This window comes from Thunnus albacares, chromosome 5, assembly GCF_914725855.1.
Source record: "Thunnus albacares chromosome 5, fThuAlb1.1, whole genome shotgun sequence".
In the NCBI taxonomy this organism is placed as follows: domain Eukaryota; kingdom Metazoa; phylum Chordata; class Actinopteri; order Scombriformes; family Scombridae; genus Thunnus; species Thunnus albacares.
Genome location: NC_058110.1, coordinates 30434936 through 30507024, shown reverse-complemented (window position 1 = coordinate 30507024; position 72089 = coordinate 30434936). Strand labels below are relative to the sequence as shown.

The window sequence follows — 72089 nt, the reverse complement described above, 5'->3', positions numbered from 1 at the left end:
TATTATTTAACGTAATGTGTTACTTGTGCAAATTCCTGACAAACTAAGTCTCTAGTTTATAATAAAGTCAGTATAACAGTAGAAAATCTGCATCTTTGAACGTTAAACTATGTGGTGAGGAAATCCCCCTTTCTCTGGTCTTTGTTCTTACAGTTGGTTTCATACTTTCAGTTTTTACTTTGCACTCACACACACACACACGCACTGGCTGGGGGACAGTTTCATATATATGCCACCTCAGTAAAAGTTCTCCAGCAGAATATATCAGTAATTGAACTTTTTGAGGCTCAACAGTCAGCCTTCAGCCTTATGCTCACAATGAGGTTGCTGATGTTAAAGCTGAGGTGAAAGGGTCCAATGTAGGATTCTCAGCCTCTGCGTCGTCTGACAGTGCCAGAGTGTTTGCCAAAGCAGAGCTGGTCAGAGCTTCAGCCTCTAAAGGTCCGGCACAGGCTAAAGTCGCTCTGGCAGCAGACACCGGCTATGAAATTAGCCCGACTCAAGTAGAGGCAAAGGTTCTGGGCTCAGGCATTATTGCCCATGTGAGCATTGAAGTTCCCCAGCAGAACTGTGGACTCACCAGACCACACCCCATCCAGTAGCCGCAAGGAGGTGACCCTCTCATTCCGCGGTCAGAACGCCAACACTGTGGTGCTCAGCTGGGGACTCGTGAGTATCCCCACCCCTGCCCAGCAGCAGGAGTTTGGTTCCAGAGCTGGTGCTGTGCATAGAGGTGAGCCCAACTAAATCTAGTTGGTCCCTCCTTCCCTACCAGGGAGATGATGTTCCACGTCCCTAGAACCAGTTTTCAATGTTTAACAAACTGATTATTTTAACCAACCCATCATCTTTCCCTAAACCTTACCAGACCTTGACCATAGTGTTGTCACATCATAAAACATCACTATATTAACAGTGATGTGTAACGGTTCTGGAAAGAACAGACAATGTTAAGAACTTGAAATGAGTGTGGTGTGAGTTGTCATGCTGGACCTGGTTAACAGCCTTGCAGGATCATTCTGGACCATTTGTAGACAGTTCAGAGATGACTTGCTGTGACAGGTGAAAAGGGAATTACAATAGTCCATACCAGAATGACGTGAATAATCATCTCAAGCTCTGGTTGTGACACAGCAGACCTGAGTTTAGCAATATTTCTTAGTTGGAAAACACATTTTGTTGTAAAGATTCAATAATTTTGCCTTATTTTTTCCACTTCCTTTTCCATCACCTGACTTCCTGCCGTCCCTTTTCCTTCTCACTAATTGGTTGGTTGGTTCACACTTCATTGTATTGATTCATTTCACCTGTGCACTCTAGTCCTATTTAAAAACATCCCTCACTGTCATTCATTCTTTCACTTCTACACAGGGCAGCAGAATTGGTAAGAAGTTTATTTTGCGCCACAATTTATCCTTGGTTTTGTTGAAACAATATTTCCTTTATAAAGATATGTGAATAATTTTCTGTGTTCATTTAATCTTGTATTTCTTCTCTTTCAGATATAGACCCATGTGTGTCTTTTTCCCCCCTTTGCTTTTCCCCATACACTTCTACAATCCACATTATTAAATAAATATCTTGAGAGTGAATTCTAGTTTTCATGGCCTCCTTCATACGCATCCTGACCGATGCCCATCACGATAGTTTAACTCCTGGAACCCTCCTATTATATGCATTTACTGGTCAATGATTTAAAATGCTGATCAAATTGCATCACCTGATCAAATATAACACCAGGATTTCTTAAATTAGACTTAACAGCTGAGGAAAGGGACCCATTACTCTGAACAACATAGTTACAGCTAGTTTCATACTTTCAGTTTTTATTTTACACTGAATCTCTCTCACACACACAGGGTGGGGGCACACTATATAAGACGTTTTTCATGCAAACAAAACTTTATACATGCCTTACAGTATTAAATGGTTATCAGTAACTGCACTTTTTGAGGCTCGACAATCAGCCTTCAGCTCTAACTTTAAAGAATTACTACTCTGTTTTTGTCACATCTCAGTATCAGTACAGAATAGTGAAATATTACTTGCATCTTGCATCGTCTTTGTCTTTTGTTTTAATGTTGCAAATCTGACTCACAGATGTGGATGATGGTTTTTTATTTCATTAATACAATTATCCTGCTTATATAATACAAATGATATTTTAAAAAAAGAATTTGCAATAGATCTATACAGTATATTTCCATTACCTCAGTTATTTTTACTCTATTTGAGACGGTTTATTGTCAGTTCTAATCTGCTGGTTTCATTTCCTTTTTCTTTCAGATTGCACCAGTTGGCCTGAAGATGTCAGGTAGGCAAACACCATCTAGAGGAATAATGTCCTGCAGTAGTTAATATTTTCCTCAAATAAAAATTGTATATTGAGAACATCCTAGGAGACAGTTTACCTTTTTCATAAACTTTTAGTAAATTTCTAACTTCAGTGACTGAATGTGAAACTAAAAGCTGTCAGATGAAACAAACATGCCTGATTTTGTGTTTTATCTAACAAAGTATGTGGAGCGTTAAAGTAACTTTGTGCTATATAAACCACATGTGTAGTGCACACTATAAAAAGCCTAAATGTTTATGGAGTAATTGTGATGTTGACATGTTTCATAGGAATTTTATGAATTTTGAAAGAAAATTAAAGCTGCAAGCAGCGATAAACAGGCATGAAGAGTGAAAATTGAAAAAAAATGATAAACATTTCACAACAAGTTGAGTTTTAGCAAGCGATTGAATTGTTTTCAATTTCTGGTGCATTTATATATATTATTCTATTTACTCATTTATTCAAATAGTCATTGTCTGCAGTTTTGAAGAAGTGCAGCCATTTCTTGTAAGTGGCCGAGGGGAGAGCAAGGTTTGAGGTTGAGTGGTTACAGAAGACATACATGTAACAAAGGACAAACGTTAATGTTTAATAAGCTCTACACAAACTGATGTCAACTGACAGTGCTGAACAGGCAGACCATTTTACCTCAGGGCTGTATTCAAACAGAAACTAAAAGTAAAACAGCAGTGGGAACTTGCACAAGAAAGCTCAGAAGATTAAAATTAACCAAATGAAATACAGATGGATGACAAATTAAAGGACAAAACCAACATTAAGTGTCTTAGTAAGGTGTTGGGCCACCATGTGCCACCAGAACAGCTTCAACACTCAAGTCTCTGAACTTTTCTGGAGGGATGAACACCATTCTTCAAAAAGATAGTCCCTCATTTGGTGTTTTGATGGTGGAGATTGTTAAATTGGGTTGACATCTGGTGACTGTGAAGGCCATAGCATATGATTCACATCATTTTCATACTCATCAAAGCATTCAGTGACCCCTCGTGCCCTGTGAGTTGGGGCATTTTCATCCTGGAAGAGACCACTCCCATCAGGATAGAAATGTTTTATCATAGGATAAAGATGATCAGTCAGAATAACTTTGTATTGATTTGCAGTGACCCTTCCCTTTAAGGGGACATGTGGACCCAAACCATGCCAGCAAAATGCCCCCCAAAGCATAACAGAGCCACCAGATCTCCTCACTGTAGGAGGTCAAACATTCAGACCTGTACCAGTTTTTCCTTTAATTTGTCACCCGGCAGTAGGAAACACAGACATTGCCATTGGAAAGACCTTTACTTTTTACTGATCAGTTTGACATATATTAAGCTATTATCATGACTGTATGCAGAGTGAATCATTGACTTGATTTAGTTTCACTAGTGCAGCTTGTGGGAGTGGTCTGGTGCATAGCGACACTTATAAGCAGCTGCAGCAGATACAATCTGAACTCTGCATCTTCTCTTCAGCTGCAGCATCTACTTGAACCTAAACACGGCCAGCAACTTAAGTCATAATACTACTGTATCCATGTTTTACATACTACCATTATTTGATGGTAGTATAACAGTGATCACTGCTGAATCTAATTGTATGTAGTGTACTATTGTAGCTCCAATACACTAATACCTCTGTAGACTTATACTGGATAGAACTGCAAAGACATTAAGACATTTATTAGTTTGTATTTCTGACCTAACCTCTAGTTCCTTGATTATAATCAGACTGAAAATTCTGGAGTTCTTTTAGTTCAGTTAAAATAATTTTAACTATCAATTTCTTAGTCACTAGGAAAATTTATAGATGTGTGGCATTTTTCAGTCATATGCCATTTGTGTAAATCTGAGGAAACGTTAATATTTTTTGGTATTGTCATGCTGTTTATGCCTTTTGGAGTGAGATTAAAAAGATATGCTTTAAAATGAAGTTGTGCTCTCAGCTTAACTTTTTCTCTGCTGTGTTGGCTGATGTTACAGAAACGTACAATACTGTAACCGGTTAGTAAATATGGATGTTTACAAGAAAACTCCACAAGGCATCTTTAAAGTAAAGCAGAGCATAAGGTGGCAAATATCATTTTTTACATCAAAAATGTAAAATGTTTATAAACGATGCAGTTAGTATCTAGTATAGTTGTGCTAACTAATAATATGACATAAAATATGGATATGAACATTATAAGTGTGCTCTCAATGACTCACTGAAAAAAATGTAGAGGAAAAATAGAAACAAACTTCCAATTTTACATTTACAACTACAAATTGCATCTAACCTTTGCTGTTTTTGTAATCAAAAGTTGTGTCTGACCACATATAACCACTAGTAATGGCTGGTCCAATGTCTCTGGGTCATTTTGAGTCAATTACAGCCTTTCTGTATCCACTTTCACAGTAAAGACGACAGATTGAAGTCACCCAGATTTAGTCAAAAGCAATCGATAGCAGAGTTTGTGAGCTTTGATTAGAGGCCTGAAGCATCCAAATCGACCAATGGTTTCCGGAGATATTATTTCTCAGGTTAGCTGAGATCGTTACTCAGATTACATTAGGATTACATAATATTTTATGTAATTACAAATAGCTAATTCGGAATTTTTTCTCCACTAAAACTTCTCTAACTTTGCTCTGCTTCACTTTGTTAGAATAATTTTTGGGACAAGTAATGTTCAGATGTCATTTTATGGTTTGCTAGAGGTTTTGGGCTGCAACTGCATAATTTCAAAGGGGATATTTATATAATAATACTGTTAAGTTTTTTTTTTAGGCTCAAATGAAATCTTTCATTTATGCTATGTTCCATCTTCATTTACTCTGACTGAAATCATGTTTATTTCTTTAGCACTTCAGTGCAGTTAGTTTCAAAGAGGCTTACAGCAATATCATGATGCTATTGATGTTCAAACAAGTTCACACACTTCCACTCCTCAAATTCATCGTCGTCATCATCATATTGTGGGTGTATATAAAGCTATGCACTGTCCAAACCACAGAGGGGGAGGGATAAATTACATACGGCATCTTCAGCTTCCTGATTGATCAGACAGACAGAGGCAGTTCTCCTGCAGTTTAATGGTTTTTCTCCATCAGAATCAAATCCAGTATGAATATCCACCATGTTTTCTTCTTCTACTTCTTATCGGGTGCGGACTAATTACTGCACTGTCACAAATCTTTGAAGTGTTGATCACGACTGTTTTGTTGCTTCTTGTTTAAATATCTGATTGTTTTCTGATGTTCTGTGTTACTATGCTGCAGGGGGAAAAACAAGGAAAAAAAGAAACATGATCATTGTAGTTTGTGCTTCACAGATTTGAACATAGGGGGACAGTCTTACAACAGGAACATGAGGGCGACTTGCGTCAGGCCTTCACCTTTTGGATCCAGATTCATGTGTACTGTCTTTGTCTCCATGATAAAATACTTGACCCAGTTTTCCACCAATGATAAATGTGCAAACTCCACTTCTCCAGCTGTAGATGCATCCAGCAGGAATCAGGACAAAATCTACTGTAACCTCTAATTTAGTTTTTGTTTTTTTGCAGTGAAAATGTTTTAATTTCATCTTTTACTTAAATGTATTTTGCAAAAATATACTTTGAACTTATGTTATTAAAATATTTTAATTATATTAAATGATGGTAAAACAACAGCATAAAAAAGTTATTATTATAGGTGCAAAAGCAAAGAGAAAGGAAATTGCAGCCCAACTCAGTTCCTTTTCACTTGAGAGCAAAGAACATGCCAGAAATCTTGGTGTTATCATAGATAATAATCTTAACTTTCACTGTAATATCAATAATACCACACGATCAGCTTTCTATCACCTCAAAAATATCTCAAAAATCAGAGGCTTTCTGTCTAATTCAGACGATGAAAAGCTAGTACATGTATTTGTCACAAGCAGACTCAACTATTGCAATGGTCTCTTTTCTGGATGCCCCCAAAAAACTGTTAAGAGACTGCAGAATGCTGCTGTATGTATTTTAACCAGGACTAAGAAAAGTGCACACATCACACCTGTTCTTAAAACCTTGCATTGGCTTCCATTAAATGCTAGAATAGACTTTAAATTCCTCCTATTTGTCTACAAGGTGCTGAATGGCCCTGCTGCAAATTATATTAAAGCATAATATTTGAATCTTAAAAAATGTAATGATGTGAAATGCAGATAAATTTTGCAAAAATAAATGATACATGTAAGATGTGATATTGACATGACATCTTAGACACATCTAAAGTCATGTTTTAACAGGTTTTCAGTTAATTTGAGTCATGTTTTTATCAACATTATAAGGAAACGTATCAGGCAGGTTGCAAAATTTGTAAAATATTCACTGACAATGTACTGACATTTGTTTTCCCTACACTATCCGCTTGTAGTAACTAAAGTATGATTGAACTTTTGGTTATGGTTACGCACTTGCAGCACTTGGTTAAGATCAGGGAAAGATCCTGGTCTATAGGTTCAATACTGAACAAGACAAAGAGTCAACATCCCTGCTAGTGATTCTGTCTGACTGTACTTAGAGGAAATGTTCAAGGATAAAGCTCATCCTACTCTACGTTTTTCCTATAATCAAAAAATCCCATGAAAATACCAAATCAATAATCAATCAATTCTACTAAGTGCTATGCCTTAGAACTGCATTGTTGTCCAAAGACTATTAAAAACACATCAGTGAGTCACAGCGTATTCCTTCATCACCACAAATATGGGCACTGTAGTTTATTTGAGTCAATCCCAGACACATCGTCCTGCTACTGTTACTACTCACTGCTACCACAGCATTGTTGGTTTTGGTCTATTTATGGGATTTGTTGACAATAATTAAGAATAACATCAGCCTTACACTTTAAGGGATCATCCAAGTTGTGACAATTCATCCTGTAGGTCACATGATTGTGTGCACCAAATTCCATGGCAATCCATCCAATAGCTGACGAGACATTTCACTCAAAACCTTTCATGTGAAATTCATGCTGGCACTGGAGGAAATGACAGGGGAGCACCAAAAGCAGTGGGATTCATCGTCTAGACACAACGAAAGTCTGAACAAAATTTCATATCAATGTTTCCAATAGTTGTTGAGATATTTCAGTCTGGACTGACATCACCAGAGCCACGGCACTACCAAAAAACTCAGTCACGAGAAGCAATATGTTTACTTTATTAACATTTCACCAAAATCACAATCTTTCACTGATGTAAACCAAAGTGTCTCTGTAGCCTAAACCTTTAACCACACTTGTGTGGTGGAAAAATCTTCAAATGGGCCAATAAATCTTCAGGTCGCCCACAACTTAGCATTAAACTCAAAACTTATAAGAGAAAGACTAAAAAAAAAATACACTTGAAGCTGGTAGAGTTCAGTGTGAAAAGGTTTACTGTGCATAAAGAGCAATACAAGGCAAAACGAGGCCTTTATCCTGGGATAAAAAACCTAATGCAAAATCATAAAACATGATATTATATACACTTCATAACCCCTCATATTGTGTAGCTTATTTTTTAGACTCCACCTCGTCTTTTTCAATCATATTCAATCATTTGGTCATTATTGCTGAGTTCATGAGTGACCTTGACGCTTTGGTGATAATACAAGTATGATTTATGTTGGAAATAATACTGTCTCAGCAGCTTTCGCCTTTTTCTCAAAATAAAAACGACCTGGCAGCCTTAAATCATCTCACACAGAAAACCAAAATGCTACACCACAAATTAGCCTTCTTGCTAACTCTCTGGGAACTGTCTCTTATTGACATAATGTTATCTTTGCACACTCACTGGCACATTCGGTTGATCATGGGAAGGCAGTTTCCATCACACTTGGATCTCAGAATGCAAATCTTGGTCTCCAGTGTCAGAGTCCTACTTTGTGTGATCATCATCCACCCCGACCACCTTCCTATGACTTCCACAGAGTATAAAAACATAGCACTTTTTTTTACAAGAAAAAACATTGCCAGTGAAGATAGTCAAATGTTTCCCTATGTTAAATGTTAAACATATGAAAGGAAAACAAATTTATAGTATATAAATGTAATTTCTAGGAGCCAGAGTTGCTTCATTTCATCAAAACAATGTCAGTCAAATTTGAGACTTTTGATTCATATCTTATACTGCACTGTAACTTTTATTATCCTGTTTTATCTGTCTTATTCTAATTTAGCTTATATTTATTTCCAATCTAATACTTTTTTAACTGTATTTAGATGCCTTTTTATATTGCCTTGTGTTGCTTTTAGTAAATGTCTAACTTCACCTGACTGTTTTTTAAAACAGACTGACAGCCACAATTACCTACCGAATTATACAGAATGTCATTTACTACAGAACGGTTTTATCCTTCCCACTTCAACTTCACACAGCACACACACGTGTTGTCACTATCACCGATTTAGGAAGTAATCTGCTCAACCATCACAAAACTCCTTCAAAAACAGAAACTCATCATAGCAGGACTGAAGTCCTTCAACAATAATAACATTGTGAAAAAAAAACTACTCAACTGAAACCAATATTCCAATATTTGTGTAATACGACTGATAAATTAACAGAAACATTGGATTGAAATTAGTAATTTAACACAAAAAACACATGTAATGTTGGGTACCAGGACCCAGTGAAAAAGGAGAGGAGCAACCTTTTATAAAGTCATAAAGTGGGATATTTTGGTAATTAATTTCTAAACAATAACATTCTCTCAAAATTTCACTTTTGAAACATGACTTTACAATGTAATTCTCTTTTCTCCAAAGGTTACATTTTCTGTCTTAAACAATATAGTTTTTTTAATACAAGGAAAATATACTGATTTATGACTGAAACCAAGTTTACATTTTGTATTTAAATATATACATTTTAATATTTTATGAGAAAAAACAGAGGCCACAAGAAAAACATGTGCACTGCATAAAAAATACTTTATCAATAGCAAAGTTGTATTAAATGAATTTGTGTTTTGTTCAGTTTTTTGCTTGTTTTTTTTATTTTTGTTTCATTGTTGTTGTTACCATCAAACTCCCTCCTCCTCCTTGACCTGCCTTTGTTTTAAAGTTGATATTTTGGGCAGATTGTTTCATGAGTTTTCAACACTTTTGAAAGGAATGTGGTGATAATAATATAAAATATAACTGACAATGGTATAAAATAAAAAATGTAATGAAATAAAAGTGTCTCAACCTAGTTTGTATATTTCAGAGGAAGAATAGAGTGTAATCAGCAGTTTTAACTTTTTCTTTCTGTTCAACAGGGTGAAGACGTGTGACTCAAATCGAAACTTTCACCACTTCAGGAAACAACTTTCAGAGCAAGTTATAAAAACAGGAAGGCCAACAGGAATCCTGATTCCAGACAGGCGCTGACCATGTCTGTGGGACTTTTGGTGCCTGTTCTACTTGCATTTAAGTCATGTTGAAGTGTTTAAACAAACATACAGACATGTGTGTATTACTGTCATACAGTGTAGGAGAAAAGAAAAGTTCTGCTTAAATTGAAACTTATAAATGTGTGATGTGAAAACTTAAAGCCTCCAGTGCACAAATACTGAGAATGGACTTCACAGTGAAGTAGGGGACATCTTCCATCCCTCGTCCAGGCGAGGTATTATTATTTAACGTAATGTGTTACTTGTGCAAATTCCTGATTGGGTTTCAATTTGAGTTGTGGTAGAGTGAGGCTTCATTCCAAATGCAGCTCTCTCTTACTTTGTCTTGTTCCTTCTATTCCAACAATGACACCTTTTTAGTAGCGTTTGAAGTTTTCTGCATTATAAATAAAACATGACATTTTAAACCTCCACTGAGATATATTTCTTTTCTCCAGTATTTATGTGTGTCTATGTTCTGTGTCTACTGCTTTTAAATAATGGAGAGTGAACATATTAATATGTTAGAACCACATATACCAGCTTTTATCATATTGAGCAAAGTGCACAAATAAAGACTGTACTTTTACTTGTCAGAGGCCAACATGTCCACCATGATTGTTCCATTTCCTGCCAACAACTTCCTGTTCCACCCACTGAAACCTCATACTCAAGTGATGTTTACCTCTCCGAACATTTCCTACTGCAACATGTACACTATAAAGAACAACATCACAGCGTATATGAACCACACCACCAAGCCCTTATGTCTGTGTGTAGAACTGATTATTAATTACAAATATACAACTGCCTCCCTCAGTATGGCCTCACTGCAATTAACTAGAAAAGAGGACAAAACTCAGACAATGAAGCAAAACTGACAGATCATAACATGGATTGGGGGCTCGTCCATTTTTCCTCATATTTAGTCTCATTGGATTAGTTGTTACAGGTAATGTATGTGCTATTTCTGATCAACAGTTTTTTTCTTTGTTGTGTGGGCAATGTTGAGTATTTGTTTTAATGAAAAATATCTTTCTATGTAGATAAGAAAAAGAATGAAAAGCACGTGACATTTTGTTATTTGAAGTCAGTTGAGACTGATGAGAATGTTGTTTTTCATGACAATTCATCTAATGTTAGTTGAGAGATATGACAAAAGCATACCAAACTAAAAAAACCATGTCAACCTTTTGTTGGCACAACAGAGAAAGTCAGGGGATCACCAAGGTCATTTGGATTCATCGTCTGCCAAATATGAATGTTTGTACAATATTTCCTGTAAATTCATCCTGCAGATTGAGGAGATATCTCAGTCTGGATCAAAGTGGTGGATACCTGGTGTGGCTAAAAACTTATGATACGTATTAGACCAAAGTATTTACTTTTGTCTTCTTCTTTCTTCTTTTACATGGAATTATTCCTCATCAACATTCCTCTGAAATCCAATTTAAATAGACTCATTGGCTTCAACATGTAAAAACAGTGGATTTGTAAGATTGTAAGATATAAGATTTTGGCTTCTTGTACTCCCATCTGCATACTGAGTCAAGCGGTTCAGTGGGAAATACAAGGAAAATATACTGATTTATGACTGAAACCAAGTTTACATTTTGTATTTAAATATATACATTTTAATATTTTATGAGAAAAAACAGAGGCCACAAGAAAAACATGTGCACTGCATAAAAAATACTTTATCAATAGCAAAGTTGTATTAAATGAATTTGTGTTTTGTTCAGTTTTTTGCTTGTTTTTTTTATTTTTGTTTCATTGTTGTTGTTACCATCAAACTCCCTCCTCCTCCTTGACCTGCTTTTGTTTTAAAGTTGATATTTTGGGCAGATTGTTTCATGAGTTTTCAACACTTTTGAAAGGAATGTGGTGATAATAATATAAAATATAACTGACAATGGTATAAAATAAAAAATGTAATGAAATAAAAGAGTCTCAACCTAGTTAGTATATTTCAGAGGAAGAATAGAGTGTAATCAGCAGTTTTAACTTTTTCTTTCTGTTCAACAGGGTGGAGACGTGTGACTCAAACTTTCCACTTCAGGAAACAACTTTCAGAGCAAGTTATAAAAACAGGAAGGCCAACAGGAATCCTGATCCCAGACAGGTACCAAGCATCCCTGTGGGACTTTTGGTGCCTGTTCTACTTGCATTTAAGTCATGTTGAAGTGTTTAAACAAACATACATGTATACATGTCTGGAGGAGATCTTTGACCCACACCACATGTTTCTCTAACCTTAACAAACAGATTATTTTAACCCAAACCATCATCTTTCCCTAAACCTAACCAGATCTTAACCGTAGTGTTGTCACATCATAAAACATCACCATATTAACAGTGATGTGTAACAGTTTTGGAAAGAACAAATGATGTTGTCCTGCTGATTACTGCTGATAGGGCACCAAATTAGAAAACACTCCCATGTGTCGTTCTGGAGTCACATGTTCAAATGACATATTTTGTCATTTAATTTGGAGGATCTGTTGATGGATTGACATGATATTTGGCTCAGACATTCATATCCCCCTTACAGAATGAATTGTTATAACTTTGTTGATCCCTTAACCACATGACCAAATACCTGCAAATCAAATGACATCCCCATCAGCTTCAGCTGTACTTAATTAGCAAATGTTAGCATTCTAAAACACTTAACTTAGATGGTGAATGTGATAAGCATTGTATTAGCATGTTAACATATTGACATTATCATTAAACTCAGTGCCCCAGAATACAGACTCACAGAGCTGCTAGCATGGCTGCAGACTTTTTTAGTCTTGTTTTGATCTCATCAACACAATCCCTTTGTGCCCCCCCCTCCCCCCCCCCCCCCCCCCCTTCCCTTTCTGTGCCCTTTGTTTTTTGTAGTTACAGCATAGTTTCATACTTTCAGTTTTTATTTGACGCATACATTGGGTGGGGGGGACACTGGTATATATGCAGCCTGATGATGATGAACTCCAGTAGTTATACTGAGAACTTTCCACATATAACATCCACAAACAGCTTAAACCAAGCAACTTCATTCAGGTAAGTACTCTATCATGTGTTTTTGATGCAAACAAAACTTTATACGTGCCTTAAAGTACTAAATAATGAAGAATTGATCAGTAATTGAACTTTTTGAGGCTCATCTGTCAGCTTTCAGCTCTAACTTTTAAAGAATCACTACTCTGTTTTTGTCACATCTCAGTACACAACTATGCTGCTTATATAATACAAATGATATAAAAATTAATTTGCAATAGATCTGTACAGTATATTTCCATCACCACAGTTATTTTAACTCTAATTGAGATGATTTATTATCAGTTCTGATCTGCTGGTTTCATTTCCTTTTTCTTTCAGACTGAACGATTTGTCCTGAAGATGTCAGGTAGGCAAACATCATCTAGAAGAACAATGTCCTGTAGCAGTTTACTCTCCTCATATAAATATAGTATAATGAGGACGTCCTAGGAGACAGTTTACCTTTTTCATACACTTTTAGTAAATTTCTAACTTCCAACAAATGTGGGACATTTGAAGGGGATCTTTTTACAGCCAGTATGACCTGGAGGAAAGACTAGAGCGAGGAAAACCTCTTTCAGTGTTTATATGAGCACTTGACTGTTGTTTTTACACAGACTTGAAAAATTGTGAACTTATCCTTTAATGTAGAATTTCTCTTTTACTGTTATTCCTATTTCAACTTGACAGAGCACACACACGTGTTGTCACTATCACCGATTTGGGAAGTAATCTGCTCAACAATCACAAAACTCCTTCAAAACAGAAACTCATCACAACAGGACTGAAACCCTACAACAATAATAACATTGTGAAAAACAAACTACTCAACTGAAACCAATATTCCAATATTTGTGTAATACGACTGATAAATTAACAGAAACATTGGATTGAAATTAGTAATTTAACACAAAAAAACACTAGTAATGTTGGGTACCAGGGCCTAGTGAAAAGGGAAAGGAGCAACCTTTTATAAAGTCATGAAGTGGGATATTTTGGTAATTAATTTCTAAACAATAACATTTTCTCAAATTTTGACTTTTGAAACATGACTTTACAATGTAATTCTCTTCTCCCCAAAATATTATCACAATATTCTTAAAATCTTCACACCACACAATCATTTTTCCTGGTTACGTCCTTCTCTTGTCATTTTGAGATAAAATGCAGTGTCATTTTGTTTGCAGGACGTGCGGCTTTGCAGCAAGGTTCAGAAGTCTCTCTTGGTGATCCCAACATACTGGACCCATCTGATGAAGATGTTAGTGCTGGTTTCTACATTGGCACTGACGAGTTCAAAAAAGGTAAATCCACGTCCAGGGATGGAGCATATGCCGTTGTAGGAGTGGGCTATACTCACGTGAAGAATGGGGATGTTGAGGCTGTGGTGAAAGGGCCCAACATAGGATTCGGAGCCTCTGGGTCGTCTGACGGTGCCAGACTGTTTTACAACGCAGAGGCGATTAGCACCTCCCTCTCTGTTGGTCCAGCAAAGGCTACAGTCGGTCTATCAGCAAACACTGGCGTTGACATCAGCGCGACTCAAGTAGAGGCGAAGTTTCTGGGCACAGGCTTCTCCTTGGGTCGTAAAATGGGTTTTTCCCTGTATGGCTCTGGGTTTGAACTTGAGTTGTGGTAGAATGAGGCTTCATTCCAAATGCAGCTCTCTCCCACTTTGTCTTGTTCCTTCTATTCCAGTAATTAAACCATGTTAGTAGCATTTGAAGTTTGCTGCATTATAAATAAAACATGATATTTTAAACCTCCACCACGATTTATTTCTTTTCTCCAGTATTTATGCATGTCAATGTTCTCACTGTACTGCTTTTCAATAATGGAGAGTGCATGAATAAAAACTGTACTTTTACTTTTCAGAGGCCTTTGCCTCTATGATTGTTCCACTTCCTGCCAACACACCTGTTCTACCCAATAAAAACTCATACTCAAGCAATGTTTACTTCTTATTGTCTCTATTTTGACAAACATCTTGCAGCATGCAGTAGCAGAATAAGATTAATAGTTGATTTACCTCTAAGCACAGCAGACACTCGGCAGTAAATGTTTGCGGGACTCAAAACTCAACAATCTCAGTCTGCTGCTGACTTTGTTTGCATAGTTTCATACAGAGAACTGGCTCACAGCTGTGAATCTATTACCAACTTTGTTTTAAGGCTGGGACAAAACTAGTGTTTATTTTTAGATTAGGGGGGATTCATTTATAAAACAACTGATTAATTATTTATTTTATAAAATATATTTATCAATTCAAATACTAAAAGTCTTTTAAACTCCAAACAATTTTGTGACAGTGTCAAAACCTTTGAAACTACTTGTACTTGTGTTGGTTTCAAAATGACGTGAGTGTTTCACTGTTATTTTAAGGGCGCATTATCAAGACAGTAATGTGTGGCTACATAGGCTGGTGCACAATGTGCGTAACTCCGCTTGATACACACACAAGACGTGCAGCAGCGCAAAAACATGCAAAACATTACAAATAAAAGGATTACAATGTGAAAAAATATATTATTGTGTATATTAACATATTTTTAAAAATACATATCATAATGCTTAGTCATAATATTTATCAGAGTTAACTAATTGCAGTATGACAGATAAAATTGTTTAATTATTTGACCAAATCGTGGCAACACACGTTGGTATTTAAACAGACGGATAACAACAGATCACACACAGATTGACTTTCCTGCAGCGTCAATACATGATGACATGAGGAACATATGAGGAAATAAATGAGGTGACAACAATGATTAAACTAAAGAAGGAAATAAATCTGGACAGTTTCTATCTGCTGCCAGCAGCAGGATCAGCACCTTGGAGAGCTCAACAAGTCCTGATAACTGAGTTGATGATTCTTTACATGATTAAAATTAATGATTTAATTTTTGAACAATATTTAACAAATATTCTTTAACATTTTTGAGAGTACAGTGATCAGGTTTCCATACTTTCAGCAATTTGACCTTTTACTCCATGACTGAACAAAACGATTTTAAAGAAGCCAAAGCTGTAATTAAAAAAATAAACTTTTTCGAAAAACAAACGAAGATAAATTTGCAACAAATTAATTAACAGGATCTTAAACTGGTGGTCTGGGGCCCACGGGAGGGTCCAGGAGCAGCAGGGGCCAGTGTGCTCGTTATGGATCGTGCGCTTTCACTTTGCGCACGAGCAGATCCGTTTCCTCTGCAGAGAAAATCCGCCACGGTGCAAGCGCATCTGGCTCTTAAAGGGAATGGGAGTGATTGGTTTATTGCATGTTACGCTGAAAACACACCCATGATTAATTAGAAGACTATGGACAACCCCTTTGCACCATGCGCCTGACGCATCGACAGGTAAGTACATAAATTACTTTTTTTACATTTTAATCCACTGGGCTGATTCCACTCAAATCCAAATTCTTAGACAAAAAATGTAATTAGATCACAAGAATAAAGTTTAAAGTTTAACAAAAAATATATGAAATTATATGAAAACAAAGTCATCATATATGTATATTTTAAAGTTGCAGTAATAATACATTTAAAAAAGATCTCAAAACATACAGAACAACATTAAAAGAACGGGTTCTCAATTTTTAAAGTCTGTCTTAAAACAATAGTCAGAAGCCCAAATGAACAATGAAACCAGTTGTTTTTTTGTTTTTTTGCTGTAATTATTCCTTCTGTACATACTGGCCATTAGAAGATCCCTTCATAATGTACTTACAATGTAAGTGATAGGAGACAAAATCCACAGTCCTCTTTCCGTACAAAAATGCATTTAAATGTTAATATGAAGCTTCAGTCGTCCAAATGAGTCAAATCTAGTAGATATCTTTCAACATTAGAGTCTTTTTAGTGCCAAAGTTCCTCTTTTTGTTACTATACTTCCACCTGCAGCTCAACAGGGAAACACTGTCCGAGGAAACACAAAGAGGGAATTTGATGCTAAAAAGACTGTAAATGTGTCAGATATCCACTTGATATGACTAACTCAGACTGCTGAAGCCTCATATAAGCTTCAGAAACTCTGTCACTGTTCATATGAGTACCTGAATGTTTTTATAAGATAGACTGACAGCCACAATTACCTACCAAATTATACAGAATGTAATTTACTACAGAACAGTTTTATCCTTCCTACCTCAAACTTGACAGAGCACACACACCTGTTGTCACTATCATTAAGGATAATGATAGGACGTAATTAAGGTTAAAGACGTAATCTGCTCAACCATCACAAAACTCCTTTAAAACAGAAACTCATCACAGCAGGACTGAAGCCCTTCAACAAAAAACAACATTGTGTAATGTTGGGTACCTGAGCCTAGTGAAAAAGGAAAAGAACAACCTTTAAGAAAGTCCTAAAGTGGGATATTTTGGTAATTCATTTCTAAACAATAATCTTTTCTCAAAATATTATTTTTGAAACATGACTTTACAATGTAATTCTATTTTCTCCAAAATATCAACATCATATTCTTTAAATCTCCACACCACACAGTTATTTTTCCTGCTTACATCCTTCTCTAATCATCTTTGAGATGAAACACAGTGTCTCTTTGTTTGCAGCCCATGCAGTTGTGCAGGGAGGTGCAGAAGTCACTGTTGGTCTACCCGGGGCACTGGAAATGATCGACACCTTTGACTGGCCTGGTGAAGCTTTTGCTGCTGGTACCTACGCCGGTGCTGGCACATTTGCAGATGGATTTGAAGACAAACCTGGGAAGCACCTTCCCAAGGCAGGAGTGTACACTACTGCAGGAAAGGGCCATGCTCGAGCTGAGTGGAGCGTTTTTGATGCTGAGGCCAAAGGGCCCAACGCTAGCGCAGGAGCCGGAGTCTCTGTGGCGTCTCTTGGTGCCAGAGCCTTTGCCAAAGCAGAGCTGGCCAGTGCTTCAGCCTCTGCTGGTCCACTGAAGGCTACGGTCAGTCTGGCAGCAGACACCGGTGTCGGCATTGGCCTGACTGGTGTAGAGGCGAAGGTGCTGGGTACAGGCCTCACCATTGGTCCTAGAATGGGTGCTTCTCTGCTCGGGAATGGATTTGAATGTAATTTGTCGTAGTCTGGCTCAATGCCAAATACAGCTCTTTCTCCCTTTGCTTTTTTTTCCTTATATTCCATAAATGAAACTTCTTTTGTAGCATGAAATTTGCTGCATTTTTAAATGAAAATTAAATCCCCCTCCACTCAAAAGTTATTTTTCAAATATTTTTTCAATTATTATTCAAAGCAGAGTATTTTATATACATTTTAAAATAAGTCTGGAGGGGATTTTTAACATATCAAACCTCCACTACTTTGAGCTCTATTGGTTTAATATCTCTGAAATCAAAACTTGTGAGATCAGAATGACTTGAAAGACACCTTAAAGTGATAAAAGAAGATAGATGGTTTAATAGAATATTCCCCATAAATATGGACATTGTAACTGTGGATCATGCTAACTTTGTACTCACCATCTCCATTGTAGAGATTTGGGGTAACAAGGAACTGCACAAAACATTGTATATTGATGAGCCCTCTTAAAGGTTTTGAAATAAGTAGGGTTTTTAACTTTAAGGGGGCTAAAAGATGATTTTCTGTTATCTGTAATGTTATATCATCATCTATGTTAAACATGAGGTTGACATATGTAGAAATGCTCCCTGCAGGTCAGAGACCAGGGCTTCATCCTGCTCTGAACAATTTGTTTGTAGCCTTGGTTGCTAATTTTTCCATATGTTGTTTGCATTGTTCACACTGCATTATTTCAGTAGAACCCCAGAAAAAAAATATAGACCTGGATATGTGCATATGTCCTCTTTTAATCGTTTCAAATGCTTCTTGGTTTGTTTGTATGTGTGAGGCTGTGGATCGCTGACCATTTAGTGACACTTCATGCAAAAGAGGAAGTAGCAAACAAGATAAAATGGTTTGCATATGTTTCTAAACTACAAGGATAAAATGACAAATGCAGCTTTCTGAATTTGAAAGGTGCGGGTTCGCTCACACTCTCCATTCAAATATATGAGTATTTTTCTGTGTCCAGCTGCAGCTACTTATTGTCTCCACACACCTGACAGTACACATTTCAACTTTCAAAATAAAAGCACACCACACTTGTAAGAAATATCTCTCATTTTTAAAAAGCAAAATGATCTGATCCTGACAGGCCAGAGTGCGAGGTCCCGACCAACGCCGCCTGCAGCTTTAATTTTTTTTAGCTCCTGTTACTGTTACTCCTACATCAACTTGACAGAGCACACACACCTGTTGTCACCATCACCAATTTAGGAAGTAATCTGCTCAACCATCACAAAACTCCTTCAAAACAGAAACTCATCACAGCAGGACTGAAGCCCTTCAACAAAAAACAACATTGTGAAAAACAAACTACTCAACTGAAACCCACATTCCATTATTTGTGTAACACGACTGATAAATTAACAGAAATATTAGATTGAAATTAGTAATTTAAAACAAAAAATACTGGTAATGTTGGGTACCAGGGCCCAGTGGAAAAGGAAAGGAGCAACCTTTTATAAAGTCATGAAGTGGGATATTTTGGTCTCAAAATATTACTTTTGAAACATGACTTTACAATGTAATTTTCTTTTCCCCAAAATATTAACATATTCTTAAAATCACAATTATTTTTCCTGGTTCCTTCTCTAGTCATCTTTGAGATGAAATGCAGTGTCTCTTTGTTTGCAGGACGTGCAGCTGTGCGGGATGGTTCAGGACTCTCTGTTGGTGACTCCGAGATACTGGACCAGTCTGCTAAAAATTTTAGTATTGGCGCCTACGGGGGTGCTGGTGAGTTTGAAAAAGGCACAGAGAAAAGGTGACTTTGAGTCCAGGGAAGGAGTTTATGCCGTTGCAGGAGTGGGCTATACTCACATGAAGGATGATGATGTTGAGGCTGAGGTGAAAGGGCCCAATGTAGGATTCGGAGCCTCTGGTGTTTACCAAAGCAGAGCTGGCCAGTGCTTCCACCTCTGTTGGTCCGGCAAAGGCTACAGTCGGTCTATCAGCAAACACCGGCGTTGACATTAGGAAGACTCAATTAGAGGCAAAGGTGCTGGGTTTTTCCCTGTTTGGCACTGGAGTTGAATTTAAGTTGTGGTAGAGTGAGGCTTCATTCCAAATGCAGCTCTCTCTTACTTTGTCTTGTGCCTTCTATTCCAATAATGAAACCCTTTTAGTAGCATTTGAAGTTTGCTGCACTATAAATAAAACATGACATTTTAAACCTCCACCGAGAAACATTTCTTTTCTCCAGTATTTATGTGTATCTATGTTCTGTGTCTACTGCTTTTAAATAATGGAGAGTGCACGAATAAAAAGTGTACTTTTACTTGACAGAGGCCTTTGCCACTATGATTGTTCTACTTCCTGCCAACACACCTGTTCTACCCAATAAAAACTCATACTCAAGCAATGTTTACCTCTTATCGTCTCTATTTGACAAACATCTTGCAGCGTGCAGTAGCAGAATAAGATTTATAGTTGATTTACCTCTAAGCACAGCAGACACTAGGCTGTAAATGTTTCTGTGACTCAAAACTCAACAATCTCAGTCTGCTGCTGACTTTTGTCTGTTACATAGAACTGGTTCATAAATCCATTACCAACTTCGTTTTAAGGTAGAGCCACAACTGGTGTTTATTTTTAGTTTAGTTCTATGAAATGTCAAATTAACTTAAGACTTTTAAAATCCAAACATTAATTTTGTGACATGAATCCAGCTTCACACAATATGATATTTGAGAATCTTAGAAGCTCTAACCTGCAAAGACAAAAAAAAACTATTTGACAGGAAAACAGTTGCTGATAAGTTCATTTCAACTTTAAAATGTTTTACTGACATTATAGACTCTTCGCTGCAAGTCCTTATCAAAGCATTCAGTTTGTGTTCACCAGCATGTTCTCCAAGAACATTTCAGAGGCCCAAGTAACCAAAAAGCATAAAGAGAAGTAGTTGATTATTTTTCAATGATCAGTGAGAGTGGAAGCACATGTTTATGTCTTTTATCCCATAATTTTCACTGTTTCTTCATCGCTGAGTCCTGGCTTGTCCCTCATGATCCTTTCACTGAAGCCGCTCTGTCAGGCTTCTCTCACATTTATCAGCCCGATGTTACGTCCCCTTGGTGGAATCCGGGGAAACAGAGATGATAACACCAACTAAAATTTCTCAAAATGTGGGGAGATGACAGGACAAGGTGGTTGTGCCAAAGTAACAGAAACATCAATAAAACAAAACTAGGCCTCACTGATACCTAGACAACATTTAACTATGTGTGTGAAAATGTAAAGGGGTACCCCAACTTACCTTCCGTCTTCAACCTCCCAACTCAAGGGCAGAGATATTATAGGGAGACTCTCGAGTTGTGCTCTTTTGTAGAGGACTCTGAATGATGATTTCAAATCTGAGGGAATCAATGAGTTGGACACATTTTTGATCTACTTTTAATTATAGAGCATTCAGTCAACTCTTTTGCTATTGCTTTTATATATTTAGGAAGATTTGTGGATCTAAGTTCAGTACAGTATTCTTGTATTTCAAAGTTGAGTAGGTACTTGGCTGTGAATGTCAAGTCAAGTCACGTACCTGATCTAATCTACTGACAATTGTGTGTGTATCCAAAAGCCTGATATAGCTTATATCTGTCGTAGACATCAGTTGTTGTCCAAAAACTGTTAAAAACATGTCAATGAGCCACACTGCTGCACTGGGTGACATTCGCAATGAATATTACGGGCACATTAGTTTGTTTGCTAAAGTCCTCCTCCAGTCAAAAATGTGTTTTGCTTAGTTTTCAGTTGCAGATGCTGCTGAAGGGAGAAAGTTTCTCATTGAAAATCTAAGTTTAAGATATGTAAATACCAGCCTGATGTGTGACATCACAACTAATTTGGAGCCAACCCTGGTCCAGTATGCAACTTACACAAGTGTGATGTGGAAACTTGAAGCCTCCAGTGCACAAATACTGAGAGTAGACTTTACAGTGAAGTAGGAGACATCTTGTGTCCAACAGCTAAACTTTTGAAATGAAACATATTTGCATATTCATAGATTCAGGATTTTTCATTAAGGGAGAAGGAGATGTTATTTTAAGGATTTTAAATAGTAACAGAATATTTTTTGTGGAAAAAAACATGTCAGACACAAATTATTATTCCAAGCATACAAAAAGTATGTTCTAAAACATGTCTGCAGTGTAATAAATACATTTGTCATGCTATTTCATGTAAAATTTTAATCTGAAGAGTAAGTGACTGTAGCTACTTTGACAGCTTTGGCTACTAGTTACTCTTCAGATCAACATTTTACATAAAACAACATAATGATTGTTATGGAATTTTCCATCTTTAGGGGTTACAGGTTGGAGTAACCCCTAAGGTGTCGTCTTGGGTCAAGACGACGCCTTGAGGTAATGCTGTAATTCTTAATCTCTCCTCGATACGTCAGTTGTCTGTGATGTTTTGGTGAAAGCAGAGACCTCTCTGATAAAGAGTATATCAGCACTACCATGGTAGGCCAAGGCCAGAGAGGACCCTTCTAGACAACAAAGATAGGTGGAATGTGTAGCCAAATAGAAACTAGTGAACCGATTAGTCTGATTTTTCATATCGTAGGCCGATCTGCTTGGGTTAAATACTAACACTCAGACTGTCAGAGGGAGAACGGGAAGAGACAGCATCCGAGTTGGATGTTCGCTGTTCACAGTTCTCCTCGATCAAGTAACTTCAATTAACATTCTCAGCAATAAGACATCAAAGGCTCGTGTGTGCTTCTCTCCACTGAAGTGTTGACCATCGCTCAGAAATATCCACAACAATGATAAGCTTATAAGTTACCCTGCATGATTAAAGAGAAATCAGGGGTTCCCAATCTTCCCAAAATTCCTGCTTATTGACTCATCAGTATTAACAATGTACTTTGTTTAATTTATTTAATATATATGAGTCACAGCTTTATTTTCTGTAAAACAAGTACTTTTCCTTCAGTGCTTTAAGTAAATTTAGCTAGTAGTAAAGGTAGCTGGTTAAAGGTTCAAACCTGCTGAAACTCTGATCATCTTCCTGCTAATCAATGTCTGTACTATCCTCAACAAAATTCAAATACTTAAAGTGTAATATTTGAATCTTAAGTTAACATGATGTAAAATGCAGATAAATGATGCAAAAATAAATGATACGTGTAAGGTGATATTAACATGACATCTTCGACACATCTAAAGTCACGTTTCAACAGGATTTCAATTCATTTAAGTTTTTATCAACATTATAAGGAAACATATAGTTTCAAAAATTTTAAAATGTTCAATGGCAATGTACTGGCAGGTGTTTTCCCTACGCTATCCACTTGTAGTAACCAAAGTATGATTCAATTTTTGGTTATGGTTAGGCACTTGCAGCACTTGGTTAAGGTCAGAGAAAGATCCTGGTCTATAGGTTCAATACTGAACAAGACAAAGTCAATATCCCTGTCAGTGATTCTGTCTGGCTGTACTTAGAGGAAAAGTTAAAGGATAAAACTTGTCCTAGTCTACATTTTCTTACTATCAAAAATCCCATGGAAAGACCAAATCAATAATCAATAATGAATCAAATCCTGATATATCTTATTCCTCTGTGCCATAGAGCTCCATTGTTGTCCAAAATCTATTAAAAACACATCACATCATTAGACTGGGTGACATGTTCCTTCACCCACACAAATATGAGCACTGTAGTTCATAGTTATTGGGATATTTCAGTCTGGACCAAAGTGGTGGACAGACCAACATTTCCATCACCAGAGCCATGGCACTAGCTAAAAACTCAGTCAGAAGACACAATATGTCAATATGTTTACTTTATTATCATTTAACCAAAACCACAATCTTTCACTGATGTAAACCAAAGTGTTTTTGTAGCCTAATCCCTGAAGAAATGGAAGAAAACGAGGCATGGTGAGTTATCCTACAGCCCAATATGAATAAATATTCAATAGAAACGAAAACAGAAACATGATCATTGTACTTTGTGCTCCACAGGTTTGACCACCAGGGGGCAGTCTCACAACAGAAACATGAAGGTGACTTACTTCACCTCACTTGATGTATTTCAATTCAGATTTTGGATCCAGATTCATGTGTACTGTCTTCATCTCCATGATAAAACACTTTTTTCTCCCAGTTTTCCACCAGTGATGAATGTACAGACTCCACTTCTCCAGCTGTAGATGCATCCAGCAGGAATCAGGACAAAATCTACTGTAACCTCTAATCTTTATTTTTTTTGCAGTAAAAATCTTTACATTTTATCTTTTACTTAAATGTATTTTGCATAAATATACTTTGAACTTAATGAATTAAAGTATTTTAAAAAAAACAGCATATGCTATAATAGGTAGCATTTTATTTATTTATTTTTTACATGTTATTCTTCTTAAATGACTGTAAACATGAATTGTAATTTGTTAAATTACACCACATCTTATAAATCAATCAATCAATCAATCAATCAATTTTTATTTATATAGCGCCATATCACAACAGAAGTCATCTCAAGGCACTTTTCACATAGAGCAGGTCAAGACCGTACTCTTTAATTTACAGAGACCCAACAATTCCCCCATGAGCAAGCACTTGGCAACAGCGGTAAGGAAAAACTCCCCTTTAATGGGTAGAAACCTCAAGCAGAACCCGGCTCTTGGTGGGCGGCCATCTGCTTTGACCGGTTGGGTTGAGAGAGAGAAAGAGAGAGGGAAAGGGGGAGGGGGGACAGGAGAAAAACAATCACAACAACAACAACAAGCACAAGCAGCAACAGCCAGAGAAGGATGCCATCAGGACTGTGAAGGACCGCGAAGGTTCGGCCCGGGACTCAGCTTTTCCTGTGAGATGAGAAAGCACAAAAAACTCCGGGGAAGAAGCAAAGTTAGTGACATGCATTGATGTTACATGAATGCATACAGATGGAGAGGAGGAGGAGGAGAGAGGAGCTCAGTGCATCATGGGAAGTCCCCCAGCAGTCTAGGCCTATAGCAGCATAACTAAGGGCTGATCCAAGGTGAGCCTGGTCGGCCCTAACTATAAGCTTTATCAAAAAAGAAAGTTTTAAGCCTACTCTTAAACATAGAGAGGGTGTCTGCACCCCGGACTGAATCCGGTAGATGGTTCCATAGAAGAGGAGCCTGATAGCTGAAGGCTCTGCCTCCCATTCTACTTTTAGAGACTATAGGGACCACCAGTAAGCCTGCATACTGGGAGCGCAGTGTTCTAGTGGGATAATACGGTATTATGAGCTCTTCAAGATATGATGGTGCCTGACCATTAAGGGCTTTGTAAGTTAGGAGAAGGATTTTAAATTCTATTCTAAATTTTATAGGAAGCCAATGTAGCAAAGCTAAAATGGGAGAAATGTGGTCTCTTTTTCTAGTTTTAGTCAGAACACGTGCAGCTGCATTCTGGACCAGCTGGAGAGTCTTTAGAGACTTGTTAGGGCAGCCTGATAATAAGGAATTGCAATAATCCAGCCTAGAAGTAACAAATGCGTGAACTAGTTTTTCTGCATCTTTTAGGGACAGGATGTGCCTGATTTTTGTGATATTACGTAAGTGAAAAAAGGCAGTCCTTGAGATTTGATTTATGTGGGACTTAAAGGACATGTCCTGATCAAAGATAACTCCCAGATTCCTTACGGTGGTGCTGGAGGCCAGGGTAATGCCATCCAGAGTAGCTTTATCATTAGATAATGTGTTTCTAAGGTGTTTAGGGCCAAGCACAATAACTTCGGTTTTATCTGAATTTAGTAGTAGAAAATTGCAGGTCATCCAGGTCTTTATGTCGTTAAGGCATGGTTGGAGTTTGTTTAACTGATTGGGTTCATCTGGCTTCACTGATAAATATAATTGGGTGTCATCTGCATAACAATGAAACTTTATGAAGTGTTTCCTAATAATACTACCTAAAGGAAGCATATATAAGGTGAATAGAATTGGTCCAAGTACAGAATCTTGTGGAACTCCGTGTCTAACTTTTGCCTTCACGGAGGATTCATCATTAACATGTACAAACTGAAATCGGTCTGATAAATAGGACTTAAACCAGTTTAGTCCTTTAATGCCAATTAAATGTTCCAGTCTCTGCAAAAGGATTTGATGGTCAATTGTGTCAAATGCAGCACTAAGATCTAACAGGACAAGTATAGAGACAAATCCTTTGTCCGATGCAGTTAGGAGGTCATTTGTGACTTTCACCAGTGCTGTCTCTGTGCTATGATGCGCTCTAAATCCTGACTGAAAATCCTCAAATAAACTATTGTTATGTAGAAAGTCACATAACTGATTAGAGACTGCTTTCTCAAGGATCTTGGATAGAAATGGAAGGTTAGATATAGGTCTATAATTGGCTAAAACACCTGAATCAAGAGTAGGCTTCTTAAGAAGAGGTTTAATTACAGCTACTTTAAAGGACTGTGGTACATAGCCTGTTACTAAAGACAAACTGATCATATCTAGTAAAGAAGTGCTCACTAAGGGTAAGGCTTCCTTAAGCAGCCTAGTTGGGATGGGATCTAAGAGACAGGTTGACAGGTGTAAATGTTTTTACACCAATTATGTTTCAAAATATCTTATTTTAGAATCGAAAATGTCCTTGATTGTGCTTTGATACATTTTTTTCCAGCTTGTTTCAAATTTTTTTTTCTTGAAACACTTTTAGTTTTCACTCTTTAAAATTTTACATCTTAAGCTTCTTTAAAGTGTATTCATTAATATATGTTCCTATAATGTTCCCAATAGTATATACTAAATATATTTGTATGATTTACTTTATTTGTACTTTGAAAAGAATATTTTCTAATTTATATTTTATTTTCAAAAGAAATGTTTCCATCTTGATTAAACCATTTACAGTATTTGTACTCCTTTCTTATATATGATATATTATATTACAACTGCATTAAATTATGTTTTAACATGGTAATTGATGCTTATTATACAGTTAGATTTAAAAAGTCTATTTGCACCTACAAGTTTGTTTTGTTTTTTTAATGGTTTTCTTCAGGCTTAACTGAAATAATATTTGACATCATTTACTTTTTCAAGTATACTATTAATATGAAAAATCACAAGAACAAACAATTGGAGTAACTTGTAGTATTTGTATGAAGAGTTTATTTCATTACATTTTATCATAATTTAATAATACTTTAATTCCAGCAAGTTTAATTTCAGTAGCATTATATTATATACAGTCTATTAGGTATAGCCTCAACTCAGAAAGGTGCTTAACAAGCTTTAGATAATACTTGGCCAGACTTTGACTTCCAGGACTTTGATTGCATATAAGACAATTACAATGAAGCATCTCAGTCCCTTTAATTATACTCTGTAAGAGCAATTAACCCCTTCTGTCTCTCTGTCTCTGGTAAACCTCCTGTGTGGTGTAGGCAAGAGATTTACATTTTTGTTAATTTTTGTTTTAAGTAGGTCATCTTAGGTTGACTAAGTTAGTCCAGTTTAGTTTCTTATTTTGATGTGAACCCATTCTGAAGCCAAAATGTCCCCTAAAGAGATTTCTCACAGAATTTCTTGGCAATACATCCAATAGTTAAGGAGATATTTCAGTCTGGATCAAAGTGGTGGGTCCCTGGCATGGCAAAGAACTTCTGGTAAGTTTTAGGCCAAAGTCTGCTCGTTTTTCCAATTCTTTCTTCTTTTACACACAATCATCCAATTCAAACAGACTCATTGGCTTTGTTTCTTAATATTTAAAAACAGTGGATTTGCAACATTGTAAGATATAAGATTTTGGCTTCTTGTACTCCCATGTCAGCATACTGAGTCGTGCAGTTCAGTGGGCTCTGTGTGAGGGATAAGCACTGACTCCTGTAACAAGATACTACCACACACAAAGATTTATTGATTTATTGATTGACTCCCCAGAAGCTTTTACTTTCACTTTGTGTTTCCTGTAATAGTCCACTGTTTACTGTGAAACAGTCAGTCCAGCAGAAAAAGCCTTTGAGACACCTGTTAAATAGTTCAGTTTAAACCAGCAACAGTTCCTGTACATCTATACTGCTTTTACTTATGTCTTTGTTTTGGGATTCTAATTTTATCCTGAGACACACAACTGACCTGGTGACACAAATCACAGAGGACAGCCAACCAGAGATAAAAGATGTATGAGTTTTTATTTTATTGGAAGTTACTAACTCTAGATATACTGAGAAGGCTAAGCCACAAAAAATAGATAATGACACAGCACTATTGAAAGAGACACACTATCACAGATGCCACAGATGTAACCGAGCATCTTGGCTTTTCCTAACTGATTTAGATCGTGTTGTGTCTGACAGTGATTTTTTCTTGTGAAACAGAGTGGAAATCTGAAACAGTCAGTCCAGCAGAAAAAAAACCTGGAGCCACACCACATGTTTCTCTAACCTTAACAAACAGATCATTTTAACAGGTTATTTTAACCCAAACCATCATCTTTCCCTAAACCTAACCAGATCTTAACCGTGGTGTTGTCACATCATAAAACATCACCATATTAACAGTGATGTGTAACAGTTTTGGAAAGAACAGACAAAGGATGTTGTCCTGCTGATTACTGCTGATAGGGCACCAAATTAGAAAACACTCCCATGTGTCGTTCTGGAGTCACATGTTCAAATGACATATTTTGTCATTTAATTTGGAGGATTTGTTGATGGATTGACATGATATTTGGCTCAGACATTCATATCCCCCTTACAGAATGAATTGTTATAACTTTGTTGATCCCTTAACCACATGACCAAATACCTGCAAAACAAATGACATCCCCATCAGCTTCAGCTGTACTTAATTAGCAAATGTTAGCATTCTAAAACACTGAACTTAGATGGTGAATGTGATAAGCATTATATTAGCATGTTTACATATTGACATTATCATTAAACTCAATGCCCCAGAATACAGACTCACAGAGCTGCTAGCATGACTGCAGACTTTTTTAGTCTTGTTTTAATCTCATCAGCACAATCCCTTTGTGCCCCCCCCTTCCCTTTCTGTGCGCTTTGTTGCAGCATAGTTTCATACTTTCAGTTTTTATTTGATGCACACACTGGGTGGGGCTCCCTGGTACATATATATATGATGCCTCAGTAGATGAACTCCAGCAGTTATACTGAGAACATTCCACATATAACATCCACAAACAGCTATAAACCAAGGAACTTCATTCAGGTAAGTACTCTATCATGTGTTTTTGATGCAAAAAAAATTTTTATACGTGCCGTAAAGTACTAAATAATGAAGAATTGATCAGTAATTGAACTTTTTGAGGCTCATCAGTCAGCTTTCAGCTCTAACTTTAAAGAATCACTACTCTGTTTTTGTCACATCTCAGTATCAGTACAGAATAGTGAAATAAAGTTGCATCTTTTCTTTGTCTTTTGCTTTATTGTTGCAAATCTGACTCACAGATGTGGATGATGGAGGAGTTTTTTATTTTTAACACAACTATGCTGCTTATATAATACAAATGATATAAAAATTTGTTTGCAATAGATCTGTACAGTATATTTCCATCACCATAGTTATTTTAACTCTAATTGAGATCATTTATTATCAGTTCTGATCTGCTGGTTTCATTTCCTTTTTCTTTCAGACTGAACTATTTGTCCTGAAGATGTCAGGTAGGCAAACACCATCTAGAAGAACAATGTCCTGCAGCAGTTTGCTCTCCTCATATAAATATAGTATAATGAGGACGTCCTAGGAGACAGTTTACCTTTTAGTACATTTCTAACTTCAGTGATTGAGCATGAAACTAAGAGCTGCCTGATCTTATTTGGAGGAAAATGAAACAAAATGCCTGATTTTGTTTTTTTATCTCACAAAGTATGTTGAGTGTTAAAATACCTCCAGACTATATAAACCACAAGTGTAGAGCAAAGTATTCACTATAAAAAGTCTAAATGTTTATGGAATAATTGTGATTTTGACATGTTTCATGGGAATTTAATGGAGTTTAAAAGAAAAAAATACATAACAAAATGACATTTCTGTTTTCTTCTCTTTCTTTCAAATCCAAAAGATGAACGTAAGTACATGCATTACTTTTTTAAAATAATTTGTTGTCTTATTTATTAATTTATTTACACAATAAATGATTATTGTATTTAAAAGGGACAGTGTACAATGTGATTATATCTTCAAGCTAATTCACATCTGTAGTCTCTTGGCAGGTCAGAGCAAAGAAACAACACAATAACAAAAAGTACAAAGTAAAAACATCATGCAAAGTTATACAAAGAAGAACATGCAAGACATGCAATACAAAACTACACACATCAGAATCAGCTGAGCAGTTTTTAAGAGACTTTAAGTTGGTTTTAAAAGCCTTGATAGAGCTGCAGCTCCTCACATCGTCAGGCAGGATGTTCCATTGATTTATGGCTGTTACAGAGAAAGCTGATCGCCCAAACGCAGTGCTATGAAATTGTTTGGTACAATCTGATATTCTGGAGGATCTAATAGAACTTACTGAATGAGTGTCCACATAGTCACATAGTGGAGAAAGGGCCAAACCATTTCAAATTTTATAAACCAACACAAATTTGAAAATAATCTAAAATTCTCAAAGCTCAGTAACTTGTATTTCTCCAGTGATGGAAATGCATTGGCTTCTTATCCAGAGTTTGTTTTCTTATAAGCTAATGGATTTGCTGAGTCGTACAGCTTCTCCTTTTAGCCTTTCCGTGACACTTTGGACCCTGCGCTGCTAAAGCGGCTCCTGGTTTTCAAAGCTCTGTTGTGTCTTGTAAGCACAGGTTGTCACAATATGTCTGTGGTTTGATTGTTTGTTGTGATACTCAGGTTTTATTCCAACAAATGTGGGACATTTGAAGGGGATCTTTTTACAGCCAGTATGACCTGGAGGAAAGACTAGAGCGAGGAAAACCTCTTTCAGTGTTTATATGAGCACCTGACTGTTGTTTTTACACAGACTTGAAAAATTGTGAACTTATCCTTTAATGTAGAATTTCTCTTTTACTGTTACTCCTATTTCAACTTGACAGAGCACACACACCTGTTGTCACTATCACCAATTAAGGACATAATCTGCTCAACCATCACAAACTCCTTCAAAACAGAAACTCATCACAGCAGGACTGAAGCCCTTCAACAATAAACAACATTGTGTAAAACAAACTACTCAACTGAACCAACATTCCTTTATTTGTGTAACACGACTGATAAATTAACAGAATCATTGGATTGAAATTAGTAATTTAACACAAAAAAACACTAGTAATGTTTGGTACCAGGGCCTAGTGAAAAGGGAAAGGAGCAACCTTTTATAAAGTCATGAAGTGGGATATTTTGGTAATTAATTTCTAAACAATAACATTTTCTCAAAATTTCACTTTTGAAACATGACTTCACAATGTAATTCTCTTCTCCCCAAAATATTAACATGGTATTCTTAAAATCTTCACACCACACAATCATTTTTCCTGGTTACGTCCTTCTCTTGTCATCTTTGAGATAAAATGTAGTGTCACTTTGTTTGCAGGACGTGCGGCTTTGCAGCAAGGTTCAGAAGTCTCTCTTGGTGATCCCAACATACTGGACCCATCTGATGAAGATGTTAGTGCTGGTTTCTACAGTGGCACTGAGGAGTTCGAAAAAGCATGGAGAAAAGGTGACACCACACCCAGGGAAGGAGTATATGCCATTGCAGGAGTGGGCTATACTCATGTGAAGGATGGGAATGTTGAGGCTGTGGTGAAAGGGCCCAACATAGGATTCGGAGCCTCTGGGTCGTCTGACGGTGCCAGACTGTTTTACAATGCAGAGGCGATCAGCACCTCCCTCTCTGCTGGTCCAGCGAAGGCTACAGTTGCTCTATCAGCAAACACTGGCGTTGACATCAGCAAGACTCAACTAGAGGCGAAGGTGCTGGGCACAGGCGTCTCCTTTGGTCGTAAAATGGGTTTTTCCCTGTTTGGCTCTGGGTTTGAATTTGAGTTGTGGTAGAGTGAGGCTTCATTCCAAATGCAGCTTTCTCTTACTTTGTCTTGTGCCTTCTATTCCAGTAATTAAACCATGTTAGTAGCATTTGAAGTTTGCTGCATTATAAATAAAACATGACATTTTAAACCTCCACCACGATATATATCTTTTCTCTAGTATTTATGCATGTCAGTGTTCTCACTGTACTGCTTTTCAATAATGGAGAGTGCATGAATAAAAACTGTACTTTTACTTTTCAGAGGCCTTTGCCTCTATGATTGTTCCACTTCCTGCCAACACACCTGTTCTACCCAATAAAAACTCATACTCCAGCAATGTTTACTTCTTATTGTCTCTATTTTGACAAACATCTTGCAGCGTGCAGTAGCAGAATAAGATTTATAGTTGATTTACCTCTAAGCACAGCAGACACTAGGCTGTAAATGTTTGCGGGACTCAAAACTCAACAATCTCAGTCTGCTGCTGACTTTGTTTGCATAGTTTCATACAGAGAACTGGCTCACAGCTGTGAATCTATTACCAACTTTGTTTTAAGGCTGGGACAAAACTAGTGTTTATTTTTAGATTAAGGGGGATTCATTTATAAAACAACTGATTAATTATTTATTTTATAAAATATATTTATCAATTCAAATACTAAAAGTCTTTTAAACTCCAAACAATTTTGTGACAGTGTCAAAACCTTTGAAACTACTTGTACTTGTGTTGGTTTCAAAATGACGTGAGTGTTTCACTGTTATTTTAAGGGCGCATTATCAAGACAGTAATGTGTGGTTACATAGGCTGGTGCACAATGTGCGTAACTCCGCTTGATACACACACAAGACGTGCAGCAGCGCACAAACATGCAAAACATTACAAATAAAAGGATTACAATTTGAAAAAATATATTATTGTGTATATTAACATATTTTTAAAAATACATATCATAATGCTTAGTCATAATATTTATCAGAGTTAACTAATTGCAGTATGACAGATAAAATTGTTTAATTATTTGACCAAATCGTGGCAACACACGTTGGTATTTAAACAGACGGATAACAACAGATCACACACAGATTGACTTTCCTGCAGCGTCAATACATGATGACATGAGGAACACATGAGGAAATAAATGAGGTGACAACAATGATTAAACTAAAGAAGGAAATAAATCTGGACAGTTTCTATCTGCTGCCAGCAGCAGGATCAGCACCTTGGAGAGCTCAACAAGTCCTGATAACTGAGTTGATGATTCTTTACATGATTAAAATTAATGATTTAATTTTTGAACAATATTTAACAAATATTCTTTAACATTTTTGAGAGTACAGTGATCAGGTTTCCATACTTTCAGCAATTTGACCTTTTACTCCATGACTGAACAAAACGATTTTAAAGAAGCCAAAGCTGTAATTAAAAAAAAACTTTTTCGAAAAACAAACGAAGATAAATTTGCAACAAATTAATGAACAGGATCTTAAACTGGTGGTCTGGGGCCCACGGGAGGGTCCAGGAGCAGCAGGGGCCAGTGTGCTCGTTATGGATCGTGCGCTTTCACTTTGCGCACGAGCAGATCCGTTTCCTCTGCAGAGAAAATCCGCCAAGGTGCAAGCGCATCTGGCTCTTAAAGGGAATGGGAGTGATTGGTTTATTGCATGTTACGCTGAAAACACACCCATGATTAATTAGAAGACTATGGACAACCCCTTTGAACCATGCGCCTGACGCATCGACAGGTAAGTACATAAATTACTTTTTTTACATTTTAATCCACTGGTCTGATTCCACTCAAATCCAAATTCTTAGACAAAAAATGTAATTAGATCACAAGAATAAAGTTTAAAGTTTAACAAAAAATATATGAAATTATATGAAAACAAAGTCATCATATATGTATATTTTAAAGTTGCAGTAATTATACATTTAAAAAAGATAAATAATAAGAGGCGAGATAGGATCACTAACTGGACTTTTACCTTCTCAGCCTCTCTGAACTGGAACGTATCATCTACTCAGGTTAACATAGAGGGAACTAAACTGTTACAAAGCTCTCAAAACATACAGAACAACATTAAAAGAACGGGTTCTCAATTCTTAAAGTCTGTCTTAAAACAATAGTCAGAAGCCTAAATGAACAATGAAACCAGTTGTTTTTTTGTTTTTTGCTGTAATTATTCCTTCTGTACATACTGGCCATTAGAAGATCCCTTCATAATGTACTTACAATGTAAGTGATAGGAGACAAAATCCACAGTCCTCTTTCCGTGCAAAAATGCATTTAAATGTTAATATGAAGCTTCAGTGTCCAAATGAGTCAAATCTAGTAGATATCTTTCAACATTAGAGTCTTTTTAGTGCCAAAGTTCCTCTTTTTGTTACTATACTTCCACCACAGCTCAACAGGGAAACACTGTCTGAGGAAACACAAAGAGGGAATTTGATGCTAAGAAGACTGTAAATGTGTCAGATATCCACTTGATATGACTAACTCAGACTGCTGAAGCCTCATAGAAACTTCAGAAACTCTGTCACTGTTCATATGAGTACCTGAATGTTTTTATAAGATAGACTGACAGCCACAATTACCTACCAAATTATACAGAATGTAATTTACTACAGAACAGTTTTATCCTTCCTACCTCAACTTGACAGAGCACACACACCTGTTGTCACTATCACTAAGGATAATTATAGGACGTAATTAAGGTTAAAAAAAAAAAAAAAAGTGGGATATTTTGGTAATTCATTTCTAAACAATAATCTTCTCTCAAAATATTATTTTTGAAACATGACTTTACAATGTAATTCTATTTTCTCCAAAATATCAACATCATATTCTTTAAATCTCCACACCACACAGTTATTTTTCCTGCTTACATCCTTCTCTAATCATCTTTGAGATGAAACACAGTGTCTCTTTGTTTGCAGCCCATGCAGTTGTGCGGGGAGGTGCAGAAGTCACTGTTGGTCTACCCGGGGCACTGGAAATGATCGACACCTTTGACCGGCCTGGTGAAGCTTTTGCTGCTGGTACCTACGCCGGTGCTGGCACATTTGCAGATGGATTTGAAGACAAACCTGGGAAGCACCTTCCCGCAGCAGGAGTGTACCATGCTCGAGCTGAATGGAGCATTTTTGATGCTGAGGCCAAAGGGCCCAACGCTAGCGCAGGAGCCGGAGCCTCTATGGCGTCTCTTGGTGGCAGAGCCTTTGCCAAAGCAGAGCTGGCCAGTGCTTCAGCCACTGCTGGTCCACTGAAGGCTACAGTCGGTCTGGCAGCAGACACCGACACCGACATTTGTGTGTTGACTTTCAGGGCTTGAACCTCAAAACCATCCCCGATCGCCACCCTCTTCCACGCATCCAAGATTTGCTAGACAACCTTGGGGGCTACTCGTGGTTCTCGATACTCGACCAGGGCAGTGCTTACCACCAGGGCTTCGTCGACGAGAGCTCTAGACACCTGACAGCCTTTAGTACGCCCTGGGGTCTGTACGAGTGTATCCGCCTCCCATTTGGCCTTACCAACGCCCCGGCCGCTTTTCAAAGGTGCATGGAGGGAGTCCTTGATGGTCTAAGGGACGAGTGCTGCTCTCCATACTTGGATGACGTGCTCTGCTTTTCCAAGACCTTTCATGACCACATTGACGACCTGAGGAAGGTGCTCCACCGGCTGCTGGAGCATGGTGTGAAACTACGTCCAAAAAAATGTGAACTATTCAAAAGGCAGGTCAGGTATGTAGGCCGTCTAGTGACCAGTGAAGGTGTCCAGATAGACCCTAAAGATCTTGAGGCAGTTTACCATCTGAAGGATAGGGAGCCAAAGAATGTTGGTGAGGTCAGAGCTCTCCTTGGGTTTTTAGGCTATTACAGAATCTTCATACAGGACTTTTCAAGGATAGCCAGGCCCCTGTTTAAGCTCATAGAAAGTCCAAGTGAGTCTAGTCAGAGAGTCACCTCAGCTAGAACAAGAAAGACTAAGAACACAGTGCAGTGGTGTCACGCCTTGTTGACATGTTAACCAGTCCACCCATCTTGGCCTACCCAGACTTTGAGTTGCCCTTCATCCTTCACACTGACGCATCAAATGAGGGTCTGGGTGCAGTGCTCTATCAGCAGCAGGGAAACAAACTCCGTGTCATTGCTTTTGGCTCCAGATCACTCACGCCTGCCGAGAAGAATTATCATCTCCATTCTGGCAAGCTGGAGTTCCTTGCACTGAAGTGGGCGATCTGCGACAAATTTAGAGATTACCTCTATTATGCACCCACCTTCACTGTGTACACGGATAATAATCCCCTCACTTATGTTCTGAGCACAGCCAAGTTGAATGCAGTCGGGCATCACTGGGTGGGCGAGCTAGCCGATTTCCATTTCACCATCAGATATCGGCCAGGCAAGTCAAACACAGACGCTGACACCCTCTCACGATATCCAGTCCAACTCCATGAACACCTGAAAGAGTACACTGAAATAATGCCCCCAGATGTTATTTCTGCCATCTGGCAGGGGGACAGAGCAACGAGAGACAGTGATGTGCCATGGGTGGCTGCGTTGCAGATGCGCCCTGGTGCCGATGAAACCCCTCATGAAGGCATTCCAGTTATCACCCCAGAAAGTGTAAGGGCAGCTCAAAGGGGAGATGTTCCTATCTGTGAGGTGATAAACCTAAAAAAAAGAGGGTGGAATCCTAATGACAAAGACAAGAGGCAAATGGGACGAGAGACACGCAGACTAATACATGAATGGAACAGACTCATGCTTGACAAGGGAATATTGTACAGGCAGACAGGACAAAGGAAACAGTTGGTACTCCCCAGTAAGCTTAAGTCGACTGTGCTGAAACACCTGCATGATGATATGGGGCATGTCGGTGCAGACAAAGTCATTCATTTAGCGAGAGAAAGATTTTATTGGCCCTTCATGCAACGCGAAATTGAAGACTACGTCATTCGCCAGTGTCAGTGTCTTAAGCAGAAGCAGCCTTGTATCCCAGAGAGAGCACCGATGGGCTCAATAACAACAATCGCCCCTTTCGAGCTTATCTCTGTTGACTACCTCTATCTTGAACCGAGTAAAGGTGGCTATGAGTCCATTTTAGTCCTAGTAGACCACTTTACTCGTTTTGCACAAGCATACCCAACCAAAAACAAGTCAGGCAGAACAGCAGCCGAAAAGATCTTCTCAGACTTTATTCCACGCTTTGGGTACCCTGAAAAGCTACATCATGACCAGGGCCGTGAGTTTGAGAACAGCCTTTTCCAGAGACTCCAACAACTGTCCGGAATTGCCCACTCTCAAACCACCCCCTATCACCCACAGGGGAATCCCGTCGAGCGTCTGAACAGAACCCTCCTACAGATGCTGCGTACTTTGCACGAGGAAAAGAAAACTGAGTGGAAGGACCATCTACCCCACATAGTCCACACGTACAACTGTACAAGGCATGAGAGTACAGGCTACTCGCCATTCTTTCTCCTGTATGGCAGAGCACCACGTTTGCCTGTTGATTTGCTTTTCGACTTGAAATCTGAACAAACACCTCAGACCAGACAAGACTATGCACAGAAATGGGCTTCTCGCATGCAGGAGGCATACAAAATTGCCTCTGATAACAGTGAAAAAAGCTCAGCTAAGGGGAAGAAACAGTACGACCAGCGTGTTAAAGGCATTGTGCTGCAGTCTGGAGATCGGGTGCTTGTCAGAAATCTGTCAGAGAGGGGTGGTCCAGGCAAACTTCGCTCATACTGGGAAAAGAGGATTCATCGTGTTGTTGAAAAGCTTGGAGATGGACCTGTGTACAGAGTTCAGCCAGAAACTGGAGACCGAACTCTCCATGTCCTGCATCGAAACCTTCTGCTACTTGTTAACGATTTGCCATTGGACCCAGACCAACAGACTCAGTGTACACCCAGAAAAAGACAAAAACGAGGAGACACACACACAAATAACAGAGAAACAGTAGAGCAAGAGTCAGAACATTCTGAGGAAGAGGAGGAATACACATACTGCTTAAGGACTATACCTGTGTATGAGAAGAGGAGAGTCAGAGACCCAATGCCTCAGTCTGAACCTCACAGTCAACTCAGTGCTGTAGCTCCTGAGTTCCGGCCAGTCAAAAAAGTAACAGAGACAGTTCAGAACCAGCAGCCACATGAACCTGACCCTGTTGCAGTTCCAGATTCAGTGTCCCCACCAACACCGGCTGCTGCCCGACCGACACTGGCTGAGGAACAACAGGAGGAACAAGCAACGGATGAGACTGGGGAGGAGGCAGGTTCAGAGGAGCATCAGGACTACAGTGAACATGTCACCGAGCCCTCAGGAGAGGAAGTGCCACCTGTGAGGAGGTCAACTCGAGCAATGAAGCCTCAAGAAATGCTCACATATGACCACCTTGGGCAGCCTTCATATCAGCCCTGGAGGGCAGGAGCGAACCTGATGTTTGCTTGTGTCCCCTATCCCATGTCATTTTATCCAGCTGTTCCTGAACCTTGCTACTACCCTACCTCAGTATGGACATGTTAGACTTGTGAAAATGTACTCCCTGACTTAAACATACATTCACCTGTACAAATACAGCAGACTGTATACTGACTATTAGACTTTCTAAACTCTTGACAACTACACCTAACTTGTGTTAGTTTGGTTCTAGATGTCCGGAGACATCTTTTAAAGCAGGGGAGAGTGTAATGGGTTGGAAATGCCACATGTTAAGTTTTTATGTAAACAGACACCCCCTAATTTTGTGTTAATTATTTGAACTAATCTAACTCTGTTTATACAGTTTTGACATCAGGTCAATACTCAAAGATGTCAGTAGGCAGTGCTCTAATGCCACTGTGGATACCTGAGGGAGGTCACTCGTATCTGCTCTGCTCATGCGCAGCTAAATATTAAATGAGCATCGGCTAGAGCAAGACGCTAACTTTGGCTCTCTCCCTTATTAATCCACAGTCCACAGACCCTGTTTTTATCGGCTACACAGTGCACCCTTGCCTGTGTAACCTTTGCTGCCGGTCCAGATTTCCCCTAGGTCTGGCACCGGTAACATCGGCATTGGCCTGACTGGTGTAGAGGCGAAGGTGCTGGGCACAGGCTTCACCATTGGTCCTAGAATAGGTTTTTCTCTGTTCGGGACCGGGTTTGAATTTAATTTGTGGTAGTCTGGCTCAATGCCAAATACAGCTCTTTCTCCCTTTGCTTTTTTTTCCTTATATTCCATAAATGAAACTTCTTTTGTAGCATGAAATTTGCTGCATTTTTAAATGAAATTTAAATCCCCCTCCACTCAAAAATTATTTTTCAAGCATTTTTTCGATTATTATTCAAAGCAGAGTATTTTATATACATCTTAAAACAAGTCTGGAGGGGATTTTTAACATAGCAAACCTCCACTACTTTGAGCTCTATTGGTTTAATATCTCTGAAATCAAAACTTGTGAGATCAGAATGACTTGAAAGACACCTTAAAGTGATAAAAGAAGATAGATGGTTTAATAGAATATTCCCCATAAATATGGACATTGTAACTGTGGATCATGCTAACTTTGTACTCACCATCTCCATTGCAGAGATTTGGGGTAACAAGGAACTACACAAAACATTGTATATTGATGAGCCCTCTTAAAGGTTTTGAAATAAGTAGGTTTTTAACTTTAAGGGGGCTAAAAGATGATTTTCTGTTATCTGTAATGTTATATCATCAGATATCTATGTTAAACATGAGGTTGACATATGTAGAAATGCCCCCTGCAGGTCAGAGACCAGGGCTTCATCCTGCTCTGAACAATTTGTTTGTAGCTAATTTTTCCATATGTTGTTTGCATTGTTCACGCTCATATTTCAGCTTAAACATGTATGATTGTATTCTAGAGGTTGACATTTCAAATAAAGAAAAAGTATTGAAATCCTACTCCTGTTGTTTGTTTCATGGTTTGTTGATGTAGCCTCTGAAGCCAGCACAAGCCTCAGAGGGGCAGCCAATCAGAACAGAGTGGGCTCATCAGGAGGCGGAGCTAAAACAGCTTGTTTCAGATAGAGGCTGAACTGAGGGGCTGCATAAAGAGCCAGTAGAAGATAAATAAGGAATTTTATGAGCTGTGAATCATGCAAAGATATTTCAGTAAAACCCCAGAAAAAAAATATAGACCTGGATATGTGCATATGTCCTCTTTTAATCGTTTCAAATGCTTCTTGGTTTGTTTATATGTGTGAGGCTGTGGATCGCTGACCATTTAGTGACACTTCATGCAAAAGAGGAAGTAGCAAACAAGATAAAATGGTTTGCATGTTTCTAAACTACAAGGATAAAATGACAAACGCAGCTTTCCCAAGTTTACGCTCTTGTTTCCCTCAATCTCTGCCACAGAGCTGGCCAGAGTGAAATATGCTGGAATTTTCCTTCAGAAAAAATAAAAGTGGTCTTGGAATAGATGATCAAACTCATCTGAGGTTTATTATAATCTGGATTAGTTTACAAAACGACCAAAGTGGAGTGCATAAAGTACTGCAATGTTTTGAATGAGTTTCACTTTCACACTCTTTCTCTCTCACAGTCTCGCACACAAAACTGATTCAGTGGTGTTTGTGATCGATAACAGTTTATATTTACTGTACGCAGCTTTCTACAACGTAAAACACGTCAAGCAGCCCCACAAACACACACATTCAGACGCAAAGATTCAACAGTTTTTCTTAAATGGAGGCAGTTTATGATTGGTACATTTTGCTCACGTGGCCACAAACACACACGCACAAAACACACACACACGCTTCGTCTCAGGGCTGCATGCGAATGGCTCCGTCCAGTCTAATGACTTCTCCGTTAATCATGGGGTTCTCAGCCAGTGATGTCACCAGATGGGCAAACTCAGCGGGGTCTCCCAGGCGCGAGGGGAAGGGCACCTGGCGGGCGAGAAAAGAGCGCACCTTCTCTGGAAGACCAGCCAGGAGAGGAGTGGAGAACAGACCTGAGGAAGAAGATGAATTTACACGCAAATGAAATGTCACCGTCCAATCATTTCAATCAGTGTTCATATCTTCAGTTTTAAAGACGCTGATGTTTTTAGATGTTTGTTTCCACATCAATACAGCAAAATGGTACAAATGGACAATCTGGATAAAACACAACATCTTGATATTTTACACTTTGATGAAATGTCTTTACAAAAGGTTCCTACTGATTAAAACAATAGTTTAGACTCGCAGGTCTTTAATAAACGCTGTTACATTGGAACATTATGTCACTGAACGTTATTAAGCTTTAATTACTTTTAGTTTATTCGTTTACTAAAAACTACAGTGCTCCGCTGTGACTGAACACATGACTGAACCTTTGAAAGTTTACATTTGTATCTTGGTTTTAGTGGAATAGTCCAACATTTCAAGAAATATGCTCATTTACTTTCTATTCTTTCTCAGGTCGGTTAGCTTAGTTTAGCATAAAGACTGGAACCAGCTAGCCTGGTTCTGTCCAGAACTAACAAAATCCTCCTAACAGCACCTCTAGAGATCACTCATTGACATATTACCATCTTAATTATTAATAATTACCATCACCTTCAATCCACAATGTTTTGTTTTTTGCACTCAGTTGGTCCAGATTAGACAAACGAGATATTACGTAAGAGCCACAGAGAAGTCAGAAAGTATTGAGAGATGGAATAACATCACATTGGTTTTATTCTTTTCATACATGTTGAAAATAACAAAAATAATATTGTCTAATCCTTTAACTATGAAAAGAAGAGGTCATCTCTTGTTTTTTTTTTTAAAACTTTCCCTTAATTCACGTTTGCACAGTTGAAGTCTGATCACTAACCGGGTGCGATGGTGATGACCCTGATGCCCATAGGTGCCAGATCTCTTGCGATGGGGAGAGTCATTCCCACAATTCCTCCTTTAGAGGCTGAATATGCTGCTTGGCCGACCTGAAGCAAAATAAAGAGAGAGAGTAAAAAAAAAAAAAAAACAGCTGTTAAACAGAGTGAACACTTAGTTATTTTTTTATGTTTGTGTGTGTGTGTGCTTTAAATCACCTGTCCATCGAAGGCCGCCACGCTGGCGGTGTTAATGATGCATCCTCTGTGTCCGTCTGCATCAGGCTCGTTCTTCCCCATCGCACCCACAGCGAGGCGAATCACATTAAAGGTTCCTGCGATGTTCACCTGCAGAACATAAACAGAACGAACACATGATCGTCTGATGAGCTGCGACTGCTGTTAGTTTTTCTACCGTCCGTCCGTCTTACGTTGATAACGCGCTGGAAGTCCTCCAGGCTGTGAGGGACGTCTTTCTTAAAGTTGTAGGTTTTGACAGCGACAGCGATGCCGGCGCAGTTCACTGCCAGGTCCAGTTTCCCAAACTTCTCTCTAGCCAGGGACACGGCCGACTGCACGTCTGCCTCCGATGTCACCTGGAAAATGTAAAAGTATCCTTTTAGACGTCACATTTACATGCATCCTGAATGATAAGATAAATATAACCAACGTCCTGAATTTAGATGTAACCACTATTCTAAATAGTTCATTTTGCAAATACTCTGTAGGTCTTACCATTGTCATTGTTGGTGAATGCTTTATCTGATCTTTTTATCATGCTTATCAAGCTTATTTGTCTATCTTAGCTCCCTTGTGTTTTTTAATTCCTTTTGTGTGCCGCACAGGGTCCAAAAATAACACCCGCCAAGCGTCAAATACGTGAAGATTTTCTGTTTGGAGAGTAAATCTCAGAGGGCTTTTTTATTTTATTTTATTTTAAACACTTCTAAACAGTGCTGTGAAAGTGTTGGGGCGCTCACGGAGAGGGTCTGACACTGTGTCTACACAGAGAACGTAGTGTGACAAACACGTTTAGCAGAGCAGCAGCAGCAGCGAGTGCTCCGTCTGTGCGTCTACACAGGAGGCGTTCAGGTACAGTGTTGAGTGTAGGTCAACCGCGTTTTAGACGTGCTCAGAGCCCAATCACAATGACTGTAGTTACATGTGTAAAAGTCTGTACAGCAGTTTGGTCAATTACAGTTGCTTTTAAATGTGCTCTACAAATAGACTTGATTTGATTAACTTTTGATCAATATATTAAAATAATTTTGCTGAAAGTTTTGCTCAGGCCTTCTCTTCACGTTTTATTTAACATAATATCTTATTATCTCAATGAAATGTGCTGAGACACATATATATGTGACACAAAAAGGCAGTTTATTATTTTGGCTGGTAAAATATATGCTTGGCAGGTGATTTTTTCATCTACCAGTCCTCTTGGCAGGTGAGTCAAAATGTTAATTTCGGACGCTGGTGCTGTTTATTGTATTATTTATTTGTATGTTATTGTGTTGTGTGTATAACAAGCTGCTCTAAAGAAATTAATAAAGTTGTTTGTATTGAATTGAATACATCTACAAATACCACCAAAGATGCACTGAATATATATTTTGGTTCATTTTTTCATGTAGGTGAGGAACTACAGAAAGATCTGTCATAAATAAAGTATCTGCTGGGTCAACGTGTCCCGTCTGCACTAGTGATGGTGCTGGATTATGTGAGGGTGCCATCTGCTGAGCAGAGAGAACATTACACCTCTGATATATTCATATTTTATATGCGTCTTTTTTAATTTCCACAAGTGGAATCAGCCTACATTTTAAGTTACAACATGTCCTGAAGTTCAATACTTTATATACTAATCAATACTGAGTATGATTGATATGAGTTTCATGTGTTTTAGCACTGTTGCTCTTGAATAATACAATGATGTTTGGATTAATATAGATCTGATGTATTATTCTTATTATGTCTATATTCATATACTCTGCACACTTCTAAATGACGGCTCCGGTACCTCAGTGTGTTCTTTAAAAGTGTAAATAAAGATTTTTTTTTTCATAACTTTCTAGATTTTATATTTTCCTTTAAAGTCATAATCCTTAAGATTTTCACGAAACCTCTTTTTTTGATACCGCTTGTGGTCGTCATTCTTTCTGCAGCAGTTCAACGTGTTTACATTCTGTAATTACGTCTGTAATGTAGGCCTACTTTTCTTTTCTGTTAGTGGTGGAGTCCATCTTCCACGTGCTGAATTTAAAACAGCCTTTTCACGTGCACAAGGGATTCACAGGAAATGATGCATGTATGTAATCCAGGGTTACTGTAGTTTTATCTCATTGATATCTGCCTCCTTATAAACTGATCACTCTTTTACAGTCATATCAGAGCCGTATTAAGTTACTTCTAACCCAATGTTTCCTTCTGCTGCTGCTTCACATTAAAAGTATTCAAATACAAAACACAAGGTGGCTTTTATTGTGAAGAAGCCACAGGAGACTTAATGTTTATGTCATCGAGTTTAGCAGCCACAGTCAGCTTTAAATGCAGAGCTGCAGGATGCACACCAACAACTTCTCAGCAAGGTATCCAATACTTTACCATTGTGTGGAAAACTATTCTCTCTGTGTGCAGCGTGAAGTCAGAAGGCGGCTTCTCAAGTCATGATGGACAAATGGACGATTACTGAGCGACTTCTTTATAAAAACAACTCGTGAGCTTGTTTGGTTTCACTGTAAACGGATATACCAGCTGTGTATCTGTTGTATTTATGACAGAGTAGCTGCTCTAAGAGTGTTTACTGCACCCAGAAATCTTAAGGATCATAACTTTCTTTCATTAGAGATGGCGTGAAAAAAATAAGTGTTAAACTGTAACTGGTGGAGCTCAAATTATGCATTATGTGAGTAAAACTACAACGTATATATGATTTGTGTACAGACTCTAAAACAGAAGGAGCTTCAACATATTAACATGAGGTGTGGGGTCCCTTTATGATTCCAAGGACCGTTTCTGTATTGATAGTTGAGGCTCCGGGGGAAGGGGGGGGGGGGGGTCTCTACCATTTTTAGACAGAGGTCTATCACATCAGTTTTGATTATGTCAGTTTAGAGCGAGACAAGGAGAGAAAGGGGCATGACATGTCAGGGACTGATGAGGAAAATACTCTGCAAAATTCTGTTATTTATCCTCCAAATAGCCAATAATAGCCTACAATGTTGTATAATTAATCATTTTCCCTCGTGGCCCGGTACCAGTCTGCAAACCAGGGGTTGGAAACTTTTTTGTTTCACCTCCATCATATTGGTTATTGTGTGCCATGGACCTATTAAGGAGAACGGGAGTGTTTTCTCCCTAAACTTTATTCAAAAACCGAAATGTCACGCTGGCCAGTGTATTCTGTGTCAATTCATGTCGTATTCTGATTGGCTGGTTTGTGGATGTGGGGTCGTAGCAGCAGTCACATTATGAGAATTTGGTCCTAAATTTCTGACACTGTCAGAATTTTGCTGTTTTCGGTCGTCTGTGTGCTTGTCTCATAGTTCGATATAGGTGAACAGTTTTGGGTTGGACCAAAGATTTTACCGCATTTCTCTCACAATTGTCAACTTTGGTCTCAAACAGCCCAAAATCCCACAGTGTAAAGGGGCCTTAAGACACTCTGATACCTACATCTATTAAGAAACAACAAGAAATAACATAGAAATACAAAGATTGTGTACTTTTCATACATAAAACCTCTGTATTAACTGACATGTATCATCTTCTCTCTCTGAAACATACACGTTAATGATTTTGTATGAGTGAATGTGTCCAAATCTACGGTGTCTGGTGAGTTTTGGACTCACATCTGCAGGAGCGAAGGCACATCGGTCTCCCAGGCTGGCTGCCAGAGCTGGTCTGTCAGAGGAGGGCAGGTCCAGGATCACAGCGGACGCTCCGTTCTTCACCAGACGCTCCACGGTGGCCCGACCCAAACCGGACGCACCGCCCGTCACCAGGCCAACCATACCCTGTTCAACACACACACACAGACACGTCAACACACGTGGACAGGGACAGGAGGAGAGAAGTGCAGGAAAAAAGAAACAGAGACAGATAAAACCAAACAAACAAACAAACAAAAAGAAACCTGGGTCACTGAGAAAGGTGAGAGGAGAAAATCAAAACTGCTCTGATTAATTTATAATGCAAAAAAACCCCTCAAAAAACAGCTAGTACTGTAAAAAGTTAAATTAATATGAACATTTAATACAATGTAAACAGACTAATTATTCTTTCATTTTGGATATTTTCAAAAAGAATATCCCCTCACCCAGATATAATGCACGGCAGAGTACGGAAATGAAACCTTAAAAATGTGGAGTCTCTACTTGTAAAGCACAATGTGATAAATGATCTCACTAATTATGCAATAAAAGTGCATCATAAAGGATCTAATGATCATTTGTTTTGATTCAAGGGGATCACCCACAAAAGAAGGCAGGTGTTAAAGGGTTAAACTAAAGTAAGGTCAAACGTTTGCCAAATATTCCTCAGAGTCAGCTTCAAAACTCTGACGATTTTCAGCTTTGAAATTTGATTTATGTGGGAGTTAAAGGACATCCTGATCAAAGATAATGCCCAGATTCCTTACGGTGGTGCTGGAGGCCAGGGTCATGCCATCCAGAGTGGCTATATCATTAGATAATGTGTTTCTAAGGCGTTTAGGGCCAAGCACAATAACTTCAGTTTTATCTGAGTTTAGTAGTAGAAAATGGGAGGTCATCCCGGTGTTTATATCCTTAAGGCATGGTTGGAGTTTGTTTAACTGATTGGTTTCATCGGGCTTCATTGATAAATATAATTGGGTATCATCTGCATAACAATGAAACTTTATGAAGTGTTTCCTAATAATATTACCTAAAGGAAGCATACACAAGGTCAATAGTATTGGTCCAAGCACAGAACCTTGTGGAACTCCGTGTCTAACTTTTGCCTTCATGGAGGATTCATCATTAACGTGTACAAACTGAAATCGGTCTGATAAATAAGACTTAAACCAGTTTAATGCATATCCTTTAATGCCAATTAAATGTTCTAGTCTCTGCAATAGGATTTGATGGTCAATTGTGTCGAATGCAGTACTAAGATCTAACAGGACAAGTATGGAGAGAAATATCTTGTCCGATGCAGTTAGGAGGTCGTTTGTGACTTTCACCAGTGCTGTCTCTGTGCTATGATGCGCTTTATGTGAAACTGAACAACTCTTGCGTACCTATTCTGGTGAGGTGCTGACTCGCAAGTAGACATAAAAAGATATGAGAAAGCAGCACACTCATAACAAATGAAGGATCAATGTTTCTGCAAACTGCATCAGAGTTATGAATGTGTTGTTTTCCCATTTTTGAAATATTAAACCTTGTAGGGCTGCAACTAACAATTTCATTAATAGCTGATTCTGATTATTTTCTCATTTTGTCCATAAAATGTAGAAAATATCACATGGTGATATATTAAAATGTCTTGCTTTATCCAATAAACAGTGCAACCAGCACATTTGTCTTTCTGCTTAAAAAAATGACTAAAATTATCATTTGAGTATGAAAAGTGCACTAGTTGCACTAATCGTTGCAGCTCTAAAACCTTGCATGTATTTGCTGGTAAACTCAGACCTGCAGTAGAAAAAGAGACTGATGGTGAGGGGAGGAGAGCAGAATTGTGTGTGTGTGTGTTTGGAGGAGGGACTCCATCATTTAGAGAAGTGAGGAGTTCCTGGTTTGTCAATGAAGAAGGAAGAGAGGTCGATTTAAACCATCAAAGCCTGAACATGAAAGTTTGTCACACTTTGATCTGCTTCTTCTTTCTCAGTGAGTACATTCACTTTCTATTTCTGTGTTTCTCTTTATTACGTTATATTCATCATTTATTTGGAGTTTCATGATGACCAGAGTCACTTTAAAATGTAAGTCGTTACCAGTACTTGTTACTTCCACAAAATAATCTCTTAATCAGTAAAATTGAAGGGTTTACTCACTGAGAATTTTCAGTAATTGACTTATTTTATTTTTGCACGTAATCAGGTTTTGTTCAGTTCAGTTGACAGCCTGAACTGTCCTTCATTACAGCAACAGTAGAGAGTAGACAGGAAACAAGGGGGAGAGAGAGATGAGGAGGTGATATGCTGCTGAATCGAACCGCGGACTTTGTGGTCATGTAGTATGTGTCTTAGCCAGTGAGCTACCAGAGTACACCCAGAAATGATCCTTTTTTAAAAATGTTCACAATTACCTAAAATCAACTCTTGTTTGAACTGTGTTTGTTTTATACAAAACAAAATTCAGTTTCTTTTTGTTGTATTTTTTTGAACATACTCATAACAAAATGTGTGTTCTGTTGCTTTAGCCTGATTGTTTTAGCTTAACTGCATTTCCAGCTACCTTCCTTTTACATTTTGCAAAATAAATATTACTTCTTACAGAGGACCAGAGAAACATGAGTAGCAGCCAAAGTAAATCAGCATATCAAGACCACAAAGTGTGTGAATACGTTTTTTGTCCATTTGATGGTAGTTGAACCTTTTTGTTCTCCTCCTTGGAGCTGTGAAAAAAATTTCAACCGGTAAATAAAGTCTTGTCATGTGGAAAAAAACGTGGTTGTTAAACAGAAAAACAATTTACCAATGAAGGCCCTTCACCTTTATTCTCATGCCAGACATTTCTGTGTTATTTCTGATTCGGCTCTAAAATTTGATAAACAAATTAATTCTGTTGTCAAAGGTTGTTATTTCCACCTACGAAACATTGCCAAATTGAAACCACTCCTCTCATTCAACGACTTGAAGATTGTCACAACCGCTCTGATTTCCTTCCGTCTGGACTACTGCAATGCCCTTTATTTGGGTGTTAGCCAGTCATCCCTGTCTCACTTGCAACTAGTGCAGAATAGTGCTGCTCGGCTAATAACTGGCATGAGGAAGAGAGACAGCATCACACCTGTACCAGCCTCCCTACATTGGTTACCAGTCAAGTATAGGACTGAGTTTAAGGTACTTTTATTTGTTTTTAAGGCTCTACATGGCCTGGCGTCCCAGTACATCTCAGAGCTCATCTGTCCCCTTCACAACACCAGATCTCTTAGATCCTCTGGCCAACTGTTGCTCGCTGTCCCTCGATCGCGGCTGAGGGGTAAGGGTGACCGTGCATTTGCTGTAGCTGCCCCAAAACTTTGGAACAGCTTACCTCTTGGAATTAAGTGTTCCCCTTCCCCAGACACTTTTAAGGCCAAACCAAAGACTCACTTGTTCACTCGGGCCTTTGACTGTCGTTAAAACCCAGTGTTCCACTATTATTTGTTTTCTATTTGTTCTTGTTTCTTGTTTGCTGTTACCCTGTTGTGTTGTTTTAATTTATTCTTGATATCTTATTGTACAGCACTTTGGTCAACTGTGGTTGTTTTTAAATATGCTTTATAAATAAATTTGATTTGATAATGTAGGAGGCAAAAGTCAAGTTTGGAAGTTGTTACAATAAGGAGATAAACAGTTCAGTGGTTCATGTGTATTTTAACCCTGACAGAAAGGGTCAACTTGAAACTATGAAAAAGCAAAAGAAATAATTGTATTAATTTATCCCTTAAATGCACCAATGAAGCAGGCAAGAAGAAGACTGCAAGCTAAACATGGATGTAAACAAACGTAGCTTTTTAAAAATCTGCTTTGCAAATGTTTCATGAGGAAGGAAATGTATTTTACATGTGTGTTAGACTTCAAGGATACATACAATGTGTTTTTATTAAGTAACCCTCAATGTAAACATAACTTTTGTTTACAAGAAAACTCCACAGGAAACCTTTTAGTTTAACAGGTAAATGTCCACAATTTCAGATATTCTCAAACAAAAATTCAAGGAAACAAATCAAAAAGTGAATTTGCTTTGAACAGTTTTTACATCCATCTGCCCTTGTGGAGTCATTGATGTTGGGAAAACAACCGCATCAATTTGAGAATTTGGGAGTAATTAAAGTAGATCGATATCAGATTAAAGTATAACTGAAATTAAATTGCATCATGCTACAACATAAACATCTGCTCTGTAAATTTCTCTTTTGAGAAAGAATCAGAAACCAAAAAGCGAGAAATTTATAATAATAAAAATTATTTTTTGATTTCATGATGATAAACTAACAAACTGTATTGTAAAAGCTGTAGTTTGTGGGAATGTTTTATGTAGATCAGTCCCTCTTTTGCTGAAATAGAAGGAAACAGTGATTATACAGGCAAGGCAAGTTTATTTGTACAGCACATTTTAACAATAAGACAATTCAAAATGCTTTACATGAAATATAAAAGGCAAAAGACAAAATGTAAAAGAAACACAAAACTTCATAAAAAGACACCAGAGTAATAAAAGACAGTAGCTAAAAGAAGAAAAATTAATGACAAAGATGTAATTTAAAACATTCAAATGGAATCAAATCAAATCACTGGAAATATGTGACAATTTTTGTTGCATCCGTCGAGTCCTTCCTGACAGACATCAAATCAAGTAAAATCACAGACTGGTTGAACTGGGCAGCTCCCAGCATGACTCTGTGGATCAGTGTAAATGTGAATTATTGACTATTGATTTTTTTTTAAACAGCACTGCAGGATGGAAACATTGGTCTCATCAATGCAGAAATCCCCATTTTTACAAGAACTGAAGGACAAAGTATCACAGTTGAATGTCCCTTTACCAGGACTGGAAGAAGGACGTACTTCTGTAAGGACGAATGTGAAGAAGACATTCTTGAAATGTATGATGTCAGAGCTCAAAGAGGCAGATACATCATGGAATATAAAAACACACGTGCAGGAAGTTGTCTGCATGTGACCATCACACAGCTGACCAAATCTGACTCAGGCCGTTACAGATGTGGTTTGGATGTATCTTTGGCAATAGATCCATACGGGGAGTTTAAGATCATCGTCACAGATGGTGAGTTTCTACTGAAAGTCATGAAAATGTTTCTTCATGTTTCTGGAGGTCAGAGGAAAAGTTTTCACATTTTTCTGACAGCAGTTGATATTTTAATAACCTGATATTTGGTCTAACAAATCACTGGATAGATTGATACAGTAAGTGTCCATTTACTGCATCAGTATTTTAATAAAAATAATAAACTGACTATTTCATTTAAATTTTTTAAGCAGCTGATCAGCTAAAGGACCATTTTATTTCTCTCATCAGGATTTCTTTTGTATCACTGTGTTCTTGTTTCTTTTTTTGTTGTTCACAGCTCCATCCATTTCAAAACCAAAAGTGACTCTCAGACCTTCTTTAACATCAGTTATGTATATTCTCATAAACTATGTTCAGTTTGTACTCAGCTTGTCCATTTTTAGTGTATTGTTTCAAGACATACTTTTCAAAGGTAGAGTTTATTTTCAAGGTGACAACTAGGTAAATGAATGCATAATGATCCAGGCAGAGACAAAACTGACCAAATTATGTTCAGCAGGACTTTTATGACACCATAAACCAACTCTTGTACCTCTTCTGTCAGCAGGTGTTAAAAAACATTTAATCTTATGGCAGCTTCAACATTTCTGAATCTTGTTTTGTCTGTTTTCACCAAGATATTCTCCAGACTTCTGTGATGACACAGAGATATGACCACATGATATTAATGTACAGGGGAAAGTTATATTACATGTCATCACTGCTGGTTTCATTTTAGATTAAATATTGTCACAGTTCAAGTGTTTAAAACTATCACACAGATTAATCACAAAGTTAAATACTAAGTTTATAAGATGCGGGTAGATGTAAACAGACAAATCTGTTGGACTTACATTTTTAAACTTGAGTAAAAACTTTGAGTGAAAATTCACATTTCCTGAAACTGTTGGACTTTGTGAGTGAACAGAGACAAAAGAAAAATACATTTTGAGTTGCTGATAAGTTTGGAGCAGTCCATGTTGGTTATTGTCTAAGTTGGACAGTTTGTGTGTTCATTCACCACAAACTGTCCAACTGCCAAATTCACATAAATAAAGCCAGAAGCAAATTTGATTCATATTTCTGCTGAACACACTTTTAAAGTTTGGGTTAGCAAGCTTTAGCTAACTATAAAAGCTATCTTTCTAGCTACTGTTGGTTATGGACTAATGGCTAAAATGAGCAAATAACTGAAAAACAATATACAGTTTTCAATTTTCAATCTCCTTTTCATTCATTCATTACATTCAACTCAAACATCAGAATCATACAACAGGAAAGACACAGAACAAAGTGATGACTGTGTCTTAATGTGTGAATATTACTACTATTTTTTTTTTTAACTCATCATCAGTCTAATTTGCCTAAACTTCAGAGTTCTTTAGATGCTCAAACAGGAATGAAGGACTAAAGTGTCTCTTCGACAGATGTTTTAACAGTTTAATTAATCTTCTGAACTGCATGCTTTTCAGAACCTCCTGTGGAAATAGAGCATGCTAATGTCACACAGGTGAGTTTGAGTGAATTTGTGACATCTGAGCATTGTTAGTGTTTGTGAAATTAGCTGATATTAATACAAACCAAACCCCTCTTCTTCTTCTTCTGCTGCAATTTACAAGCCAAATGGAGTCAAAACCTCAGATGTCTACAGCTTCGCCGCTGCCACAGCATCCCGTCCTCTGAACAAAGTTATAAAAAAAAACTGCGGCAGCATTTTAGCTTTGTGGTCAGAAAACAGTAGTGTTAACCATTCCTGCATCAGCATCCACATCATGGTCGGGAAGCACAGGGGAGACTTTGTTTTCTCCTCCGGGATTGAATTTGTAGTTACAGTAACTTCTGTGTTAATCTTAACTTTACTCAGCAGTTGACAAGCAAGACACAGGGACTTGGCTTGGGTCTTGAGATGCTGTAGCATTTTTTTTACTGACAAACTGTAGCTTTAAGAGTACATTCACTACCTGCTAACTCTGCTCTGCTTCAATCGGCAGCACCCTCCTGCTCTGAGTGCAGCCACACTGTCGCACACACACACTAAACACCAGTGGTAACTAAATACATTTACTCAAGTTCTGAACTCATGTACAATTTTGAATTACTTGTACTTAATACTACTCTACTACATTTTTGGAGGAGAAATATTATACTACATTCATTTGACAACTTTAGTTACTACCTTTTAGATTAAAATTTTACATGAAGGGAAATATAATAAGCTTATAAAATACAACACATCCATAGCCCCAGTGTTGTGGCTTTCTACAATAATTACCTGGGACTGAGATAATCAGGAAATGTATCAGTATTTCATGAGCTTTCTGGCTTTTATCATTTTCTATGACTTCTCCAGGCCTGGAAAACACAACATTCAGATCCAGAACCAGGATATTTATGATATTTAGTACTACCTGGTGAGTCTGGGATGCCTTGCCTTATTTTAAGAGGAGAAATCTGGGTTTTCTCTATGAAAGTCTGAGCTTCACAACACAGGTTTGTGGAAGTGTGTCATGGCTCGAGCAAAAAAGATTTCTGAGCACCTTAAAACAAGAGTTGATGGAAAGGGTTACAGAACCATTTCTGAAGAGTTTGGACCACCAGCAGACTGTCAGGCAGATTGTCTAAAAAAACAGCTAACGGAAATGTTTAGTTGAATTTATTGCTGCAAAAGGGGGTCACGCCAGTTACTGAGAGCAAGATTTCACATACTTTTGCCTCACACAAATATGTAAGATTGGATAATTTTCAATAAATAAATTGATAAGTTTAATGTTTTTGTTAATTTGTTCCTTTGGTTAATTGGATCCCTTTATCTAGTTTTAGGACTTATGTGAAAATCTGATCATGTTTCATATTTATGCAGAAATAGAGAAAATTCTGAAGAGTTCAAAGACTTTCAAGCACCATCGAAAGAAAAGAACATGTAATTTAATTGCAAACTAAAATAAAAGCTTTAAGTTGCTATTAAGACTAAAACAGTCAATAAGTTATAAACCTTGAGCTCTTTGTTTTCTTCCAGACTGAAGACGACTGGAGTGAACTCGTCTACACTCGGTGCCGCCGCCTCACCCAGCAGCGCCCCCCGTGGTCATGCCGATAATGTTGTCTACTCTGCGCCTCAGATACACACTGAGATGGGCACTGATGCCAAAGATGATTCACAGCCTCTGTACTCAACTGTACCTATAATCAGCTAGCAGTCATACTTTGTTTATTAATAAAGTTAAGAAAGAAAACTCTGTCAAGTCAAATAAAACCAAAATTATCCGCATGAGTAGATTCCAGGAGTCAAAGGTGGTGTTTTAGTTGTTTGGATGAACTGAAATTATTTTGGTTAAATGAACAGCAGGATATTTCAGTTATGGTTAAAATGGTTTGAAAAAGGTTTTTCAAATGTAGTAAGGCAACACCAAACAGCTAAAACTGCTGCTAAATAAGTAGATCAACATAGTTTAACAATGCTAACCATAAGAACAGATGTTTCTATAAGCTCTTCTGTTTAGCGCATCTAGTTAGGCTTCGTTCAGACTGACATTAGTACCGGGGGTGCAAAACAAGTAACGTGAACACAGTATTTGTAAGGTTTTAGCAATTCAGCTTCAGAGTAACATTGTTTTAAGAGGGTGTGTTAATGAAAACAGTCTTGGGATGTATTCTGCAATTAGAGATGCTATTGAAGTGCTGGTCAGACTGGAGATCTGAAGAACTGCTTGTATTACCTCACATCTCTACTTCTGCAGCTCCCATTATGTAGGAGTCAGTAAGTCTTCTTGGTCTCACCTGCAGCTAGTCCAAAATGCAGCAGGGAGACTCCTCACTGTCTACCAAAAGGAGAGACCACATCTCCCTGATACTGGCCTCCCTCTACTGGTGATCAGTGAAATATAAATAGATTTTAAGAATCTTTTATTTGTTTTTTAAAGCTATGCATGGTTTGGCACCAGCCTACATCTCCGATGTCCTCAGTTCATATCTATATCCAGACCCCTCAGATCCTCTAATCAGTTACTCCTTTCTTCCCTTATTTTTTTAATATAATGATAAAATTGTATTAATTTTGTCTGTTACAGTTACTCATCTATGTATTTGTCTTGATTATTCAACTGTATTTTACATTTGTCTGTAAAGCATTTTGGTCAACATGTTTTTAAATGTGCTCTGTAAATAAATTTGACTTCACTTGACTTGTTTCACCAACCTTTTAACAAAATAAGGAAGGAGGTAACTGAATTAAGTAAGTTGGAGATCACTTAAAAAGAGGTCAACAAAACATAACTCTACTGAACAAAAAGGCTAACAAAATAAGATATTAACACAGCTAAAGCCCCTTTCACACTGGACAAAAAACCCACTAACACCCATCAATATCTGGCCTTTGTCTTCAGTGGGAAAAGGTACAATCAGCATCCATTCTCGAGTCAAATGACTCTAATCATGGGTATTTATTGGCTCCAGCTGCGATCAGCAGTGATGGAAGCATGATACCTGGGTGGACACACTAATTTTTGCCCCCTTTCTTTCACTTGTCTACCGGCAATGGGAAAGGAGTCAACAGCCTATTCTTAGTAGGTTTACCCGCGTTTAAAAAACCTACATATATGTGCTAATTTTGGTGTAAAAAGGGTATAACAGACCTAACAGAAGGAGACATGAGGGAAACATATATACCGGCTGATCAAACTAATATTCACACAGGGGAAGTGAACATAGACAATAATCAGAACTCAACACAAAGAAACCCTGATCCCCCCCCCAAGCTGTCAGAGGTCTTGGTATGGTCCTTGGCTTGGGCTTCTCCATATAACCAGGCTCCACCTGCAGCCACAACTTTTGCCAGACCAGGAAGAGAACTTGACAGTCAGGTAAGTCAATGAATTAATATAACTTAAACAAACTAGTAATAGTTAAAAACTATGTAAACTAAATGCGCATGCTTCATTTATAAATCAATGTGGTGTCACGGATGCTAATAAATAAATTCTAAACCAGGGTCTGGAAACTAAATGACTTTAGGTGAAATTGAACAACTCCTGCGCACCTTTTCTTGTGCAGTGCTGGCTCACAGGTAGACATAAAAAGATGTGGGAAAGCAACAAACTCATAAATAATTTATTTCAGCAAATGAAGATCAACGTTTCAGCAAACTGCTTAAAAAAAACTAAAGTGATCGTGGTGGCATTGGCTCACAGAACATCTGATGTGGTACAAATTTAATCACTGGACTATTTGAATATTCTTGTCGCCGGTGGAGTCACAGTCCTGGTCACGAGACACATGAGGACTCGGGAAACGCACTCCAAAACACTTATGTGCCTTCTTTCCAGAAGCTGCTGCTCAACTAAATAGCTGAACTGTACTGTTATCAAACTAGACTTTACATTTCATATCCCTCCTTTTAATCCACTTTCACTTATCACTTTATCACTTTAATATATTTCATCAAACTGGACTTGTGCGTTGCATTCAACCGTCGCTGTTGCATAATTTAGCCGTTTTGTAGTCAAGGGTGGATTGAATGAGTGAACAGTTGGATGGTGGAAGATGTTTTCTATACAAAAGTAAATATTAAAACAAAACCTTGTGGGTCTCATTATAATCTCTAAGATTCACTGGTGACATCTTCAAATGTCTTGTTTGTCCAATCAACAGTCCAAAATACTTTATGTTCTTTATGACCACCAGTAGACTGCCAGCTAATGTCAATCGAACACTGACACGACCCCAAGCTGACTGGGCAAAAAGGAACATTTCTGATATTTCCTCCTTTTTTCCCTCATTCTAATAATACAAAACTACTAACAATATATTTTAATAAACATGTTGCCATTATTTTTGACCGCAAACAGGGATAATTAAATGTGATTTCAGTTGGTATTTATGATGTTTCTTTTTATTGAAACCCAACACTAACAAATGTATTGTAAAAGCTGTTTGCGGATTTTATCTCCATGTTGAGTTTGAGAAATATAAATTTGAGCTTCAGCTTTTAGATTGTAGAATGAACTCTTTCAGTTGTTCTTTCAGGGCATCAAACCTTCACCAAACATTATTTAACAGCAATAACAAGCTGATGTTTATTGTTCCTACACAGAGCTGTCCCCCTCCTCTGATTGGTTCAGCCTCCTGTCAGTCTCTGCACTCTGATTGGACCTCCACACTCCTGCAGACATGTGAAATAAAAACAAACTTTGGTCAGTTTTAAATGATTGTAGTTTTGTTTCCCTAAAGTTCATGAAAGTAAAGGTTTGGTTTGGTTTTCATGATGTAATGATCTAATTTGGCCACATGAGGGCAACGTCTGAAACACTTGCTGAAACAAAACCAAACCGCGATCACTGATCATGTACTTGTGCACACTCACATGCACACAGACATGTACACACAGATAGAGGAACAGACACAAATAGACAAACATACATACTGTACATACTCTTAAAGACTACATGCATGCACACAGATACAAAGACCTATAAACATTATGCTGTTTTATCAGTCAGTTTGTGACTCAACTGTCCAGTAATGTGAACACTTCACACTGAGGTCTGAACTTCCTGAGAGGAGGTCAGACATCACACCTCTGAAGTCTGCAGAGAAACAGCAGCAGCATTGTTTGTTCAAATGACAGTAAGTTCATGTTCACACATGAAAGTAGAAGTTACTATTTTTACACATTCATCGCTCTCACACATTTCAGCCAGCGTTACTTCTTTTATATCTTTCCAACAACAGAGTAGTTTTTGTTTCCTATACTGTATCAGACATTTAATTAAAGAGGTAGCAGATCAGAAGACACTCATGCGTCTTCTGGAGGACATGAAAAATAACATTTGGTCATTGAGGTATAAAAATTTAAAATTGTAGTAGGGGAATAATCGGTTCAGCAACTTTTAAATCAAAAATGGCAAACAGTGAAAACAACATGCTGTGGTTTCATGGCAGTTAGTGTCTTTCTTGACCTGTAGCAGTAACTTCCTGCAGTCTTGCATGAAAACTCTGTGCTTCATCTCAGAGCTTATAACTCTGCAGTCTGTCAAGTTATGAGATTTAAAGGGGTTCAAACCAACTCATGCTCTCAGACTTGTGGCTTGTGTCAGTGGAAAACATCAAAACATTTTCATTGTGAATCTGACTCATGCCACATGCAGAGAGAAAACCTCCACTAACTCACACTGATGATTGAGAAGTCTGGAGGCCACAAAGAGGTGGAGAGAGAGCATGGATGAACTGTTGTGCCAACTTGAGACGAGAATTTATCCCTGCTTGTGATAACGTATGAGGGGAACAGGAGTGACTCGACAGAAACAGCTGCTGAATGCTCAGTGGAGAGAAAAGCAAATTGATCATTAGGAAAACTTCTCTTTATTGACAGGTGGTTGCTGGAGGTTGTAATCCATGATGTGACCGGCTTGGCAGGAAGGACAGAGACAGACCCCGCCGGCAGGACAATGAGTAGAATTTATGTCTTTTTTCCTTCACAGTTGACTCCATCACTTACCTTGCGAGGCAGCTGGATTCACAAGATCATACTAGAATCTATCATGTCAGGCTTCAAGTTATGAGCTTGTGGCCGCAGTACCGGTGGTTCAGACCAATCGGCATTGTGAATCCAGCTGCCTCGCAAGGTAAGATGGTGATAGATGTTTTTGCTCTCTACTAACTCCTGAGGGAAATATCTGGCTCTTTAGCTGCTAAATACTACACTATGTTCAGCAGCTAGTCTAAAGCTCTCTCTGAGGTTTTAGCTACACCCATTACATAATAATGATGATCAAGTTTCAGTTTTATGACTTAGTTGGTGCGATGCCCTTTGACAATGTCACTCAGACTGACATCAGTAATGGGAGTGCCCATGCAGCGGGCTCAGGCAGAACTTTGTAATGTGAACACAGTATTTCTACTATTTAACTCACAATGTATAACAATAATTTACAATTCAGCCTTAGAGTAACATTGTTTTAAGAGGATGTTACTGGAAACAGTCTTGGGGTGTATTCTGCAGTTAGAGATGTTATTTAAATGCTTCTCAAACATTTTCTTTCTCTTAGACATCTGGAGAATGTTTTCCATGCTTTGTTTATCTCGGGTCTCAACTCCTGCAACTCCTGTTATGTGGAAGTCGATCAGTCTTCTCAGTCTCGCCTACAGTTGGTTCAAAATGCAGCAGTGAGATTCCTCACTGGTACTGACAGAGACCACATCTCCCTGATACTGGCCTCCCTCCACTGGTTACCAGTGAAATATAGAATAGATTTTAAGATTCTTTATTAATTTTAAAAGAAACATATTGTGCTTTTTGTGGTTTTCTGTTATTTATATACTGTTATGATGTCAGATATCTGTCTTAAACGTGGTTAAAGTTCCAAAACTTGAAGTTAATGTATGTAGAAATGCTCCAACCTGCTCTGAACTCTTTGTTTGCGACATTTTCTACTGGGCTCATCAGGAGGGGGATCTTAAAGAGACAGGAGACAAAATGGCCTGTTTCAGACAGAGGCTGAACTGGGAGGCTGCATAAAGAGCTGGTATAAGATAAATAAGGAGTTTCTTGAATTGTAAATCATGCAAAGGTATTACAATAGAGCCAGAATATAAATATAGACCTGGAAATGTGCATAATATGTCCCCTTTAAAGCTATGAATGGTTTGGCACCAGCCTACATTTCTGATAGAGCCCTCAGACCCTCTGATCAGTTACTCCACGTTCTCAGTCAAAATCCAAAGGTGACGCAGCTTTTTCCCTGAACAGTTTGATCTTCACTGTCAGATCTTCCCCCAACAATCACCACTTTTAAATCTTTGCTAAAGACCCACCTTTATACAAACGCCTTTGTTCCCCCTTCATTTTTAATATAGTGATAAAATTGTTTTAATTTGGTCTGTTAGTTATTTATCTATTTATTTTGCTTTTAATTAACTTTATCTTAAATTTCTCTGTAAAGCACTTTGGTCATCAACATTTTTGAATGTTCTCTGTAAATAAATTTGATTTGACTTGCTTCACCAAACTTCTAACATAATGACACAAATCAGTGTAGTGGATCATCAATAATGATGATTGTTATGTTAATAAGCTCCAAACACTCTTTTTCAGTAGAGAAGTGTTTGAATCTCTGGAAGCCAAATGACTTTATGTGAAATTGAACAACTCCTGTGAACTTATTCTTGTGAGGTGTTGACTCACATGTAGACATAAAAAGATATGAGAAAGTAGCAACAATCTACTCAATATTTCTGCAAAGTGCATCAGAGTTTATCATGTTAAAATGTCTTGTTTTGTCTGATCAACTGTCCAAAATCCAAAGAAATTGAGTTTACCATCATGTATGACACAGAAAAGCATCAAATCCTCACATTTGAGAAGCTGCAACCAGCACATTTGTCATTTATGCTGAACAAAATGACTAAAATGATTATTTGATTATGAAAATAGTTGCACTAATCGTTGCAGCTCTAAAACCTTGCGTACATTTGATGGTAAACTCAGACCTGCAGTAGAAAGAGAAACTGATGGTGAGGAGAGCAGAGCTGTCTGTGTGTGTGTGTGTGTGTGTGTGTGTGTGTGTGTGTGTGTGTGTGTGTGTGTGTGTGTGTGTGTGTGTGTGTGTGTGTGTGTTTGGGGGAGGTACTCCATCATTTAAAGAAGTGAGAAGTTCCTGGTTGGCCAGTGAAGAAGGAAGAGAGGCCGAAATTAAACCATCAGAGCCTCAATATGAAAGTTTGTCACACTTTGATCTTCTTCTTCCTCAGTGAGTACATTCACTTTCTATTTCTGTTTCTCTTTATTACGTTATATTCTTTATTTATTTAGAGTTGGTGGGTGACAAATTAGCAGTTTCTCATGTTTCTGTGATTAAACATGATGACCAGAGTCACTTTAAAATGTAAGTCGTTAACAGTATTTGTTACTTCCTCAAAATTATCTTTTAATCAGTAACATTGAAGGGTTTATTCACTGAGAATTTTCAGTAACTGACTTTTTTCTATTTTTGCATGCAAACGAGTTTTGTTCAGTTCAGTTGACAGTCTGTCATTGTAAGAGTTTATTACAGCAACAGTAGAGAGTAGACAGGAAACAAGGGGGAGAGAGAGAGACTAGGAGGTGACAAGGCGCTGCGAGAATCAAACCGCGGACGTTGTGGTTATGTAGCATGCGTCTTGGTCAGTGAGCTACCAGGACACACCCAGAAATGATCCTTTTTAAGAAATGTTCACATTTATCTAAAATCAACTTTTGTTCTAACTGTGTTTTATACAAAACACAATTCAGTTTCTTTTTGTTGTATTTTTTTTAACATACTCATAACTAAATGTGTGTTCTGTTGCTTCAGCCTGACTGTTTTAGCTTAACTGCATTACAAACTACCTTCCTGTTACATTCTGCAAAAAAATATTACTTCTTACAGAACCAGAGAAACATATGAGTAGCAGCCAAGTAAATCGATGTCATTTCAAGAACACAGTGTGTGAATACAACTGTTTTGTCATGTGGAAAAACCCTGGTTGTTATACAAAAAATAATTTACCAATTTATATTCTATGTGGTTCTTTGTACTTCTTTAATTTTGACATCATATGATAGTTTGTGATTCTTTAAAGTGTCCATTAACGTGAACATTTGACATGCAATTAACAGCAGTCAACTGCTGAGCCACAGACTCAAGCAACAACCCACTTAAAGTCTCCTTCTTATCTAACTTAAAAGCATGAAGACACGTCTTGTTTTGCACCTTAGCTTGTTGAACGAGCCACCAAACAAACATTCACTGGAGAAAAGTGAGTTAGCAGGATAGATGGGTAATTAGCTGCTAAACTGCAGCACATTAAACAACATGTTAACAAAGCTGAAAATATCACTTCAGACTGTTAGATGCTGGTTTCATTATTGTTCTTCAAAATCCTTGTTAGCGACACACTGTCTGTCCATGACTTGTAGCTACAGCAGTTTGTTTACTTTGTCTCTGTTCTGTAGGTGAAACTTATTATGTTCTTATGTAGATCAGTCCTTTTTTACTGAAATAGAAGGAAAGTGATTATACAGGCAAGGCAAGTTTATTTGTATAGCACATTTCAACAACAAGACAATTCAAAATGCTTCACATAAAACATAAAAAAGCATCAAGACAAAATGTAAAAGAAACACAAAACTTCATAAAAAGAAACCGGAGTAATAAAAGACAGTAGCTAAAAGAAAACAAATTAATGAGGACAAAGATGTAATTTAAAACATTCAAATGGAATCAAATCAAATCAAATCACTGGAAATATGTGACAATTTATGCTGCATCCATCGAGTCCTTCCTGACAGAGACTAAATCAAGTTAAATCACAGACTGGTTGAACTGGGCAGCTCCCAGTGTGACTCTGTGGATCAGTGTATATGTGAATTATTGACTATTGATTTTTTTTTTTCAACAGCACTGCAGGATGGAAACATTGGTCTCATCAATGCAGAAATCCACAGTTTTACAGGAACTGAAGGACAAAATATCACAGTTGAATGTCCCTATACCTACACTGGAGAAAGGAAGTACTTCTGTAAGGACGAATGTAAGAAGGAAGACATTCTTGTTGAAATGTATGATCATGATGTCAAAGCTCAAAGAGGCAGATACATCATGGAATATAAAGAAACACCTGAAAGAAGTCGTCTGGATGTGACCATCACACAGCTGACCAAATCTGACTCAGGACTTTACGGGTGTGGTTTGGAGAATCTTCTCTCAATAGATCAATACATGGAGTTTCAGATCATTGTCACAAATGGTGAGTTTCTACTGAAAGTCATGAAAATGTTTCTTCATGTTTCTGGAGGTTAGAGGAAATTTTCACATTTTTCTGACTGCAACTGATATTTTAATGACCTGGGGTCTCATTTATAACCGTTGTATATACACAAAATGGGGCTTGAAAGAGACGTACGCCACTTCCCACAAAAAAGTTGGGATTTATAAAAATACAAACTTGACGGGAGAATGTGTGCACCTGTATGTAAACTCTGACTCATGAGTATGAACATTTTGGAGACGGGGGAAACTGGCAATGCAGATGGTGAGGTGGTGAATTGAAGCCAGATTGTATAATGATTTCTCTCACATTTCATTTCACTTCATATCACAAGTTAATGATAGATCCACTTTATCATAAACATTCAAACCAGCAGTGTTATTTGTGTTTGTGCTAGTGAGCCAAAACTATGCCATAAGCACCTTTCAATTTTAAAAGATATAATTGAACTCAAATCTCAAATGAAATTCTGATCAATATTTCATCAACGCTGTCTCACCATCCCATTTCTCAACCCCAGAGCACAGAGGAGAGGGCTGGACTGTCTGCTAGGCCTACTTACACTCGCAGTCATTTGTGGAGCAGCACAGTGCTGCTGAAATGTCAGGATGATGCCAGGATGTGGCAGGATCCTGGAAAGTCTGGGTTGCCTCTCCCCAATGTTAAGCGTGAATATAAATGTTTTAAAAATGAGGCCCCAGATATTTGGTTTAACAAATCACTGGGAAGATTGATACAGTAAGTGTCCATTTACTGCATCAGTGTTTTTAGGAATAAAAGTTATAAACTGACCATTTAATTACATTTTTTAAGCAGTTGGTCAACTAAAGGAGCATTTTATTCCTCTCATCAGGATTTATTTTCTATCACTGTGTTCTTGTTTCTTTTTTGTTGTTCACAGCTCCATCCACTTCAAAACCAAACTTGACTCTCAGACCTTCTTTAACATCAGTCCAATCAGCCTCCACACCAGCAACAACACAGAGTTTCAGAAGAAGCTCCACAACTGTAACACCAGCTACAAGTCCAGGTACATTAGGTACATCCAGGTACTTTACTTTTAAAGATAACCTCACAGAGACAGAGGACTCTCCTAGATGAGTTACAGATGATTTTTTTCATCAGTACACACATTGTGTGCAAAAATAAAACCCTCCAAAGCTGCTAAACCAGCCTAGTATGTCTAGGCCAGTGTGATGGTCAGTGTGTAAATCTGTCTCTTGTCCCCCTGCACGTACCACGTTGCCAAGCCTCTGCTTCACTCTCTACATCACATTTTTAAATATTCTGGCTTGAAGCAGCCAGGCAGAAGTCGAGGGTGTACATACTCTTTAACCAACACCTGCCAGCCTATCAGACTGTGACTAAGTATGTCATATGTTCAAGTACATGAATTTGTTTGTCTGCATGTATGAAGGTTTATTTATTTTTCATTACAATGTTGTTCTAATGTCAGAGTAAAGCTTGGTTGGTAATACTGCCATTATCCAGTTGTTGCCTTCAGTTTGGAGTCCATTTATACATGCTGCTGGGTACTACAGTACAAGTCAAAAGTTTGGACACACCCACTCATTCAAGGGTTTTTCTTTATTTTACATCTTTTACAACTTTTACAAAATAGTCATTGAATTCATCAGCAACCTCTTTTCTGTTATTTATAGTCACATTTTGATTATTAACAAAAAAAACTAATCTGCTTTCCCAATACTTTTTTGATTATGTTGTTGAGCGCTCTCCATGTTCCCTGAATATTACTTTTATTTTCCTTCAACAACTTGCTATAATACTCCTTTTTGTTACATCTCATAATGTTTATTGATTTATCTTTACATCTCATTTACTTACATTTTTGTTAGTTCTACACTTTAGGAATTCCTTGTAGAGTGTATTTTCCTTCTTGCATGCATTCTGCAGCCCCTTAGTAATAATCTATGGTTTATCCACATATTTATGCTTCCCTCTGGATTTTTTGAATTGGAAAATTTCCTCATAGAGTTCTGTTAATGTAGCCAGGAATGCATTGAGGGCTTTGTCTGGTTCATCAACATCAACCTCTCTCCAGTCTTGTTTCATTAAGTCTTCCTTAAATGCATTGATGAATGCATCAATGTTTTACTGCTGAAAAGAGGAAACACACTCTCAAGACTTTCATAACTGTTTTGCTCAGGACAAAGACAAACTGTTACCAATTTTGCTATTTAGGTTGCAACAAAAGAAAAGAAAAAAAAGATAAACCACTTCCTCCCTCCTTTTTTAAACTTTAGATCAGATATCTTCCTTGATTAATTTCATTGCAAGAAATTGGTAACACAATTCACAGTTGTCTTTCTCATCTGAAGCTGATATAAGGCTTTAGCAACCTGAGTTAGACAAATCAAATGGGAACCCTCTGCATTTTCAGTCCGATCAGTACAAAATCTACTCTGTGTTTCTCTTGATAGTTTTCTGTGCTAAGTTATGAAGGAGGGACAGAAACACAAGAGGGAATTTGGCACTTAAAAAGACTGAACTTTGGAAAATATCCACTTGATTTTTGTTGTGATTGTATCTTGAAATGGTTTGCATCAATCAAATCACAAGAATCTTGGCTTTCCAAAGATGTGTCGCATGAGTACTCACTTAAAGACAAGGAGTTGTGTTCTTACCATAGTTGTGTGGATTATATGCACAATATTATTATATGTGTATTATTAACATGATATCAATATTTCGTTTTTTAAATACCACAGTTATATCAGTACCGGTAATACCGGTCAATACCGGTATATCGCGATACCCCTAATTGGGACATACATCCAGCCAAAGATGTCTACAGGCTGGTTAGAGTGTTTGATCCTAGGCAGGCTCCAGCCATGGAAAAGCAAATTGAAGTCTACACACTTGGTTTGGATCTTGTTGAATACTGGAGGGGCCTGAGTGTGAGATTCCGAGGGTTGCGGAGGTGGCAGTGCCCTACATCTACTCACCCAGTCAGCTCAGTCGACTGTTAGAGGAGTTTCAGCAAATACAAGACTCTACAAGCGAGAGGCACTCACTAAGCTGAACACAAAGAGGCTGACAATCATGTACTTCAATGGAGATGTCTGTGAAAGATGGAAGATTGCAACAACAGACTTTTACTGTTTTTTAATTTATAATGTGAAGCTTAGATGCGAAGTACTTTATTTTACAAAAGGACGGAATATTTTGTTTTATAACTATATTGAAGCACTTTCTTTGATATTCATTAAATTTTGAATGTTTTCTCATTGAACTGTTAAAAATTGAAATTATTCACCCACCACATGATAAGACACTCTCTTTGATGACAAAATGTGTTTAAATCGTAAAAAAAAAAAATTCAGAAAAATTAAAACGGAAAACACAGAATTTGCAAAAAATTAAAATGGAACCTGAAAGAAATTAAAATGGATTTCATATGGCCCTAATTTTCATTATATATTTTTATTTAAATATCTATCTTTCGTGGTAGGACAACACCAAGGCAAATTCCTTGTATGTGTAAACCTACTTGGCAATAAAACTGTTTCTGATTCTGACTTAATAAACCGCAGCAACTCCCCTTCTACAGCAGTGTGAACTACTTTGAACACTGTGTGTCTCTCATCCAGGTATCCTCTTTCCTCTGGTTGTTTCTGTGACTGCGGTTGTTGTGCTGTTGGCTGTTTGTCTACCGCTCCTACACAAGTGGAAGAAAAGAGGAAGCTCTAATAGTGAGTTACCTTCCTATTCTCACTCTTTCAATAATTACAAATGAAGAAGATTGAAAACACCTTTGTTGTACTTTGTCTTCCACAGATGTGAACAGCAGGGCCCCCTTAACCAGCACAAACATGGAGGTGACTTTTTTCAACTCTTTGTTTTCCTTTTTTACTATACATCAAGGTATCTGTGCTCTAAATGTTTAGTTAACAGAAGAATATCTGGGCTGTTAAAATGGTTATGTATCTCATGTACATTATCATTCCTTGTCACCTTGGTAAATTGTACTGTTGTTTTTTCAGCCTGTCGTCTATGAGAATTCTGCTCCAGTCTCCACATTGGAAGACTACGAGAACGTCAATCCAGCCTCCACCTACGAGACCCTCAATCCAATCACTATGGATGACCAGACGTACAGCACACTCAATCGTGCCACACAGGAATAGTTGTGGTTTATTTTGAGGACATCTTCCTTCTGTGATCTAAAATATCTCAATCTATTATTTGCCTGTGCTCTGTACTGTTTTACATTTTTGTTAATACTTTTTCTGATTTACGCTGCATATTTTTTAAAATTTCTGTACTGTGTTCTTGTTGTTTCCGTTATTGATTTGTATTAACTGGCACATGCACCATTGTTTTAATGCTATGTTCTATACCTACTGCAAATTCATATATTACACTGCTGTTAATGTTATGGTTCTTTTTGCAGTCTGACTGTGTCCCTAGCTGCCATTTTCCACCAGTCCTCCAGAGGCCCTCAGACTTTTCTCCCTTCATGTTTGGACTGGACTGAGTGGGAGAAAGCTGATTTGAGTTGTGTCTTTAAAAGACTATCTTGCATGATGATTATTTGGGTTGCCTTCATTGGTTGGTCTGTCTTTGTTTTTACTCTGGTCTGAACTTTCACAGCATAAACTCTTTCTCAGTGATAAAGAGGATTGTGTGTGTTTTGAATGTGCTCTGGGTTATAAATTGTTTGTGATAACTGCCTTTGCCATTTATGTTTCTTTGTGTAGTGCTTGAGTTTGATATTGTTTTTTTTCCCTCTGAGTCCAGGGTTTTCTTTAGTTTTATCTCTGCCTTGCTTTGGTTTTATTCTTGTCTTGTGTTCCTCATGTGTTCCTGTAGCCCTGCCCGGCCTGCTTTATCCTGCTCACCTGTCCTGTGTTAGCCTCATAAGCGTTGTCTTGTGTTTTGCCTGCTACACCCTTGTTATTCTGGTCCCTGCTTACCTCAGCTGTGCCCTGTTTTGTGATTAGTCCCCTGTATATATATTAGGGATGTGCAGAGGGTCCAGTATTTGTATTTGTATCTGTATCTATTGAGGCAGCAAAATTATTTGTATTTGAATAAAAGTGGAGAGAGGCTTAAAAATCATGTTTTTGTTTTTATTACGCTTTTAATTTTAGAAAATTAAATTGTTACAATAAGTGTTAATGAATAAACTACCTTATGAAGAAGGTCCCCACACCAGGTCTCGAACTGGAGTCTCCTAGATCATAGAAACTGCTCTGACTACTGAGTTAAAACACTCATCACTGCACATTAGGTGCATTAGCACCACCTTCTGCTCCAGACTGTGGACCTGTCTGTGAATAAACTCAAAGAAAACTCCATGAAAGCTCCACCCACTTGGCAGGTTCATTACATTTTTAATACTTTAATATTGTTTTTAATATTTTTTAATACTCCACACTTCACCTTCTGGATCTCTGCCTGGCTCAGCTCTGAACTAGTCCCTGGACCTCACCTGGCTAAACTTCTAAATTTGCAGTCCTGAAAATAAATACAGTTTTACTTTAATCCTTTCTCCAGCCCAGCCCATCTGTGTTCGCATGTTGTGTCATCCTCAGTGTAAAAAGACTGTTCTGTTCAAAAGGAAGTGACTGAAATCATGTTTATTTCTTTAGCACTTCAGTGCAGTTAGTTTCAAAGAGGCTTACAGCAATATCATGATGCTATTGATGTTCAAACAAGTTCACACACTTCCACCCCTCAAATTCATCATCATCATCATATTGTGGGTGTAGATAAAGCTATACACTGTCCAAACCACAGAGGGGGAGGGATACATTAAATTGGGCATCTTCAGCTTCCTGGTTGATCAGACAGACAGAGGCAGTTCTCTGACAGTTTAATGGTTTTTCTCCATCAGAATCAAATCCAGTATGAATATCCACCATGCTTTCTTCTTCTGCTTCGTATCAGTTGAGGACTGATTACTGCACTGTCACAAATCTTTGAAGTGTTGATCCTGACTGTTCTGTTGCTTCTTGTTTAAATATCTGATTGTTTTCTGATGTTCTGTGTTACTATGCTGCAGGGGGAAAAACAAGGAAAAAAAGAAACATGATCATTGTAGTTTGTGCTTCACAGATTTGAACATGTTTCTGTCTTACAACAGAAACATGAGGGCGACTTGCGTCAGGCCTTCACCTTTTGGATCCAGATTCATGTGTACTGTCTTTGTCTCCATGATAAAATACTTGACCCAGTTTTCCACCAATGATAAATATGCAAACTCCACTTCTCCAGCTGTAGATGCATCCAGCAGGAATCAGGACAAAATCTACTGTAACCTCTAATCTTTTTTTTTTTGCAGTGAAAATCTTTAAATTTCGTCTTTTACTTAAATGTATTTTGCAAAAATATACTTTGAACTTATGTTATTAAAATATTTTAATTATATTAAATTATGGTAAAACAACAGGATAAAAAAGTTATTATTATAGGTGCAAAAGCAAAGAGAAAGGAAATTGCAGCCCAACTCAGTTCCTTTTCACTTGAGAGCAAAGAACATGCCAGAAATCTTGGTGTTATCATAGATGTTAATCTTAACTTTCACTGTAATATCAATAATGCCACAAGATCAGCTTTCTATCACCTCAAAAACATCTAAAAAATCAGAGGCTTTCTCTCAAATTCAGATGCTGAAAAACAAATACATGTATTTGTCACAAGCAGACTCAACTATTGCAATGGTCTTCTCTATTCTGGATGCCCCCCCTCAAAAAACTAAAGTGACTGCAGAATGCTGCTGTACGTATTTTAACCAGGACTAAGAAAAGTGCACACATCACACCTGTTCTTAAATCCTTGCATTGGCTCCCAGTAAGTACTAGAATAGACTTTAAAATCCTCCTACTTGTATACAAAGTGCTGAATGGCCCCGCTGCAAATTATATTAAGGAACTGATTGTGCCATATGAACCAACGAAAAGCCTCAGATCATCAGCCAGTGGTCTCCCTGTTGTCCCCTGTTTGTGCTCTAAAGCAGGGGAAGCTGCATTCAGTTATTATGCTCCAAACAGATTGAATACCCTTCCTAGTGATATTAGAGATGCCCCAACACTTATTTCCTTTAAAAGTAGACTCAAAATATGTCTTTTTACTGTTGTGTTTAGCTAGGTCGAGCAACTGTCTGCTCCTGTTTTTAGCTGAATTTATATGCACTTTGATGCATGAGTATGTTTGTCTGTGTTTATGTATGATGATATGTATGCACGTCATTATACATGTAAGCTCTTGGCCTCGTGAAGCACATTATGTTTCTTTCTGTATGAAATGTGATCGATAAATAAAATAAAGTTGAAGTTAAAATAAAATTGGCAGCTTTTTGGTTTTGTTTTGTTTTGTTTTTTTTTACATGCGTTACTCTTCTTAAATGACTGAAAACATGAACTGTAATTGTGAAATTACATTATATTCACACTGAATATGTCTCAAAATATCTTATATTAGAATTGAAAATGTTCTTGATTGTGTTTTATGATACAAACATATTTTTTACAGCATGTTTCAGATTTTTTAAACACTTTTAGTTTTGATGATTTTCCTTGATTAAACAATTGACAGTATTTTTACTTATTTCTTATCAATGAAGCATCTCAGTCCCTTTATAGTCTTTAAGAGCAATTAACCCCTTCTGTCTCTCTACCTCTGGTAAACCTGCTGTGGTGGCTTTGTGTAGGCAAAATATTTGCATTTATGTTTATTTTTGTTGTCATCGTAGGTTGATTAATTTAGTCCCATTTTGTTTCCTATTTTGCTGTGAACCCACCCTGAAGCCAAAATGTCCCCAAAAAAATAAATAAATTTTTAAAGAGCTGTAATTCTTTGTTGCTGATGGTTCTTCGGAGTCTCATGTCATAGTTTTACACAGTCCAACAAGGGATGGAGAAAGAATATTTTACTCAAGTAAAAGTATGATTACTTCATATACATTTTAATCAAGTAGAAGTAAAATTACTTGTTTAAAATGTTTGTTGATGGTATAATCCCTAACATTTTACATGAAATCAAACCCCTAGCTTGATCTTGTTTATGATCAGCATTTTTCTGTAATAGCCATTCAATGTATTTATATTCAGTCTAACTCTCTATATTGTAATAATGTTTTTTGTGTTTGTGGTAGGTCCTGCCATTCCCATGTTGGATTCAAATGACCTATCTATGCATGAAGGATTTACAGGAAACTTCGCAGCTCATAATCCACCGTTACTGTTACTGTTCACTCTCCTACAGCCATATCAGAACTGTATTCATTTACTGCTAATGCAGTTGGGTAAATTGTTGCAAGTAATGTATGTACTGTTTTTTTTTCTTTGTTGTGTGGGCAATGTTGAGTATTTTTTTAAATGAAACATATTTTTCTATGTGACTTTTTTTTAAAAGTCAACTGAGGCTGATGAGAATGTTGTTAGTTTTGCAGGTGTAAAGTATAAGAAGAAATGAAATTTTGGCCTGATGATGGCGCTACATGAAAACAACATGGCAGGCAATGGGTATGCCAACAATGAACCGAAACACACAAAGATTGTGCTTTCACTTTCTGTTTCCTGTAATAGTCCACTGTTTACTGTGAAACAGTCAGTCCAGCAGAAACAAACCTTTGAAACATTTGCTAAACAGTTCAGTTTAAACCAACAACAGTTCCTCTACATCCATACTGCTTTTACTTATGTCTTTCTTTTGGGATTCTAATTTTATCCTGAGACACACAGCTGACCTGGTGACAGAAATCAGAGGACGCACAACCAGAGGTAAAAGATTTATGAGTTGTTATGTTATTGGAAGTTAATAACAGTAGATATACTGAGGAAGTTAAGCCACAAAAAATAGATAATGACATAGCACTGTTGAAACAGACACACTATTAACATCACTGCCACAGATGTAACTGAGCATCTTGACTTTTTCTAACTGATTTACATTGTGTTGTGTCTGATAAACAGATTTAATAAGAAAACAGCGAACAGACGTGCAGCAGCAAAAGCTTCTTTATTTTTCTCTAAAATATATTAAAAGCAGAAATCCACTAACAACAAGCCAAAGAGAAAAGATCACTTCACAGCAAACACATACAAGTCTGTCACATTAATGAATGTTTCATCTCTGGAAGCCCGTCCTTTGTGATGTGCTTGTCATCGGTGTGTTTCTGCATCCTGGAGGCAAAAGTGAGAAAATGAAAACAAAGAAAAAAGTTGGATCAGCGTAGATAATGCCGACTTTGCACTAAACGACTTTTCAAACGATTTCTCTGCCGCAGACAAATTTCCAATGTCAGAATAAAATCATATGAGTTTTGCTAGAGTCGCGCGCTCCCGTCATCTCGATCGTTTGGTGTAAAATGGTCATAAAACTCAGTCCGAGTTGTCTGAAGTCAGTCTTTGTCTTGTCTGGACGTTCCGATAAAATCAAACATGTTTAATATTATCATAAATCTTTAGTCTTGGCTCATGCAAATAGTGAAGTTCAATGACATGAACACTGTCAAAAACCAGGTGCACTCTCTCTCTCTCTGTGTGTCTCTCTCTCTCTCTCTCCGACACAAAACAGGAAGCAGCAAACCAGGTAGTTACTGTAACGACCGAAAAAACTCCTCAAATACTGTCACACACACGACAGATGGTGAATTAAGAGTGTTTTGAGTCTGTGTTTAATTCGGCGTGTATCTGATCCACCAATCGACACGTATTTTAGTGAGAAATTAATTTTTTGAAACAGTTTGTCTCTCATTAACACCGTCCTCTCCCACTAAAATAGTGTAGCTAACCAAGTTTAGGCGACAAAATCCAAAATGTAGAGT

General features: G+C 37.7%; 3 protein-coding genes and 1 long non-coding RNA gene across 4 annotated transcripts in view; 3 read left to right on the top strand and 1 right to left on the bottom strand.

Moving 5' to 3' along the window:
• The window catches only part of LOC122982306 (GTPase IMAP family member 9-like), a 13075-nt gene extending 12473 nt beyond the window's left edge, over positions 1–602 (top strand). The window contains exon 3 of the mRNA XM_044351492.1: positions 324–602. Within this exon, the coding sequence (XP_044207427.1) occupies positions 324–602 (279 nt within the window). The remainder of the gene's footprint in view (positions 1–323) is intronic.
• Positions 603–40166: 39564 nt separating this feature from the next.
• On the bottom strand, positions 40167–45715 carry LOC122982305 (3-hydroxyacyl-CoA dehydrogenase type-2-like; the record flags this gene model as incomplete). The annotated part of the gene is made up of 5 exons (XM_044351490.1): positions 40167–40706; positions 41558–41666; positions 41775–41903; positions 41987–42151; positions 45404–45715. Coding segments are annotated over 5 exons (906 nt in total), but the record flags the coding sequence as incomplete, so codon positions are not given.
• Positions 45716–47325: 1610 nt separating this feature from the next.
• On the top strand, positions 47326–66444 carry LOC122982304. The gene is made up of 4 exons (XM_044351489.1): positions 47326–47404; positions 50177–50512; positions 63198–63304; positions 66301–66444. Exons 1-4 carry the CDS (start codon positions 47365–47367, stop codon positions 66442–66444), a joined length of 627 nt encoding a protein of 208 aa, XP_044207424.1. The 5' UTR covers positions 47326–47364.
• On the top strand, positions 55271–56715 carry LOC122982798. Its single transcript, XR_006403536.1, has 2 exons — positions 55271–55714; positions 56604–56715. It is a non-coding gene; the product is annotated as an uncharacterized LOC122982798 (long non-coding RNA).
• Positions 66445–72089: the final 5645 nt, after the last annotated feature.

Bases quoted from the DNA above. Each gene is read 5' to 3' on its own strand.
- LOC122982304 (XM_044351489.1), top strand. From the start codon at position 47,365: ATGAAAGTTTGTCACACTTTGATCTGCTTCTTCTTTCTCA. The intron at 47,405-50,176 runs GTGAGTACATTC...TTTTTTAAACAG, and splicing joins GATCTGCTTCTTCTTTCTCA to CACTGCAGGATGGAAACATT. The intron at 63,305-66,300 runs GTAACACCAGCT...TTGTTTTTTCAG, and splicing joins TCAGAAGAAGCTCCACAACT to CCTGTCGTCTATGAGAATTC.